Here is a 56,705-nt window from a genome sequence, read left to right on the forward strand (position 1 = left end):
CAGCTAATTAAAGCAGCTAAATAGATGCGAGATGTTTCGATTGCTAAATGATATCCATCAAAACGTACTGATGTTAATCTACTTTAGCTATATAAGATAGGTAAGAGTTGAGACTGATTTGTTGCTATCTAAGCATATGTGTTCCAAGAGAGTTGGCTCTCTTATTGTAACCCAAAAAATATATATATATATATAGCGAAATATAAACTCATTGAATCCTGAATTAAGACTTAGTGAGTATGTAGCTAAGCTGTAAGGTTAAATGACTTATAAAGCTTACATATGTGGATTAAAGAGCTTATCAGATGTCAAATGTTTTGATATATTATGGAGTATAGTGTTTGTGTAATTGAATTTATATATACAAGTTAGATAGAAAGATTGAGGAAATTGGATTTGGAATGTTATAGGGTATGGATCAAATTAAATTATTGCAATGTCGTAGCGCAATTTAGACAATGGACTCGATAAGTTGATATAATTTTGTATGTGTATTATATTGACGTATTATGATAGCTATATTGACATTAAGTTGCTTCTTGAAAAATATGAAAATTCAAGAATTTTTTGTCAAATTTTGACATCGGAACATATGCAAGTGAGTTCCCGTTAGAATCTTTATAAATTATCTTTAATTTGATATATGTTGTGTAAAAAAATAATTTAAATTGAGATGAGCATGCCTTTTGAAACATATAACTCTGGCAATAGATACATGTACTACTACCGACTATGAGCAACTCCAAGGGAAAGGGTAAATTAAGAGGTAAAGATAAATAACTACCATATTTACCTCTTCTTTATAAAATTTCATGCTCTAATGAAAAGGGTATTTGGGGAGGTATTATACTTTCTTTCATTTTGAGAAGGTATCTTTACCTCATAGAAAAAGGTAAAAAGTTAGTTATTTTTGTTTGCTATTTTAATTTATCTTCTTTTTTCTTGGAGTCTATTACTTTTTATGAAGGTATAATAACCTTTTTGAGAAGGTAAATAAAAAATATACCTTTTCCCGTAGATGCTCGAATAGATGGGAAAGTAAGCTCTAAGTTTGTTATATTTAGCAATTAAGCTCTGCATGACATGACTATATTAGAACTTAGGAGAGATGTATTACTAGTATGAATGCTCAATTTGGTGATGTACGCGATCAATCCATATGATGACAACAGAGCATAACTTACGTCATAAGCTAGAGAGGATAATTATTGTGGACATAACATGAATTTTTATTAGTATAGCATCATCACATATGCAGTTTGGGAATACATAAGTTTCCCATAGTGGAGCAGTTGTAGTAAGTAAAGACTGTTTGGCAGAATTAAAAAAACAAAACATATAATGTCTGCCTCATCCCAAAGTCTAGTATAGGTAAAATGCTTAGTTGTTGGGCCAGAACTGAGCCTGGAGGTAATCGATGATGTTCTTCTCAACTTGGAAGGCCTTGGCCAACACATCAGGGTTGATCTTCGGGTCCGACCCAAACACCGCGTTGGCAATGGTAATGACTCCCGGATTCTGGCTACCGAAGCCAGCAAAAGCAACGGCGTTGGTCTTGCCGACGTTGATCTGGAAGTGGATGAGACCTTGTGGGAAGACGAAGACATCTCCGGCTTTCAAGTACTTGGTGAAGAGCTTGTTCCTCTGGTTAGCATTAGCGGGATTGGAAGTGACGAACCCCACGTAGAGTGCTCCTTCCAACAACAGGAAGGCTTCCGTTGCACGAGGGTGGGTGTGGGGTGGGTTTAACCCGTAGGGGGCGAAGTCGAGCCGGGCCAAGGAAACGCCCAGCGTGTTGAGGCCTGGAAGTTGATTAACGTTCACTGCAGTCACAGCCGAGCCGAGCTGGTTGGATGTGTTTCCGGGAATGTTGAGACCCTGGAAAAGGAAATCCTCCGCAACCACCAAGTTGGGGTCCTTGCAAAACTCCCCATTCACAAAAACTAGATACAAAAAATTTGTTAATATATGAATACAAATAAGAATATTATAATTTTAATTTTCGTAAACTAAATTACCATCAGACTTGTTATCAGGAAGAGCAACACAGAAATCCTGAAGAGGGTTGGGATCTGCTGCATATGCGATTGAAGCCCACGACAACAGAACAGCAATGGCGCATAAACCCATCTTCATTTTGATTACTATATATGTGCGTGTGCTTTGTTTCTTTTTTTTTTTTGTTCGAGCTGTGCTGTGAATGTGATGGAAAACTGAGTATGAGAAACACTCTATTTATAGGAGAAAAATAGAAGCCTTCTACTATATTACTCATCACATTTAATTTCAAATCGATACCTTCAACTTACGTTTTGCCTTCCAAGTGCTAATTAGCTTCATGTTATTTCATAATCATACCTAATAGGTTAACATCTAATCATTTCTAGACTTGGTGAGCACAACACTACACCAGATCATCAGTCGTAAAAACATCATTACTATGCAAGCAGGTTCTATATTTTTGTTGGTTTTGTGAGATACTTGCTGCTATAGACCTACCATGTACAACTTTACTCCACATCAAGTAAGAGATAGAGGCATTAGTACAAGTTTATACTGGATTCCAATTGGGGAAAAGTGAAAGATATTCACAATCTATTAATTCTCTATACTGAATCATCCATATACAGCAGGGTAAAGTTTAGAAAAAGCAGCAACTGAAACTTTTATGATAATACCTTCAATCAACAACATTTTGCCATCATCTTTATTAGAATAAGTCGCTCCATTGCAGAGCTGTAGGAGTAAGATATTAATAAAGAACAAGAAGCCTAAGGCAATCAAAGTCCTATGAGTGAGGAAAGGCATACATATCAAAAGCATATTGCAATCAAATTGCATAACCCCAATCCAATCTATGAAGAAGATGAAATGAATAAAATTTTATGGGCTGTTTGGGCCAAAATTATAATGTACGACTAATGGGCATGTATTTATGACAAACCCATTAGCCCATTTATAAATCTAGATGGCATTACACTGAATTGTTAATAAAACTTCATTTCATCTCATATCTACATGCAGATGAAACTTTCATTTCATAAATTATGTTTAGTGACACCAAAATAAAAGTGTCTTCATCTGATTAGTGTTGTTGTAGTATTTCCTAATTCAATGTGGCATGTGTTTATCTGTTTGTTTGGTTACTATTACTTCAGTTTTGCATACATTATATTCGATCCACATCATGCACTACAACATTTTAATTTTGAGTCATTGTAATCCAATAAATTTTGTGATTCTACTGGATTGTTGATGATGAGAATAACAGAAACAAAGAAATTAATAAAAGTAGACAAGTAGAGTAGTGGTCATAACTCTAGAAACCAATAGGATATATATGTTGAGTAATTGTAATCCAATGAATTTTGTGATTCTATTGGTCTAGTGGTCTAAAATTTAACCCGTGTAATTTTTATTTTTATTAATTAAATAAAAAAAGATAAAAAAAACTATAAAATTAGGGTTTTAAATAAAAATGTCAATATAGTGTTTTGAAAATATCGACACAATGCTTTAAGAATGTCAATACATTGCTTATGTGAACACATTGCTTTAAGAATGACATTCCACATGTATTATATTGACATATTTTATATATTGTGTTGATATTTGTTGCTGTACGAAAAAATTGAATTTTTTTTAAATTTTTTTTAAATTTTGACATCGGAACATATGCAAGTGATATCTCGTTAGAATTCTTATGAAATTATCTTTAATTTGATATATGTTGTGCGAAAAAATAATTTAAATCGAGAAAGTTATATACATTTTAAAGTTATGAGATATTTTTCAAAAGTTACTTACAACTAATTTGTCGTAAATTGATCTTAATACTCTTATTAACGTTTTTTTTATCGTATTGACATTCCAGAGTTGATGATCTAGGTCCTTAATTTGAATATCTAAAAGTTATTATTTAATTATATTTAGTAATTAAGTATTGAGTTAGCAATGTAACACAACCCTATTTATTATATGGATACCATACGTGTTCAAGTTAAAACTTTTACATGTGTTACAAACAGGATGTGTCATTGTTATAAGATAATTCCAAATGTTTAAATATTAAGAAATGGTATCAAAATATATATAATATTATACTGTATTAAAGATCTCAAAGTCGGTTTAGCCGACTTCAAAAAAAAACTCGACTAATAAATATTTGCATGGTAAGACAAAAGGAAAGGGGAAGGGAGGAAATAGAAAATTGGAAATGTCCGCGAGAGAACAAATGGGAGGAAAGAAAAAAAAAATTAGAAACCTGAGGATCGAAGGTTATAAATAAGGAGAGGGAAAGCAAAAAGGAAAGCAATTAGTGAACAAGAATAGTGAGGAAACTGAATAAAATTTGCAAGACCACTGCATTGGGTCTATGGCTCTAAAATAAGAAGAGGAATCGAGCCTTCAGGTAAATTACTTCCGAATAAACTACATATTATAATCGGGTATGTATAACCCATGCCTTTTAATTTTACACGTGTTATGTGATTGACGAAATAGATATGTTTTCAATATCGTATTTAGATTATATGGTGGAATATAATGTGAATGCATGATTGGTGCAAGGGATATATATATATATATATATATATATATATATATTGTGTTGAAATTATTTCATAAAATATATTGTGGATATTGATTGATGCAATGGATACACTCGACATTGAAGTACATGAATCATATGATTAAAGAGGCACTGTGACGGTCTTGCCCTGGATCTGAAATTATAGAGGGACCTTCTAGTCGAATTACAGAGAGACCTAAGGGTCAAATACAGAGGGACCTTTGGGTCATAGAGGAATCCCGGGCAGATACCAGGATTGATCCGTCACAGAATAATAAACTGAACAGAGATGCATATGCATATAGATATGAAATTGTTATGATATTATTTCTGATTATATGTGTTGGTTAAAGAATATGTTTGTTATTTGTGTAGTGTGAAATTAAAGGGAGTATTTGTTTATTATCAATATATACGTCTAAGGGGTTGGAGTCGGACTCTAAATGGATATGTTTTTATATGACATTTGGACTATTTGAATCACGGAATTAAAGAGGATCTGTGACTGTCTAGCTCTGGATCTAAAATCATATTGGGACCTTCGGGTCAAATCATATCAGGACCTACGGGTCAAATCATATTGGCATATTGGAAATCCCAGGCAGATACCAGGCTTGATTTGTCACAGAATAATAAATTGGATAGAGAGACATATGCATATGGATGTGAAATTATTTATGATATTTAATGCTTATGATTATATGTATTGGTTAGAACATATGTTTGATAATTGTAATATGAAATTAAAGGTGAAATTTATATACAGTGGATTGTGGCTCATAGATATCAATGATACAGATGGATGTTGGATGTTGGTTTTTGAATGTATTTGATAATGAGTGTTTTATTTGACATGTGGATTAAGAGTTTTAAATTTTTATTTTGGATTTATTTATTATAAGAATATATGTCAGAGGGGTTGAGGTGTGACATTTTCATTCAGAAAGACATATGAATTACGCAAATTGTCTCTGAACTATACGTTTCGCACCTAAACGGACCCTGAACTTTAAAAATATCATGGGTAATCCCTGAACTAAGGTGTAATCACATTCATGGTACATTTTCACCATTTATCACAATTTTGTTCCAAAAATGCCCCCCAGGCATGAAGTCATTTTTGAACATTCATATCTAGGTATTGAATATGATATTTTTTCTATATCTCTCTATTAGTATTAAATATGATATTTTCTTATAGTTTGAATACCTAAAATGATATTTTTACTCACTTTTTGTCAAATCCTCTTTTTTTAAACAATTACAAAGTAAAAAATTAAAATAAAAAACTATGAAATTCTTAAATATATTAATTATAAAATTTTAAATCATGAATTTAATTATCAAAATAATTTGTAACTAAATTTAATTTTGATTGTGATTAGATCATTTTTTTAATATTAAAAATTAAATTTTTTTAATTAGCCATAAGTTTTTAATTTTTAATTAATTTAAATTTTTTTATTTTTAATGATTATTAAAAAATAATTGAATCACAGTCAAAATTAAATTCATCTACAAGTTATTTCAAATTATATTTAAAATTTAAATTTTTGTATTCAATTTATTTAAGAGTTTCATAGTAGTATTTTTATTTTAATTTTTTACTTTCTAAAAGTTTTAAGATCTGACATAAAATTATTGTAAAAATGAAATGAAAAATCTCATATTAGGTACTCAAACTATAAGAAAACATCATATCCAATACTCAAGAAAGAGATAGAGAAAATATCATATCTAGTACCTAGATATGAAAGTCCAAAAATCTTCTTCATGACTTGGGGGCCATTTTTGGTGCAAAATTGTGATGAATGGTGAAAAAGTACCATAAATGTGATTACACCTTAGTTTAAGGACTATCCATGATATTTTTAAAGTTTAGGTACCGTTTGCGTGCGAAACGCATAGTTCAGGGACCATTTGCGTAGTTCACTCGAAAGAAAATAGTACTCCTGCTACTCTTTACAGCCAAAAAAAAATACTCCCCCGTCCGTCAAAATTTATCACTTATTTCCGTTTAAATATAAGGGACGGCTAATAAGATCCCCATTTTGATTTGTCTGATTTTAAGAATTATCAGATTAATTAAAACTAATCATGTATTTTATAACCCAAGTTAATAATAGTATTGGGCTTTGGCTATGAAAGATCCATCCCAACTACTACTACTACTCAATATAGTTACAAGCTACACTATCCATTTGTAACCCCAATTATCTGATTAATTAAAACTAATCATGCATTTTATAACCCAAGTTTCCATCGTACGGTTAAGGTAAACTAATAATAATAATAATATAAAATAATTAAAATTATATAAAATATTTAGATGTGTAAGAATTCTAAAAACTAACAAAAAAATATCCCAAACCCTTACAAATAAACATGACCAAAAAGAACTGGAAAAACATTAGGTAAAGGAGCAATATTTCATTATAAATTTATAATCACATATACATATAATTTGGAAACACAAAGTTTTCCAAGTCAATCAGCTGACTGTTTTATTTTATTAAAAAGACAACACACAAAACATGTATGTCCATCTTAGTTAGAGTGTTTAGTTGGAGTTGGGCCAGAACTGAGCCTGGAGGTAATCGATGATATTCTTCTCAACTTGGAAGGCCTTGGCCAACACATCAGGGTTGATCTTCGGGTCCGACCCAAACACTGCGTTGGCAATGGTAATGACGCCCGGATTTTGGCTACCGAAGCCAGCAAAAGCAACAGCATTGGTCTTGCCGACGTTGATCTGGAAGTGGATGAGGCCTTGTGGGAAGACGAAGACATCTCCGGCTTTCAAGTACTTGGTGAAGAGCTTGTTCCTCTGGTTAGCATTAGCGGGATTGGAAGTAACGACCCCCACGTAGAGTTCCCCTTCCAACAAGAAGAAAGCTTCAGTTGCACGCGGGTGAGTGTGGGGTGGGTTCAACCCGTAGGGGGCGAAGTCGAGCCGGGCCAAGGAAACACCTAGCGTGTTGAGGCCTGGAAGCTGATTAACGTTGACTGCGGTCACGGCCGATCCGAGCTGGTTGGATGTGTTTCCGGGAATGTTGAGACCCTGGAAAAGGAAATCCTCCGCAACCACCATGTTGGGGTCTTTGCAAAACTTCCCATTCACAAAAACTACATGCAAAAAATTTATTAGTACGTACAGTTATAATACTATTGGTTTGAGGGCAATTTGGTAAACAAAAATAACAAAAAGTATGATGTAAATTTGGCAATTTGCAAAACTTCTCATCTTTTGTTTACAATATTATTTTATTTATCTTTTCTATCAAACTGTTTGGCAATTTGCAAAACTTCCCATCTTTTGTTTACAATATTATTTTATTTATCTTTTCTATCAAACTGTTCCTTAATGATGTAAATTTTAGTAAATCGAATTACCACCGGCCTTGTTATCAGGAAGAGCAACGCAGAAATCTTGAAGGGGGTTCGGATCTGCTGCATATGCAATCGAAGCGCACGACAACAGAACAGCAACGACGGACAAAGTAAAACCAATCTTCATTTTGATTACTAAGCTGATAGGTATGCTGCTCACTTTCAGTTTGGTTGTAGCTGTAAATTGTGATGAGAAGCCCTCTTTTTATAGGACAAAAAGAGTAGTCGTCTAAATTACTCATCAACAATTAAATTAATTTATTTTTAAATATTGAGTCGACCACTTGACTACCTATGCAGAATTAAGTTACGTGCTTTTTGACCAGAAAAGTCAAGGCTGTTAATATCTCATTTTCACCATAGCCAAAAACAATAGTAGTATTAAGCATCGACGTATGAACTTGTTGGAACACAACACTATACCTTATCATCAGCATATAAATAGCAACTGTGATATCACCATACCTTTCTATGCTTGCAGATTCTATTTTTTCTATGTTGTAAACATTACGAGCCAGCTATAATGTCGTGATATTTCAAGTCAGTTTGAATCTTCTCTCTCAATATTTCTGTACCAACCTTATTTTCACTAAAATTTAATGGTTAAAAAAAATGATAACTCAATTAAACGAAATAATCAATCTAATAATAAATTATTAGCCAAACATTTGAACTTAAATGCTACTAAAAATTAAGTACTCCACTTATGTACTATATTTGAGAATAATAAACAATACTAGTATTTAACAGCTAAGCAATCAAACAAAAGCATAAAATATTATTGAAGGAAAAAAATAAAATAAAAATTGAAATAGGAACATGGAACCAAACAATCGAATTGAGTAACATAAACATTATTTAACAATTACAGAACTAACTACCTAACTGAAACACAAAAGAAATTAAAATTGAGGAATAAAAAAAATTAAGCAACACCTGATTGGTGAAATACCAAAAAACGGAATAGACAATCCCAGCTAATTAAAGCAGCGAAATAGATGCGAGATGTTTCGATTGCTAAATGATATCCATCAAAACGTACTGATGTTAATCTACTTTAGCTATATAAGATAGGTAAGAGTTGAGACTGATTTGTTGCTATCTAAGCATATGTGTTCCTAGAGAGGTGGCTCTCTTATTGTAACCCAAAAAATATATATATATAGCGAAATATAAACTCGTTGAATCCTGAATTAAGACTTAGTGAGTATGTAGCTAAGCTGTAAGGTTAAATGACTTATAAAGCTTACATATGTGGATTAAAGAGCTTATCAGATGTCAAATGTTTTGATATATTATGGAGTATAGTGTTTGTGTAATTGAATTTATATATACAAGTTAGATAGAAAGATTGAGGAAATTGGATTTGGAATGTTATAGGGTATGGATCAAATTAAATTAATGCAATGTCGTAGCGCAATTTAGACAATGGACTCGATAAGTTGATATAATTTTGTATGTGTATTATATTGACGTATTATGATAGCTATATTGACATTAAGTTGCTTCTTGAAAAATATGAAAATTCAAGAATTTTTTGTCAAATTTTGACATCGGAACATATGCAAGTGAGTTCCCGTTAGAATCTTTATAAATTATCTTTAATTTGATATATGTTGTGTAAAAAAATAATTTAAATTGAGATGAGCATGCCTTTTGAAACATATAACTCTGGCAATAGATACATGTACTACTACCGACTATGAGCAACTCCAAGGGAAAGGGTAAATTAAGAGGTAAAGATAAATAACTACCATATTTACCTCTTCTTTATAAAATTTCATGCTCTAATGAAAAGGGTATTTGGGGAGGTATTATACTTTCTTTCATTTTGAGAAGGTATCTTTACCTCATAGAAAAAGGTAAAAAGTTAGTTATTTTTGTTTGCTATTTTAATTTATCTTCTTTTTTCTTGGAGTCTATTACTTTTTATGAAGGTATAATAACCTTTTTGAGAAGGTAAATAAAAAATATACCTTTTCCCGTAGATGCTCGAATAGATGGGAAAGTAAGCTCTAAGTTTGTTATATTTAGCAATTAAGCTCTGCATGACATGACTATATTAGAACTTAGGAGAGATGTATTACTAGTATGAATGCTCAATTTGGTGATGTACGCGATCAATCCATATGATGACAACAGAGCATAACTTACGTCATAAGCTAGAGAGGATAATTATTGTGGACATAACATGAATTTTTATTAGTATAGCATCATCACATATGCAGTTTGGGAATACATAAGTTTCCCATAGTGGAGCAGTTGTAGTAAGTAAAGACTGTTTGGCAGAATTAAAAAAACAAAACATATAATGTCTGCCTCATCCCAAAGTCTAGTATAGGTAAAATGCTTAGTTGTTGGGCCAGAACTGAGCCTGGAGGTAATCGATGATGTTCTTCTCAACTTGGAAGGCCTTGGCCAACACATCAGGGTTGATCTTCGGGTCCGACCCAAACACCGCGTTGGCAATGGTAATGACTCCCGGATTCTGGCTACCGAAGCCAGCAAAAGCAACGGCGTTGGTCTTGCCGACGTTGATCTGGAAGTGGATGAGACCTTGTGGGAAGACGAAGACATCTCCGGCTTTCAAGTACTTGGTGAAGAGCTTGTTCCTCTGGTTAGCATTAGCGGGATTGGAAGTGACGAACCCCACGTAGAGTGCTCCTTCCAACAACAGGAAGGCTTCCGTTGCACGAGGGTGGGTGTGGGGTGGGTTTAACCCGTAGGGGGCGAAGTCGAGCCGGGCCAAGGAAACGCCCAGCGTGTTGAGGCCTGGAAGTTGATTAACGTTCACTGCAGTCACAGCCGAGCCGAGCTGGTTGGATGTGTTTCCGGGAATGTTGAGACCCTGGAAAAGGAAATCCTCCGCAACCACCAAGTTGGGGTCCTTGCAAAACTCCCCATTCACAAAAACTAGATACAAAAAATTTATTACTATATGAATACAAATAAGAATATTATAATTTTAATTTTCGTAAACTAAATTACCATCAGACTTGTTATCAGGAAGAGCAACACAGAAATCCTGAAGAGGGGTTGGGATCTGCTGCATATGCGATTGAAGCCCACGACAACAAAACAGCAATGGCGCACAAACCCATCTTCATTTTGATTACTATATATGTGTGTGTGCTTTGTTTTTTTTTGTTCGAGCTGTTCTGTGAATGTGATGGAAAACTGAGTATGAGAAACACTCTATTTATAGGAGAAAAATAGAAGCCTTCTACTATAATACTCATCACATTTAATTTCAAATCGATACCTTCAACTTACGTTTTGCCTTCCAAGTGCTAATTAGCTTCCTGTTATTTCATAATCATACCTAATAGGTTAACATCTAATCATTTCTAGACTTGGTGAGCACAACACTCCACCAGATCATCAGTCGTAAAAACATCAATACACTGCGTTGATGAGTTAGCAAGTTAGCAACTTAAGAAAGTTGCAATTGATCACACCCCCAACCCGGCATTTAATAAAGAAAAATAAATCAAACTTCCTCATTCACGTTGACTTGGGAGATCAATACAATGTTTCTTTATTTTTCTAGTAGAAAGCAATGGTGGAACCCTAGTGGTGCCATATCTATTATCCATTTTTCATTTCAATTTTAATATTATTATTTTTTTATTAATTACTAAAATACCAAAATATATTATATTAAACACCACAAATGTAAAAAAAAAAAGCTACATTACTTAATTTTTTTAAAAAAAACTACATCATACTTAGCAAAAAAAATCTACATCATACTTAGCTTAAAAAAACTACATTAAATTAAATTACTAAATTAAAAAAAAACTAACTAGTCATCTAAATTTAACTTCTGGCTCAAATTCTTGATCATCTTCCCAGTTCTCTGTCGTTTTCCGGATCGGTTTCCTTATGAAGGTTGTTTTGGGCGACAAGTATAAACCTATACTCAACCACCTCGCGAAAACCTCCAAACTCCTCGATCACTGAGGCCATGAGCTGAGCAAACGGAGGAGGCGCAGCCTGCGGGGGAGCCGATCCAGACGCGGCCGCCTTCGCCTTCCATTTGGTCTGGGCTTTGGCAGCCTTGGTGCCAATGGGACGTCTAAAAGTAGACGTAGGCGTCCTGGAACTCCCTTCCGGCTCAGCGTTCAGATCCACAGGAGATGGGCCGTTGTTCGTGTAACCGTTAGTGGCGGTGTTCTTCGTCCGCTTTGCAGCCAAGGATTCAACCGGTATCCCTCCGTTGAACTTCGACTTGTCCTTCAAGATCAGCCAAACATTGTACATCTTGAACTGCCCGAACTGCGAATGGTACTCGAACATCGACTTATTGAGGACATCCTCCATGCTCTCACCGCTGCCCCGTGCGTCCCTGTTCCTATTGTAGATATAGCAGAAGTTGTTGACTTGGAGCTTGATTTGATCCCAACACTTGCGCAGCTGAACCTTGGTCAGCTTGATAGCCCAACTCGGTTTCACCTCGTTGTAGCATTCCTCAATGCGATCCCACATCCTGGACGAAGTCTGGTTGTTGGAGCATACCGAATCCTCCGCCGCCAAATATCGGCATATCGTCGTCGACACCATGGGGGTTTGGGAATAGACTCGGATCCATTCTTGAAAGTGTGAAAATGAGAAAAGAGAAGATAAATTGAGTAGAGTAGAGAGTATTGGTGTGTGAAAAGTGAAGAATAAGGATTGAGTATTTATATAGTGTTTAATTAGAGTTTCAAGAATTAAAAAAAAATAAAAACTCAAAAAATGCACAAATCGGGCTCGGGCTCGGGTGCGAGGCTGCAATGGATGCCCGATCGATCGGGCTCGGACTCGGGCTCGGGCTCGGACTCGGGCTCGGACTCGGGCTCGGGACGAACGATCATTCGGTCGTGCGGCTCGGGCACGGGCTCTTGTAGTGGATGCCCGACGACGCCCGAGCCCGATCTCAGGCGATCGGGCGTGAGATCGGGCATCCACTGTGGATGCTCAATGGAGATTATTTCATTATATCTTACGATAAATACTTCCTTCCTCCCACAGTAAGAGTCACATTTTGTCATTTTGGTATGTCCCACAATAAGAGTGACATTCCACAATACGCATGGAACTCCGACTCATAAATTCTTTATTCGCTAACACTTTCACCATAAATGATAAATAGGTCTCACATTCTGCTACACTCCACTCACATTCTTTTGTAAAACTAATATAAAAAAATGGATCTCATATTATAATAACTTTTCCAATCCATTATTCTTTACATTTCTTAAAACCCATGTCCACACCAAATGTGACCCATATTGTTGGATAGAGGGAGTAAAATATAAGACTGAACCTAGAGTTCAACCTCAGTGTATGATTTAACGTTTAACACCCTTCTATGTTTCTGCAAGACCTATGAAGTTTTTTGTTAAATTGCAAAATGCAGTCCTATAGTCTATGATATTGGTGATTACTTCAACTATAAATTACTTGCCCTTTTGATCTCGCCAACCTTGTGCTCACATTCAGACCAGTGTATTGGGGGTCACATCTTGCGGTTCAATCATAATTGAGAACCCGATTTATTCTGGCTCGTTAAGATTCACTTTCCCATCGAATCAAAAACCTACGGTTCCGGCCATTTTCCAATTGATCAGACATATTCTAAGGGTCGGCAGGTGTATGGGCAAACGTTAGGTCAGACATAAGTTGTCAACCCTATATATGATTAGACGAATATACACTTTTTAAGTGTGACTGAATGATGGATCGAGAAGATATACATAACCCATCCCTATATAGTTACAAACAAGTAACAATCTGGAGTCGAGCTATCCCAAGCACACCTACTTACGAGCAACACTCGTAGGCGTTGCAGGTAGTTCTCAACAGAGGAGCAACACTTAGAGCGCTGAAGCAATTGAGCTTCGACCCGGCAGCATCTTCTGAAGCTCATCAACGAGTACATCCATGGCTTTCAGCGGTAAGCATATGGGGACCATTATCCCATCCTCACCCTTGCTATTCTTAATGCGCATAAAATAACTAACTGCACGCGGAAATGAATCCACACCAGCTCTTGCCACTCCACCGTATGCGGGATTCCCCCAACCAACATCCACTTCAAAAACTCTCGCAGAGGACACCAAATAAGTTTGCACCCCGGTCAGATTCGGTCGCCCTCTCAACACCATCAAATCCACCACTGATTTAACAAACTCCTCCGTTGCTCCTTGTATCGCCTTCTTAACTAGCTCTACTGCATAACACAATGGGTTTTTCAATAACATCTCAGCAGTGGCGACTGCTGCAGGGTAAACAATAGCGTTACCGTAGTACCCTTCTGGGAGAGGAGGGTTCATTTGCTCACGAATATTCATAACACAAAGCACTCTAAACTCTTCGTTAGGGTCAGAAAAGGTGGCAATTGTTCGGCAGCGCCACATGCAGGCTGTCACAATTTGAAACTTGGAGCAACTTTGGAGGTGCGGAGGTAAGCTCTGGCGAAGGGTGGAGATCTCAGTGGGACCGAAGAAGAAATGTCGCACCACACGATCATGTGGGATAGTGGTTCGCTTTGTGTCAACCACAATATCATGCTCAGGTGTCTCATTGTCTCGCGTGGTGGGTAACGAGCACAGAGTATGTGTCTCTCCCAAACTGGTATAACAGAAGGGCGTTCAGCACCACGGGCTAGTTCGCATACTGCTTTTATGAATTGGTGAATCCCTGCACCGTCGGCCATGGTGTGATTGTAGCGCCAGGCAAAGACGAATCCACCACATAGTAACCGTGTAACCTGAAAAGGCAGAATGTGTAAAAAAAATAGACAGATATGAACAATGTGGCATTATTCCAATGCATATCTCAATACTATATAAACATTTGTTTTCTCCTCTGCATAAAATGTACTCCCTCTGTTCCTATTAATCCCCTCATTTTTCTATTTTGGGAAATTCCAACATAGTTGAGTCATTTCTATTTTTGGCAAAAAATAATCATTCCTCTTACTTTATTCTCTCTTCATTTCTTACTCTATTTTTTCTTACTTTGTTCACCATCCACTTAACATATTATCTTTAAACACGTGCTGAAAAGAAATGCCTCAATTAAGGAGGGAGTATTCACGGACATGATTTAGAATCATTGTATCACAGATGGCATCTGCAACTAGTTGTTCAAATACTCATGTTTCACTCATTGCATTAAAGAGTTCAAATACTTTACTAGAATGAATTTGGTTAACCATTTAAGAGTTGTTTCAAATCATGTTCCACTCATTGACACACAATTATCATACTCCATTCAATTATTCAGTTTGGCTTCTTAACTTTGCTTTCAAATGTATGAACTTTTGATGAATAGCCTATACTATAGTCAATACACGAGAAAGAATTTAATCATCAACCTCATGCATCACAATCAGTTAACTGTTTATTAGTGAGCAAATCAAAGATTTGATAAGGTAATTGATGTATGTAAATCTACCTGAATAAGCATCAAAGGGCAATCGAGGACTCCAGCGGAGCCAGGGACATCGTAGAGCAGCTCGTGGAGGTTTTGGATCGGCGGTAGAAGTGCGCCAAGCTGTTGCAGAGTGGCGTCGGCGTCAGCCTCAACGAACAACACACCCTCGCTGGTGCACTCCACTACCAGTTTCCTAGTGGCTACTTCCCTCAGCCGGCCGGCAAAGGGGTAGTAGAAGACCAGTGCCACGGCGACAGCGTCGCGGATAACCCTAACCGGATCTCTCCCTTCCATGGAGGGGCTATGCCGGTATATTAGCGCCAGCGGCATCTGAAAACGGAGGCCGTCTTGATCGTCGATGTCGGAGAGGATTCTCAATTCATGAGGAGTGGGCTTCGCCGGCCGGATTAGCTCAGGACTTTTCCTACTTACTTTGAAGGTTGTACCAGCGTTGATTGACGCCATCTTTCACTAATTAGATTCCGAAATCGATCAAAAGGCCAAAATCCAAAACCTTGCAGTTGCAGAAACTCGATCAACCTGTTTAATAATCATCAAATCTAAGTTACAAATAACACCGAAAATTGAACATTAATATTGCGAAAAGGAAACATACAGAGTGAGAGTCGCCAGGCGTGGACTTAGGGAAAAGTGAGAGATAATGAAGTAAAATGAAGTGATGAAATGAGGAAGAGATCATCTGCAGGGCCTGCTGTGCTTGAAACGCAGAAGACAATGAATGAAACGCAAGAGAGATGGTGGGGCCTTTTCTTTTCTTTCGTCGTGTACTATTAATTTAATCATTATACGCACATATCTAATTGTTATTCTTTTCAAAATTTAACGACATTTTCCAAATGAGTTCGTATTTTAGTTTATTGATTTAATTGAAAATTATAATATATTTGTATGTGTTTAACAAAAAGTGAAATAACATAAAAAAAAGAAGAGAAAGGGATATAAAAAATTTGCAGACAAATTACACTTGATCTGTTTTTAATACTCCACTAACTCAAATATGTTATACGTATTATATGTTTTAATTACAGCCTTGGTGATTTAAATCTATGCATTTAATAAAATGGCGTGAATAAAAAGAAAAGACCACAACCATTTTCCCTTTTGTTTGTTTTTTTTGATATTTTATTTTTATTAAAACTCTCAAATATACTATAGTTTTCAATTAAATTAATAACTTAACATACTTGAAGATTCTATATGATATTAGAGATTATTCTTAAAATAAATTATTAGCTTTAAACATTTAGAAATAAAAAGTGCTATAGAAAATAATACTTAAACAAGAAAGATGTAAAATATAAATATTAAACACAAAAAAACAGACATATATACTCAATACCATGATCATAATTTATAAGTGTTTTAATAGTATGTAAATGTAATTTAATTTCATTGTGTTTTTTAGTATACAAATAAAAATATTCCACAATGAAAATAAATAGTAGTCGTATATCTCAAAAAGGAAGAGAAAATAAACAATTTATACAAATATAAAAATATTATTAAAAGTAAAAAGAAAAAGATATGTAAAATTTAACTTAGCATATTTTCAATATGAGATCATTTGGAAAATATTGGTAAGATCATTTTTAAAAGCTGTAAGAAGAGCTCGTATATATATTGACTAAAGTAATAGTACTACATGAAAGAAAAGGCTCCACCATCTCCCCTCTTGCGTTTCATTCGTTGTCTGCTTCCGTTTCAAGCACAGCAGGGTCTGCTGTGTTTTTTAACACAGCAGAGGATCCCTCCCCGATGAAATGAGGCAGAGAGGTGAAGGAAGGTGATGAGATATAAATAGGGACGGAACTAGAAATTTAGGTAAGCCGGTGCTGAAAAATAAAAATTATTAATAATATTAATAATTCATTTTCCGAGCCAAGTAGTAAACTACCTAATTGAGCATAGATAAAAACGACAAAATGAATTAAATTTTACTAAAGATACTATTTCATTCGATGAATAAAGTAAAATATATTTTTCATCCTTGGATATGATAATCAAATTACTGTTAAAAATCATATGCATTTATTTTCAAATTAGTACTATCAAAATAATGCATTTAATAAATATTTCCCATCCTCGGCGTTCAAAACGATAGTTTTTATTTGAAAAAGATAAAAAAGAAAATAAGTAAAGAAAGATGCTTATTCTAATAAAAACATAGTTTTGTACACTTAAATACCAAAAAAACATTTTGTACATGTATGTGATGATTGAGAAAAAAAATAAAAATTCATAGTTTATTATACTGAGTTCGAGATAAATAAATAAGTATTATGGAAACATGCAAATTAATCTGTTAAATATATACACAATATTAGTGTTTAATATTAATACTATTATTCAACAAAAAAGAGTGCATCTTCGATTATATGATTGTTTTAATTTATTTAAGAAATATACGTACACACAAAACGGAAAGTGGACCCCGCGTGACAGCTGTAAAGTAAAATGCGTAATTGTTTTTTAAGTTTAACCCTTACATTTTCCCTTTTTTGACTTTACTCTCTCTCCTTCCCCCCTCTTCTGTCGGTATAAAATTAAAACTCACAGCAGCTGAAACAAAAGCACTGACGGCCATGGTGAAAGTTCAGCGATCGGGACCGGCTAAGCCCCGCTGGAGTGGCGGCTTGGCCCACTATATCTCCGTCCCTGGATATAAAGCCTGTATCAAAATGGGTATTAAATTTTAATCGGGAATATTTTTTGACGACCCAAAAATATACTGTGATGTTACTTTCGCACAAAAATTAATAAATTGTGTTGAAGGAGATTAATAAATTGCGTTTAAAAATAGAAAAGAGGAATAAAATAGGAAAATTTAAAAAAAATAGTAATTAATAGTAGAATAAAGTAAGGGTAATTAAATATTTTGTTTTTTCCATTTAAAAAATAACTCAATTTAGTTGGAATCTAGTAATGTTTGGATTCTTAGTTAGTCCATGTCAATTCACTCTTCCTTCCATCTCGATTAACATAGGCAATATTTCCGCGATCGGAAGGATTTACAACTCTATTAATTTCTGATCAGTCTACCGATCCAGTAGTAATTCGTTGAACAGTCGATTTGATTGATTGGTACATCGAGTTGGCGGATCGGCTGATCGGTCGGTTTCATTGGAAAAGTGATTTTGGTGAAGAATGGACCAGGGCAGGTGGGCAGTGGAGTCGTACTGGAGGTCCAAGTTGATCGACGTCGCGACATCCGATGAGGAGAAGGTTACTCCAGTTTACAAATTGGAGGAAATATGCGATTTGCTGAGGGCTTCGCACATCTCCATTGTTAAAGAGGTCTCCCAATTCATCCTCAAACGGCTCGATCATAAATCGCCGATTGTTAAACAGAAGGTTATTCAATTTTGCTATTCGTTGTTTTTCCGTTGTTTTTTAGCTGTACGCTTCTGTTCTGTTGTTGTGATCATTTTGAGCTGCTGTGTGTGTTACATGTTTTTGCTTGTTAGATGGTTGATTTTGAGGTTATTTTTGTGTGCCACCGTAGTTCAATCTTTTACTACATGACTATGGTTATTTGACGGAGTTTTCTGTTCCCCAAAGTTATCTGATGTGTCTTGAGATGCATAATCGTCTCCACATGTTACTTCGTTACTGCGTTAAGTTATTTTGGGAAATGTCTCGAAGCATTTGAATTACTTGAATGAGGATACAACCAAAATTTAGTGTTTCTGTAAATAATTATCCTGACTAATAGATGGATTGTCGTCACAACTGTGCTGTATAAATATTGATGTCAGCTGCCTCTAGTGAGGAACCTCTAGTAGATATTTGTAGTGCCAATAGAGTCTTATGTTTTACTAATTTGTTTTCAGGCATTAAGGGTAATAAAATATGCTGTGGGGAAGTCAAGTGCGGAGTTCAAAAGGGAGATGCAAAGGAATTCTGTTTCAGTACGGCAGTTAATCCATTACAGGGGCCAGCCAGATCCCCTGAAGGGTGATGCGTTAAACAAGGCTGTGCGAGAAACAGCACAAGAAACATTATCTACTTTATTTTCATCAGATGATAGCACAGCTGCACCCACAGAAAGTAGCCTTCGCAGTCGGATACAAGGATTTGGAAACACCAACTATGAAATGCCATCAGATGATAGGAAGTCTTTCATCAGTGAGGTTGTTGACATCGGAAGTGCTACAATTAAACATGGATTTAGTAGTTTTAAACAGTCTCCTTCCATAAGGAAAAGTAATGACACTGGAAGTTACAGAAGCCCAAACCTTGAGCGATCTTTGACTAGAGAAAATGATAGGTATGAAGGGCTTGGGTCTCAGGCCGAATATAACAGCTCCTCTCGGTTTTCAGAAAATGCTGGTACTGGAAGCTGGGATAAAGAGATTTCGACAAGCCATTCAGAAAGTAGTAATGGAGACCCTGCTGTGACTTACAGCCAAAAAACTCGTGAAGAGAAGTTGTTGGAGACCATAGTGACATCAACTGGTATGCGCCTACAGCCTACTCGAGATGCACTTCATGTTTTCCTGGTGGAAGCCTCAAAAGTAGATGCCAAATCATTAGCGCATGCCATTGAAATGAAACTGAGGTCTCCTATGTGGCAGGTGTGTTCTTTGTGCCATTAATTGTGGTTCATATTATAGCAATAATCTGATGATCATCGATTTTGTATATGCTTCCCATATTTCTCTGTGATAGTTATAAGAAACTCTCTAATGAAACACTCTTCTGATATAATCATTTTTAATAATATTCTCACTTGGTTTCCATAAAATGCCCATTTATGCAGGTCCGTATGAAAGCCATATGTGTCCTTGAGGCAGTATTGAGGAAGAAGAATGAGTTGCATTTTTCAGTTATTGCTTCATACTTTGGCAACAATAAAGATGCTGTGGTGCAATGCTCTGAATCTCCCCAAGCATCTTTGAGGGAGAAAGCAACTAAGGTGAGATGCTAGTCCCATTTAGGTGTCCTCTGGTTCTATTGTTCGTCTTCATGAAACTTAAGTGAATGGAGTTTGAGTGAGAGAAGTGACCGGAGTTTTCTCTTGCACCCTTTTTATTGAATTTTCTTTGAATTTTTTTTTTTATGAAATATCAGTGTGGGTTTTAAACATTGCATGACTATCACATAGAACTATAAAGTGAAGTTGCAAGGATACAAGGTCATGATAAGAATAAGATGGCAACCACCACTCTTATAATCTTACATTTCCTAGAATTCTTCACCCATGTGCATGTATCCAGCCACTGGATCAAGTATGCAACTGTTGAAATGCCCTCAGGGTAATGTAACACTAACCTGCATATAAGAATTAGGGTTAATTACCGCTAAAATCTTGAATTTCGGTCAAAATCTGGAATGTCATATGAACTTTAAAGTTTGATAGACAATACAGGAACATTTAATTTTTCTTATTTTAGCAGCAATTACCCTTAGAATTACTCTATTACTATTAATTTATTACCTAAAATAATTACATACTGCATGTTACAGCAGACTTAGTAATCTTGGCTTCTTTTCATTTCAGAATAAGAAATTTGTAATTTGTGGTTGCCTCAGGTATTGAGTCTTCTGAGTGGTGAACAAAATGGCAGTGGAACCAACCATTTCAAGCAACCGAGTAAGATTCCCCAGCCTTCAATTATACCAGATATGATAAACACTGGTGACCCAGGTGATCTTCTTGGCATGGAAGATCCAGAAAAAGCAGCGAGTGAGCCAACAATAACAAATGCACCACCATCTGTTGCTCCGCTGATCAATGACTTACTTGGCGACAATTCCTACAGTTCTGAGAGCACGGACAAGCTGAACGTTGATGATGACCCATTTGCAGATGTTTCCTTCCACATAAGTCAAGATGAGGACCGTGTTGCTAATTTATTTTCTGGGATGGCTCTTGATATGTCAGGGGCCTCTGAGGCCACTGTCGCAGCTCATAAAAATGAATCTGAACCATTCAACCTTTTGAATTCTAGTTCTGAGGTCTTCATGGAGCTAGGAACTTCTAGTGAATATGCTGCCAACTTCGATGGTTTAGTATCGAGTACACCTAATAAAAGTCCTAATGTTGCTTTAAATAGTGAATTTCCTCTGCGAGCTGGTGATATGAATGTAAATCCCATATTCCCCCTGGGTGCTCAGGCATATAATATCCCTTCTGGTTTTGGGGTCAATCCTGTATTTGCTTCTCTGGCAATGAATTATAGTGCCATGGGGAGTCACTTTGCTCAACAACAGTTTTTAGCTGCAATGTCCAACTTCCACCAACTAGGGAATCTACAATCCAGTACTACTATCAATTCTCCTGGACCTGTAGGAGTGGAAGCAGCACCCTTTCCAGATATTTTTAATCCTGGCATGGCTACCCAACCTCCAACTTCATTGATGAATGGATCAAAAAGAGAGGATGCAAAAGCATTTGATTTTATCTCGGTAAGTTGTTATTGTTGCTATCTTTCTGTTTATTAATATTGTTACACTACTTCCACTGGGATACTTCAGCACTTGACAACTCCTTCAGTTAGTCTTATCATTACATTTTGATCTTCTGGAAATATGTTTTTTGTGGTGACGGGATGAAGATTATTCTTTTCGTTCCAGCAGTATTTTAAGTATAAGCTAGTACAGATAGTTAGCTTTAAGTGTATGATCATACAAATAAATACATTGAAACTTTAAAACGAAATTGTAACTCACTTGGTCTTAGATCTAGGATTCGTCCTTATAATCATAGGACTTTCCTTTACTTTTTTTTTCTGACTGACTGAACTCTTGTTCAAGCAGTGATAACCTATGCTCATGGTTTTATATTTTGCACGACATTGATAGTTCATGTGGAAGTATTTTGTAACTTGTGTTGGTTTTGTAGGATCATATGGCCTCGGTTCGTGAAACCAAACGCACGACTTGATTCATTTGATGTGTAAGGATTTCTTGTTTTGGGTGAAGAAGCCGACTCGGAAGATGCTGCCTAAATCTTGAATTGAAAAAAAAGTATATGAACGTTGAGGAAGTGTTGTAGCGGCATGACTATAATTCCTAGAAACCGAGACTTCATAAAAAAAAAGCAGGCAAAAACTAGGGGATTTCAAGCGGAAGGCAGACCAATGTTGTGTGAATGAAAGTTTCTGACATCTGCATGTTTTGATCCTAAGAAAGGTTTGGAAATCGTGCAGTCATTTAAAGGCTGTTGATTGTTGTTGTCTAATTTTATTTTGATTTTATTACTTTTATGTGTAATACCCCAATTGAGCTGATTGTCTGATAGACTTTTGTTGTAATAGTTCTATTTATTTAATTTTGGAGAATATAATAAACTCAAATAGATTCCAATGTTAAACATAACATGATTTCCTCTATTTATTACTGAATGAGGCATTCTAATCGACCAGAGCATTTCAGGCCTTGATCAAATGTTGCACACCAGTCCAAGATTGGTTAGGTTGTAGCTCGATTTCTCCAATCTAAGTAATACATGCATTCACCACAGAAATAAGATAGTGAAACTACAAAGCAAAAATAAATAATTGAGAATAGGAGACACTTAAGTCTGAAAATCGTCAACATACCCTGGCATTTTCAACACACACGAAATCTTTGTAACATGATTCCATCGTCAGATAAGGATTCCACAGAACAGTATCAGACCAACTAAAAAAAGACAACACAATCCATCAAAAAGTGGTCAATTTAAGACTAAATAAACCAACAAATTTACAGCATTGTCATACTTGGTATTTCTAATTGTAATGGAATCACCCAAGCCATTATCCAGGTGAAGTTCATCAGGAGCATCAAGGTAGATGCAGTCTACAAATCCCAGAAATGTGACAACATCCCTAGAATGATAGTAGTAAAATAACATAATAGGTTGAAAACATCAAGGTTTTAAATCAAATACAAACGAAACATCGATGTCCGAATAGATATGATACACACCTTTCCTCCTTACCCTCCACTGGATTTCTTGGATCAGGTTCTTTGTTCAATGTCTTGCAACCTTTTAAACATTTAACAGAGGCCTCTTCTGCTGAAGCCTGCATTACTCGGATTAGATATATGCAAATATCAACATAATTATTAATATTTCGGTTAGTTTTGAAAATTGTACTTACTTTAAAGTATGTATGCAATGCAGTAGTAAATGAAAATGGGGTGTGATGAGTATTTGTGATTGTAATCTGTGTTGAGAGAGTGTCTTTGTGTAGAGTCACCTAACAAATTCAGCAGAAAAAATGATGAGGAAATTATATAGCAAGGAGACAAAGAGAACAAGTTAGTTAATTTACCTTGTATAGAGCACGAAAACCATAATCCCACATACCACGGCTGTACGGACTGTCTTTTAGCTCAAGAGTTACACAAGGATTCATTTGCATATTTTCGACACTAACAATAGACCATTCCATGTTCCTTGCAAATCCATGCTGTCAATCACATTATTATTATTATTATCATCATCATTAAAAGAACTTCAGTAGATCAATATATATATATAGTATATAGTGTTTTTGCCTGTTGCAATGGGCCAGGTCCAAACTGAGGGAAACAGTGTGGTATTCCTCCACTATATCAGAGAGAACATCAATGGAGTGTCAGCAAATGTGAAGTAGCTCATATTCTTTAATTAAACTTGCACAAAAAATATGACTTAGCTCATATTCTTGAATTAAATTTGGACAAAAAATATGAATTAGCTCGAAACCAAACCAAGTGATTGACATGCATGCATACCTAATGGGCTTCTCGCCGTTAAATACGGCGTCGGGACGAAGAAAAAGAAGTTCTTTGCCGTCGAGTTTCCAGGATGTAACACACCCTCCATGTAGATATACCTCTGCCTCACTGCTGCATAATACTACATATAATATAATTATGGTTTTTTTACATTCCTAAGTATATAGTGCAAAAGTTGACAGTTGTGTACCTTCCATGGATGCAAGTTAAAATGATCTTGGGTAGATTTCCCAAACCATTAGCTACTTTCACATTATCAAGATTTAGGCTTGATGACTCCATTATTGAATACTTGCGATATGCATCAAGATTTATAAGGATATTTCAGAAAAATAGTGGAAATAATCTATACACACCTATTTAAAATGTACCAGTAAAAATAAGTAGAAGATAAATGAGCAATATATATGTGTGACCTTATATATAGTGCGTGAATGCGTAGATTGTAAGCCAAAATTAAGAAAGTGGTACATGCATATCCTTGTTCTAAAGTTGGATATTCACTATTCCATTTTTCTCTCATGCTTTTTGATGGTTAATTTCCGAAGGCTCGTTATTTTTCTATTATACCTATCAAATTTTCTACTCCTAACATGCAATTGAAAAGTAGTACTCCTGCATCATATAGTTTTGGGCCAAACCATTGATTAGCTACTAAAATTCCAAATCCGAATGTAAAACTTAGTAGTTTATCTGAACCTCTTTTCTCTAGTAACCGAAAACATTTTTTTTAAATGAGAAAATTGGTGTACAAAAATGTCTTGAATGGTTGATCCGTACGATGAATACTAGCTAGGGTGTGGGGATTTCAATTTAAAATGCTTCACAAAGGAACAAATAGAGTTATATACATAACTACTAATACTATAAGATAATAGGAAAATAAAAAAGCAAACTCAGAATTTTGAAATGTTGAAAACAGACAAAAACAGTTGTTGTATTAAATAATAGTCCCATACATGAATGAGCATATGCGATATTCCATTGTTATAGGGGACTGGGAATGATGCTGTGGCGTGCCTTGAAGTAGGGGAAAAATCAAATTAAAAACACAGTAATTATTTTGTATTTTTGCCCAGCAACAAAAGCAGATAGGCTTATATATGCAATAATAATGTTAGTTGGAATCTATAAGAATAATAATTAAAACTACGACCATAACTCTATCAATAACCTTATCCTTGTCGACAGAGACACTTTTCATGCTCTGTGCTTGCGGGCAAGGACTTCAATATTCTATATTTGCAATTTATGGCATTAATTTATAAGTACAATGTGTGCATTTGTATTTAATTATGTATGCATAGAAATGTTCAAATGAGAACATCGTCAGTGAGTAAAATGTTCTCACGTTCTCATAATAATATTTATCAATATAACATTGAATTTACTTGAGCATAAATATTTCGCCAAAATCACGTCATCACCATAACCAATTTATTGTTTTAATCATAGTTATCCTTGATTGTTATAATTAACTAAATTCGACTACCACATGGCATTAAATTCAACCGTTTGATATTTCAATCCTAGGGTTGATATTTAGTTCTACATTAAGAAGTACTCATATCTGTATTACTCTTTTCAATATTTGACTTCAGATTTAGAAACCAGCAGACAGGTTCAGTTTATGGAGTATGATTTACAAATCCATCATTAATTTAGTAGAGTATGCATTTACAAATCATTATGTGCATACATTAGAGATTGTTGAAGAATGCAACGTGATAACCAATCAAGAAAAACCAAACAATGAAGAATGAAGAACACTATATTTTTGGACAAAGATATGCATGGAATACTCGTACAAAACTAAATATATTATTTAGGACCAGTTTACAAGTAGGAAAACTTTAGACATGTGCCATTAGGATCCTAATTTTTCATTTGGATTTTATTCAACTCCTCAGATTTTCCATGTGAAATTTAGAGCTACAATCGTAGTACATATATAGAGAAAATAGTTCGACATAAAATTGAAATTAAATAAATTTTAAATGAAATTTTTCAGAATGCTTAAAATCTGTTCTTCGCTTCTTTGATAGCTAATAAGGCTCTTCATTTGCTTTATCAATGTTGTCGTTTGCTTGACCGACTCTGCCCACACTTGAGTTGGACGACGCTCCCGCATCGTGATGAAATCTCCAATCATTGTAATTTCGAGTAAATCCTTCTCACAAGATGCTCCTTCACTGTTTTTGTTGCAAGAAATTTTTTTTATCATTACAACGTGCACATGAATATCTGAATTTTAAACGACTAAAGGCCCAAAATGGTCCCTAACATTTGACCTTTTTTTTATTTTGATCCAAAACATTATCTTTTGGATTTTTCGGTCCCTCACATTTGAAATCGGGCCATTTTTAGTCCTAAATTGACGGAATTGGTTAAAATTGACGGAATGTCACAGTCAAAATTGACGGACCACATTAATAGTTATAACTATAGTTTATTAAGGCTAATACCTAATTAACCTAATTAATCAAAAACTTAAAAATGTAAAATTTAAACATGAAAAAAAAAATTCTTCGAACAAAACCCTTCTTCAACACTTCGATCTTTGAACAAAATTTCCCTTATCAAATTCCAGTTCGAATACCAGCTGAGATGGAGGGAGATAAATACCAGCTACTTTATCCATTTCAATTCCCAGAGATTATCCATTCACCTCGATCTTTGAACAAAATTTCCCATCTTTAAATCGCCACCCTTATCAAATTCCAGTTCGAATTCCCGGAAATTTTGCCAAAAATCCATCATGATGGGCCACCAAAACCACCAGGATCACCAATCCAAGGTCTTCTACGAGCTCTCCGCTCTAGTCTTGAACATCATTCGCTCGCCGCCCACCGCCGACCACCACTCTCCGCGGCAGAGGTGGGACGCCATCTCCTTCCAGAGCATGACGCCGGCGGGATTCGCCTCCCTGCTCCTCGGGATCTCGCTCTCGCTCATGCTCTGTGGATCGGTCAGGTTTTACTTAGGTTTTATGTTGATGCCTTGGGTTCTTGGATTGGTTGTGTTCTTGTATTTTGTGGGGATTGTTTCCAGCATTTCGATGATTGGGAGAGCCATTCGCTGTCATAATCCCGCGCCTCCTTCGCCCACCAAGGAGATTCCTTGTGAGTATTGCTGCCAATTTTGCTCCGATTTTGGTTCAAGATTCAATTAGGTTACTTGATGTTCTTCCGATTTTGGGGATTTAAAAAATCGAATTTTAAAAAAAGTTAATCCGGTCAAAATTGATTTTAATCGTGTTGACTGTGACATTCCGTCAATTTTAACCAATTCCGTCAATTTAGGACTAAAAATAGCCCGATTTCAAATGTGAGGGACCGAAAAATCCAAAAGATAATGTTTTGGACCAAAATAAAAAAAACGTCAAATGTTAGGGACCATTTTGGGACTTTAGTCAATTTTAAACCATCCATTGTAGAGGGACGTTGCATAGCAAATTTTATAAACATATCGAATTTGTCGATAAAATCACAATTGTATTCTCCTGTGGGAAATTTTCTCTCGTACATCCACTCTCTTCCCGGAGTTCTATACATTTTACTACCTTAACTTACGAAAACAATATAAATCAAAACGAATGTAGAGAGAACAACTAACAAATAAAAATTGTTTGGTGTGATTTACCTGTTAGGATCGTCGACTACAACATTAGTTTGATATTGTCCGCTTTGGGTCAAGCCCGCACGGATTTGTTTTTGGGTCACTCCCAAAAGGGATATATACACCTTCCAACTTCCCTCACTCATCCGATGTGGGATAGGTTTGTAACCCAACAAACCTCCCCTCAAACCGAGACCACATCGGGAACACAGTTCACACAAACATGGGTCGTTCCAACCCTGGCCCCTAGGTCATCCTGGGCCCGACTCTAACCCGAGTCCTTCAGGCAAAACGAATGTAGAGAGAACAACTAACAAATTAAAATTGTTTGGTGTGATTTACCTGTTAGGATCGTCGACTGCAACATTAGTTTGATATTGTCCGCTTTGGGTCAAGCCCGCACGGATTTGTTTTTGGGTCACTCCCAAAAGGGATATATACACCTTCCAACTTCCCTCACTCATCCGATGTGGGATAGGTTTGTAACCCAACAAACCTCCCCTCAAACCGAGACCACATCGGGAACACAGTTCACACAAACATGGGTCGTTCCAACCCTGGCCCCTAGGTCATCCTGGGCCCGACTCTAACCCGAGTCCTTCAGGGCCCGACCCTAACCGGGGCTCATCCAGGCACAACCCATAGCCACCTGAGCTCTGGTACCACTTGTTAGGATCGTCGACTGCAACATTAGTTTGATATTGTCCGCTTTGGGTCAAGCCCGCACGGATTTGTTTTTGGGTTACTCCCAAAAGGCCTCAAACTAATTGGAGTTGGACAGGAATTATATACACCTTCCAACTTCCCTCACTCATCCGATGTGGGATAGGTTTGTAACCCAACATTACATTGCTTCGACGTGTTGTTGTTGCACAATTATATAAGATCAATCAGTGTTTAAGCAAAATTAATTTGCCAATTGCTAATTAATGACTTTTGTAAAAATCCATAGAGATCATGTAGTGGTAGAAGAATCAATGGATACCAAAAGGTTCTAACTAAATTGTTTTATTGCCAACAAAATAGTACTCGTATCGATGAAAGAATCTGACATTTGTTGCAATGCTCAAAAAGTGAACAAAATAAATAAAATTGAAGAACACTCATATAGTGAAGCAGGTTATACAATCTATATGAGTAATAATGATGGATGTGCATTTTTGAGATGTTGTATAGTGGTCCAATCAATAATTTAATTCCGTAAAAGCATAAGAATCCAAATATTATCATCAATAAAGTATGTACATCGTCATTGACTAATATCATCCAAAAAAACAAAAAAGGCAAACCTATAGTATTATTTGGTACAATTGGATATTAATGTCATGAAATTTAATTAAATTCTAGATTTCTCTTGAAAATAGAATTAAGAGGGAAAATCAGCTGGAGAGAAATTCTTAAATGACATGTATTAGTTCATGAGATGAAAGTGCATCGTGTGAAAAAAAAAACAAAATTAAGTCCAAAGTCTAAATAAAGAATTTCGGAAGTTGTGAATTATAGTATACCATTTATTTAAGCACATAAAAAATATCGAAATAAGGCCCAACGGCTAAAAAGACTAATCTTCTGTATATATTTCTTTTTTAATAAGATAAGTCTCATTTCCTATAAATAATATTTTTAATCTTTTTCTCACTTTTTTTATTGGACATGCCACTAATTTTTAAGTATAGACCTAAATTTATGAAAAAAGGGAAAAGAAATTAATTTTGAATAATAAAATATGTGGTGAGAGAGAACCACAAATTTAAAGGTGTGCAGACAAACGCTTGCGCTCAGTATTGTGAAAGCAGCTGTTATTTTCTGTCTTCTCCGATCTCGTGATCACAATTTGCGCTATTCCCGCTGCGGAGACGACGCTGGTTTCAGCTATGTAGAGGTTAAATCCGAAAATTTAGGGAAGATGATAAGGTTTTTGTCTTCACATTTATATGGATCTGAATCTTCTTTCGTCCGATTAATTCGTTCTCAGCGAAATTTTCCCATTCGATTTCATTGTTAGTTTATTCTTCAGGTTTGTGTGAATGCTTCAACTTATTCTCTGGATCTCCGGAAAATTGAATCTCCCCTCCTACTTTTTCTGTTTTCTTTTTGCACTGTGTTTTAGTTCATGATTTTTGTTATTTTATAATTATAGTTTGGGTTTAAACAAATTTTTACTCGGTCGTTCGTGAATCTGTATAAATTTTATATCCTGCAGCTAAATGAATGCAAACTAGCAAATATGATTCGTTTTTTTTCTTTTCTTTTTTTAATTTCAGTTCGAATTTCGCATTTTAATCTCAAGGTTCGCTGATTCATAAGGTGCAAAAAATATGATTTCTTGTGTTTGTGTATCTCTCTTTGGAACTTCTTCAATTCAGTTGATGTAGCAATTTATGTGTTTATGGGATTTGAGCTTGAAATAATTGTCTAGGATCCGTAAGCAAGCCTGATAAAATGAATTGAGCTAAGCATGGAGATGAATTTGGGATTCTTGATTTCTGATTGCCTCTGATTTACCATGTTTACTTGAAGATAGCGTCTGTCGATATCACTCGAGATGTCATTCAAGAGCATTGTACGGGAGCTGAGAGATGGGATTGGCAGCATGTCAAGGAGAGGTGTGGAGGGGAAGCACTGGCGCAGCCATACGAGGTCTTTTGTAGCCCCTGATGTAACTCTTTCAGAGCCGATAGAGCAAGGGCAGTGGGCAAATTTACCACCGGAATTGCTTTTGGATATCATCAGGAGGGTTGAAGAGAGTGAGACTGCTTGGCCTGCTAGGGCGGTTGTTGTTTCTTGTGCATCAGTCTGTAGATCTTGGAGGGATGTTACCAAGGATATTGTTAAAACCCCTGAGGAATGTGGGAGACTGACATTCCCCATTTCATTAAAGCAGGTATTTTTATGCATCCTGTCTTAGTAGTAGACCTGTTTCTGAATTCTGAGGATGAATTTCATATACCTAAATTTATGTGGTTCATTTATTTCTAAAAGCCGGGACCTCGAGATGCTCCAGTCCAATGCTTTATCAAGAGGGATAGAGCTACATCTACCTATCGCCTGTGTTTTGGCCTGACTCTATGTAAGTTATTTTATTCACTAGATAGTTTGATTCTTTTGATTCTGCTTTGTTTCTATTATTTCCCATACCACTTCTTATATCTTCAAAGGCTTAATTGCTTATGTAGCAGGATTTATGGATGTTGATCATAGATTAATAAACTACATTTTTATACATCAATGCACTGTGTGTGTGTTGGAAATTAACATTTTTGTCTTACTTTTGTAATTGGTTCTTAAAGTGATCTCTTGTGATATATGAGTCTCCATCTAGTCTAGATATACAAAATGAATTGTCTCATCCGGGAACTGGCTTGTTCTTTTGCCCCCCTTCCATGTCTGTTACTCTATGGTTTAAATCCAATCTGCAAAATTCATCATAAATCACCCGCTTTCTTCACATTGATTGACCTGCAACAGTGCGGAAATCCCTTTCTGAACTCACACTGCCTCTCCATGGCGCATAGAATAATGCATGTTCAGTGAATAATCCCCAGAGAAATACGGAGTAATATGGGATCAAGATTAATTCTTGCTTGAAGTTGCATGATGCATCTTTAATCTTCTATGAAGCATCGGGAATTTTATTTATTAGTGTTGCGGCCTGTGGCGTGCAAATGGACAATATATGCTTATTTCAAACTTTTTCTGCGTAAACTGTAGGAAGATTTCTTTCGTTAGCTTGGTATTTAAATCGGGAAGGTACGCCGTTGTATGATTGCTTTTACTTATGTTGACCATTGAGTAATATCGTGTGTACATGCTTCTGGGTTCTTCCTTAACTACTATGAGGAATGAAAGGAATCTGAAGTCCATCAGCTGTAATCTTCCTCAAGGGTATTCTAATGAAGTATGTACCTTATGAAAATCCAGAAATGATTGCGTAAAGATGTTTTCTCTCTGCTTATTGTTGTTCCTTCTGATTGTGTCCTGCCAAGTGATTACCCGATTTACCCCTAATATAAATTATACACTGTAGTATTTATATTAAGACATATGGTTGCTACTGTCCTTAAGTATTTCGTTACAAGGATGGAATCACATTGGCAATAGCTTTGTATTGGAAAATCATCAAGACTTATGTGAAATGTATCAAAGATTAAAGTTGATACAGTTCAGTTATGTTTAAGTGAATGTGAATGATATAGTTACTTGTATGGTTGGATCAAGGATGTTCATACTCTTCCTATATTTAGGATGAACCTGGGTTAAGAAGCACAAAATAAAGTAAAGGCCAGTTGTCTCTGTGTTTTTTAAACATATTTATACATTTATACGTAATAATTTGGTTCCTTCTTTTGTGGATGAGTTTAATCACTTCAGCAAGCCAATTAGATAGTACTATATGGTTAGCCACCAGGATGCCTTTTGCTGATTCATAAATCTATGTTGGCAGCTGAAGATGAGAGTGATAAATTATTGCTGACAGCCAGAAAGATGAGAAGGGCAACAAGCACAGATTTCTTAATTTCTCTGGTTGGTGATGATTTTTCTAGAGCCAGCAACACTTATGTTGGAAAACTTAGGTAGGCAAGCCATCTCATACACCTTTTTTTTGAGAATCTATCACTATATTCTAATCTAACAAGATTGCATGTCTGTGATCAGATCTAATTTCCTGGGTACCAAGTTTACCATATATGACAGCCAATCTCCGAATGATGCTGCAATTCAGCATAGGAGTCGGCACAGTCGAAGATTTAATGCTAAGCAAGTTTCTCCAAAATTACCTGCTTATAACTACAGTGTGGCCACCATTTCCTATGAACTCAATGTTCTTCGCACAAGAGGTCCTAGAAGAATGCATTGCACGATGCTCTCTATTCCAGTCTCTTCTATTCAGGAGGGGGGCATTGCCCCAACCCCGACATCATTTCCTCAGTATGGTGAGGACAAGTCCTCAGTCCTAAAGGTTTCAATAGAAAAGGAGCCAGCTATATCTTTCGTCTCCCCGAACCTGACAACTTCACCGGTACCAACACATTCTGGAGAGGCTCTCGTTCTGAAAAACAAGGCCCCGAGGTGGCATGAACACTTACAATGCTGGTGCCTGAATTTCAAAGGCCGTGTAACAGTAGCATCTGTTAAAAACTTCCAGCTTGTGGCCCGTATTGATCCTCTGCTAAACATTCCTGCTGCAGAACAGGACAAGGTGATTTTGCAGTTTGGAAAGATTGGGAAAGACATTTTTACCATGGATTATCGCTACCCACTCTCTGCGTTTCAAGCTTTTGCGATCTGCTTGAGCAGCTTCGACACCAAACCGGCTTGTGAATGATGAGTCTTGGATGGTTTACGTACCTCAAGATCCTCGTCCAGCTTGCAGAGGCGCCATGAACGGACATGCATGATTCCGATTCAGAGAATTCAGAACCTTTACTGTGCAGGTAGTAAATTATAATTTAGAAGCTCAGATGGAAACTCTTGTTCTGAATTTATGGATCTTCATTTGAGTTATGATATTTGTTATGAATGTTGTCTATCGGATGAAATATTTAATCATTCACCTCTTAGTCTAGGTGGTTTGTGTCTTCTAAATATGGGTAAATATTATTCAAATTAAATATACAATTTAAATTGCAGCTGCAACTTGTATGCTCGTGAGACTATCAGTTAAAACCCCCATGAATGAAATGAGAGCAAATACCAAATCAACAAATCTAGTCTAAGACCACTGTTTGGCCGTCATGGATCAAAATCCTTCTACAAAATATTACATACATACACATGGTTACATCACCATATCACACTAATTAATATCTTCAATTCTCAATCTACTACAGCTAACCATATAAACAAGCCATTCCCTATTATTTTTTCTTTGCACTTGATTTGGCAAAAAATTTCCCCAGAAATCTTGATGCTTTTGGAGGGTTTGTATCATTCCTTTGTGGGGTAGAGTCTATACTAGCAGCATCTGCTCCAGAGTTTTCTTCGGCGGTATCCTCTTTCAGAATCCGCAGCATTTCAGAGGCCATCGCAGCTGCTCTTCTGTTTCCGTTAACAGAGATGCAGACAAGGCCAGGGATAACACCCTCCTTCATGGCCAACTGACAGAATTCGACACGCTGAGAGCACAGCTTAAGGAGTACTGAAACTGCATACTCTTGATCCTCCCGATTGTCACTCTCAAGTACTTTGGCCATTGCAGCAATACAACCATCTGTGTAAGCAACAGCAACTCTAGCCTCTTCATTGTCACTCATGTTCCTCAAAATGACTATGCAGTGACTCACTAGGCTATCATCTTCGAAAAGTGGGACTAGTTTGGGCATCAGTTCTGAAGGGGTGATGAAAGAACCAACATCACCATTTGAAGACAGATTTCTCAATATCTTTAACGCTGGTTCCAGCAGTTCCTGAATCTGGCTGTCGAGTATGTTAAAGATGCCAACGAGAGCACCTGAAGCAGCAATTTTCTGACCACATTGTTGGCTGTTAGACAGTTCCTCCAATATGAAGAGAGCTTGCTTTGAGACCTCTGTATCAAGAAGCAATGCTAACTGACCATACTCGTCTTCCTTCAAATACGATACACTGTTACTGTAATGCCACAGAAGCAAAAGTAGATTAGAATCTGCAACTATCTCAAATAATTAGTACTTACTTCAAGAAAATATAGTAGAGATATATAATTACCTGTGCTTCTGCACCACCTCATACAATAGCTGACATCCTGTCATCTGTGCTTCCATGTCATGACGGTCGTAGGCGTCCTTTAAAAATCCATGGATTAGTCGGACAAACTTTCTTAACGGGATACCCACCAAATATTGTTCATTGTGTATCAGTTTCTTCAGGATATCATCAACTGCATTGCACTGAGAATCCCAGGGAAGTGTAGTGAATTTGGATAGAAATTCCCAATCAATTTCATGTGTTGATCTCACTTCGTTACTGATCATGGTGTTCGAGCAATCTGAACCGAGACTAGATCCCATTGACACATTGCTGTAATCCAGTGGAAGATTTAAACCAACCATAGAATTGGTCAGACTAGCAACGGAATTGATGGAATCCCAAGACCTAAGAAGTCCCTCATGCATCTTTGTCGGGTCGGGAACAGACACATTATGCATGGTAGACCACTTGATGATCAGATCCTTCATAGTGGTATTTGATGTGAGAGACAAATTAGATAGCTCCACATGAGTCTTGGGGCAAGTACAGTGACCTTCATCGAACCACTTTTGGATCCACATCCTTTCAAAAGTTTGCCCCGATGCAATGACGACAGGATCATACATTAACCTCGATGATAAAGGGCATAGGAATTCTTCTGGTGGCACAGGCCTGCTTAAGGTGTTGATATGGGATTCATTAGACCTATAATCTGCACGGAGCTCCACATCCTCTGTTAAAAGATGCCGGTTTGGAATCGGGAAACGGTTACCATGCTCTGATGCAACATTGTCAGTTTGTGTTTCTGCTATAACCTTTCCATATTTTTTCAGTAGATTCAGGAAGAATATTAAGATCTTCCTCTTACTTGAATCCTTTTCACCAAATTTGTCAAGCAACTTTCGAATAGATCTTTTCTCGGTCAGTAGAGCCTTTTGTGATGAAATACGAAGACGGGAGGATACAGTACGAAGAGCAGCAAGTGCAGCTTCCTCTGTATAATCAACTGCTAAGCTGTGAATCAATTCCCGCAGAACCCTTCCAGCCTCCTCTTCGGATGGATCCAAAAAGAACGCAGCACTCCTGAGATCGGCTATCATTCCAGAAATCTGATTGAAAATAACAGAGACAAGACTTCATCAGCATTACTATGAAAATTTGCAATAAGAAAATTGTATTTTGTGTCCTATCATTATTTAGTGATGATTCCTCACCTTTGCAGCCAGCAAAACTGGGACCATAGATTGAAGTTGGCAGAGACTTCGCTCCAATAAATTTCTTGATTTTTTGCATCTGGACAATATTACATCTCCAGTAAGTGCCTGTAAGATTTTAGTAAATATTGAACATTAGAACATTGAGAAAAAGACAAGAATTTCATATCAACAGGACGGAAGAGACACATACCAGATAAAGTACACTTGACTCACTGCAGTACTGCATGAGAGACTTAGCTCTAACAATACCATCGGTTAACAAGCAAAGAGCCTCTATTCCTGAAGAGCATCGAGGGCGGGCTGCTTCTATTTCGGGAAAGTTCTTTGAAACTCGGACGACCACCTTAAATAATTCTGAATAGATTTGAGCATGCACCTGCAATCATATTTATATCCCAAGTCTTTAAGACACAGAATTTGGTGAACTACCTCATATTTGATTGTAGAAAATATGGTTTTTATGTAGAAACAGTTGGTGTATGAACTATTTGAAATTTGATTGAAGCATATAAAACTCGAGGCTTTTCTAAGATCAATATAGTGACAAAGACTCTGAATGCAACACTTTATCGGATAAGGGAAGAGCATGTTGAAACAGCAATCTCGGCAAAAATGGGGTATACTTTCCCTATTCTTGTTGCAAAATCAAAGTCTCCTTTCAAGATCAAAAGAAAGAAAGAAACCGTAGAATACAAATTATAATTCGAAAAACTCCAAGATGTTCCATGGTGTGAGTAGCCTCTTAAAGGATTTTTAGTTAAACATAGTATCTAGAAAATTAAAAAATGACTCGAGAGTAGTAGTCGTACCTTGATGGTCTGAGTTTGCATGAGTTCTTGAACACTTTCGGCATGATTTCTCATTGAGGAAACAACTTTCATGAAAAATTAAAAACCTTCCAGCTGCCAAAGGACATAATTATACTATTAGTTTGCTGATCCAAGTTATGTCTACCAATCAATTAACCTCTCAACATATAGTACTGTTATGATTACACAGACATTCAAGTCATAACAACTGTCTTAGAGTAACTAGAACGTTGAAATTTTAGCTTCCATCACCTGAATCAATGAGCCAAGTCTAAATTTTCATATTTAGCAAGGTATGAATCACTAGCATGTCAAATAATGCATTTTTTATGCTACATCACTTGTAAATCTTCAAACTTTTTCATATTTGAGCTAGCCTAAGCCTAACAACTAAGAAATGCAGTCTGTATCTCAAGAATCTATATATTGTACTCAAACTACAGCATCTGAAAAATTCTGATTTTGATCTTATAAAACCACAAGATTTCCATCAAGGTGCAATATCCTATTACAATAAAACATTACATATTTTAAATAAATAAAATGACACTGAAGCCGGGGCAAATCTATGTTATTAAAGAGGGGCAATTGCCCCACCTCATGTTTTTCATCCCATGTATTTATATACTCATTTTAAATTAATTTCTTTTAATCTTTTACTAATTGCCCCTCCTCAAAATTTTAAAATTCCACTTCATATGTAAATTTCCCCCCTTTCCTACAAATTCCTAGCTCCACCCCTGCACTGAAGCCGTCATCGACATACTAACAGCAAACGGAAAACAGAGCAACCAAATCCAAAATCCCTTACCCCCTATGACGTTCATGCCACACACAAAAAAGAATCGTTTTTCACCACAATTTTGCTACAAGCAGCAGCAGAATCTCAAAATATCTCAGATGATCAAAACCCCATGAACTTAATCTCTATCCGGAATCGGCCCAGAAGACTGAAAACAGTAGAAAATGAAATTACAATACGTTTGTTATTCCGAAATGGAAAAAAAATGCAAACTTTATGTGAAGAGTACAATGATAAGGTCGTGGATGTGTACATCAAACTATAAAGGCAGATGCACAATGGTTGAGGTGCTTGGACCACAACAATTAAAGCACCCACCAAGAAATTCTCATGGCAACCCAGTTTGACCCTACAGAATACAACCCAATCCAAAGGCAAGCACTGAACATGATGATATGTAGATAGGGATGTCAATTGGGCCGGCCCGTCAGATTTCGGGCCAACCCTTCGGGTTAAGGATCAATCGGATGCGGGCTAATCGGGTTGTAATTTCTTTCGGGTTATAAAAGCTCAGCCCTAACCCTAAAAGCTCGGGTTTCGGGCTAGTTCAGCGGGTTAATCGGGTTGCTACCGATAATATTAACATGCGATCAATCTAATAAATAATGATTAAAATTACTAATATTTATACTATGTAAAACATTTAATTATGATATATTTGAAATATATGCTTAAACTCAATCATAAACATGATCAAATACTAATATTTGAGATATTTGTAGAATTTTAATGTATGTTTTAGAAATTTAAATATATTTTTTTAATTTGAAGTTTTTAATTTATTTATCAATTATTATATTAATAAAAATTTAATATATAATTTGTATATTTAATATAAAATTGAAAGTTATTTTTTTTAGTTAAAATTAATTAATGAAATGTCGAATTAGGAGTAAAAAAATAGAATAATAGAAATTTTATATCGGGTTTTCGGGTCTGGCCCTAATGGGTTCCAGGTTAATCGGGTGCGGGCTAATCGAGTTTTGATTTTATCGGGCTAGAAATTTCCAACCCTAACCCTATAAATTTGACGGGCTATTCGGGCCAGCTCACGGGTTACGGGATACATTCACATCCATATAAGTAGGTCACTTTGTGTTTCTTTCAAAAATGAATGCAGAGAGAGAGAGGGGGGGCTTTTGGAATTAAAGCAGAGTTAATTAATTAAGGTCAAAACTGAAAAGCAGAAATCAAGAAGAAAGATATAGTAGTACTACTCCAAAGTAGGAGCATTAATATGGTGAATTATGGTTGTGGGAGTATGCTAATAATGGTAAGGTTGAACTTAGCCGAACTTTATTTTAAAATATGATAAAAGGCAAATGATTAGGAGTGTGTGCAATAAATTAAAAAAATATACTAGTACTAAGAGCTTCCACAATATGGGCGGACATTCCGACGGACAAGCCCAAGGACATCCCAAAAACACCTCATCCACGTCATAAGGACATCTCACTGCACTGCCACTTCACTAGGACATCCCACTGCACAATAGCAGACAAACACTAGGACATCCCGGCGGACAAGCACAATAATAAAAATTCACAAATTCACAAATATGCAATTATAGAATTAAAATTTCAACACGAATAATGACGGAGAAAGTGCAATAATAATTTTATTAAATAAAAAAAATTTAAATAGTACAATTAAAAAAAACGATTCAAACAGAGTGCATGTTAATATGTCTTGAATCTGTATAGTTTGCCGCTAGCCGAACGGGCGACGCCCCTTACCTGGGGCCCGGGAAGGCGGAGTGCAACGAGCCGTATATATAGAGTTTTGAAAAAAAATCGAAAATAGCTAACGTCTGTCGAGTAACCACAATAGCGGACGAGACGGCGGACGACCCGACGGACATCCGCACATGACCGCGGACGACCTCTCGCCCGTTGCGCTCGTCCGCCCCGATAGTGGACGTCCTGGACGGACGACCCGCTCGCCGGTCGGACGTCCGCCGGGACGACTGCTATAGTAGATGCTCTAAAATTTGCGGATTCAAGACATATAAACAGATTGTAATAGCTCACTGCAAACTGAACTTGATAATGTGGGGGGGGATTTGTTTTTCTATAAAAAAAATGATGTTATGTTATTGTCACTGATGATAAAATCATAAAATGATATACTGCACTACTGCTAATTGTGCTCCTAATTAACTAGTCTCTGTCAATATTTCCACAAGCCACAGGCTATATATAATTATATATTATTGGTCTATTTGTTAATTTAATGAAAAATGAATTTTGATTGGCCTACCAAAAGACAACTTTTTAATTTGGCCCTATTTTGATGTCGAAAAGCCCTCTTTCCCGGAACTCTTTTTATTTTATCTTGACCTATTATTCTTCACCTCATATGCGAAGCCAAGAATTCAACAGTGTCAAGCTTTAGTTAATATTAGTATGACATATTTTTCATTGTAGGTATTGCCGAAAATAGTTGTAACATTGACAATTGGATTTGCACGAGAATGATAAGTAAAACTTAGAGAAAATGAATTAGAGAATTGGTGATAAAATAAAAGAGACGTGGTTGTGGAGTGAAGCATCATCAGCATCTAAAGAACCACAATGTCGAGAAACGGAAATGAAAAATAATACCACCATCCATGCCATAAAAATAGATATATTTGGGATGACAGAAGTTTTAATATAATTGGTAAAGTAGGAGATAGATAGTAAAAAAAAGTTATTTGAGTATGTTAATTAGTAGAGGAATGAGGCTCATCTCATTAAGAAAAAAATAAGTTACCAAAAATAGAAATTGACTATTTTTATGGAATAGACTAAAATGGAAAAAGCCTATATTTTTATGGGACATACTAAAATGAAAAAAGTGTCTATTTTTATGGAACAGAGGAATTACTATATACTTATATTTAAATTTCGTGGGAGACCATGGGCTTCCTATGGCACCACTTAGCTTCACCTCTATCTGCCTTAATTTATCGATTCTTTGCATATATATTCATAGGGTCCTATTCCCGTAAGAATAATATCAACTGATATTAATGAATTAACGAATTGATTGGTTCTCAAATTCTCATTTTAATATAGTCCTCAATTGATTACTACAACTTTATATCCATATAAACTACTAATACAGTATTTGGGGGAAAAATTCATAATTTCAAATGTAATAGGCATATTGTAGCAGTAATATTTTTATGCAGAATACAGTAAACATAAATGATTTTGGGAAATCAATTCGTATATTGTGGTAGGGCATCGTTCTACCATAAAAGTCATGCAGCCCAAAATAAAATAGATTTATGGTGCAAACTTTTTCACTTATATCCGTCAGCGCACATACTCCTACTAAATATATCTACTCAAAGACTAAAAAATAAGACAGTCAACCTACGACAAATTCAAACACGGTTTGATTTGTCGCATATTAATTTTAGACATAGTGAATACTATTTGTTCAAATTTGACTCATCGTGTCTTTCATCTAAAAAATATCGAATGCAACTTGCATGATGTAACTTGAGAGCCACTTAAATTGTTTTCTTTTAATGAAAATGGTCTATTAATTATTTTTTTTGTTTTTATTATTGCTTTCGACATATTATCAACAAGGAAAACGTCGCAGCCTCAGACGATGTAGAGGCCTGCAATTACGCACGGAATAAACAATTTGGGTCTGCAATGATTTTTGTGCTGTGGGTATATAATTATTCATTTATTAATTTTATAGCCACAATATTGATTTAAATTACTACCAAAAAAATTATTGTGACACTATTGGTCTTATATTCCCTACCTTTAAAACCCTAAAACGTGTAAAGCCCACAATATATACAGCTCCAGCCTACCAACAAAATACTTGTTCCACCTTCTAATGATTATGGACCAAATTGTCATGAATATATTATGTTGCATTGACATATGGTAGGTTTTATAAGATTTAAATTCTTAATTTAAAATGATAAAGTTTCAGTTTTTTTTTTCATTTTTGCAATGTTTCATCCACCACCCTTTCGATGAAATTGGTAGTACTGTGCGAGCCAAAATTTCCTACATGAACAAAATGTAACAAAATATATTGCAGGAACTTAATCTGTATGTATTAACATATAATGTGGGATGTTATGGACCTAGATCTATATTTTGCCCAATTATGATTTATTGGTGTAGGTCCAAATATGTTGTGCGTGGCCCAAATCGCACTACAAAAAAACTTGTTTTTTAAGGACACAAAAATTTAGATGCAATTACTTGTGTTGTAAATTCTTAAAAAAATAACAAAAATTTAAGACGCAAAAGAAAGCGTTTCTAAATTAAGGACAAATTAACTTACTCTTTTGTTTTTTTATGACGCTTCCATAATTTTAGTTGTGACACCAACACTAATGGATGCTTTTGAAGCATTGGTGGTATATTTAGAATACAAATTAGTGTCCTTAATTGCATTAAAGAATGTCCTTAACACATTTTTTTTATTGTAGTGTCTATGAGGCCAAATCACTTACATGGGGTATGCGACGAGGATCACAAGCGTGAGTAGTCCGATTGTTTTTATGTTTCGTTGGTGAGATACATTACTCACACTGACACTTGGCTCTCTCAATTCCCTCACTCACTCACTTACTCATTCTAGACTCTTCTATGCAATTAGGGTTTGTGCTCTGTCTAGAATTTTTCTCTCTTTCGATAACCGTCTCCGATCGTTCCTTCTCTTCTTTGTGAGATCGTTCCTTCTCTTCTCTTGGGTTGTTTTGCGAAGTCCAACGGTTGGTTGAACTTTTGTGTTCTACCTGCGAAGTCGAAGGAGATATTTTCGGTTCTTCTTGTGAGATTCGAGATATTTCTGTGTTCTGCAGCTTTCAGTGTAAGTCCTTGAAAGTGTGGTGTGATCTCGGTCGTGGTGAGCGGTAATTGGTGAAACTATAAGGTTTCTAGTTCAGGCATTCCTACGGTTCTCACCTTGTGGTTGTCGGTGGTCGAGGAGGTCCTTGGCTAGTGCATCATTTCTTTCACTTTACTGCTTTTGCATAACTTCTTGTGTTATAGACTGGTCTATTTAGATTTGTTACTTTCTTGTATTACTAATTCGTCCATCTAGTGTGGAGGTGATATATCAGCTAGCTTGGACTTGAATCGGTCGAGATTCAATATAACTAGGGTTGTTAATTATATATTGTACTAATAGTGATTTACTCTTGTTCTTGTCTTGTTCTTGGTCTGTTCTTGAGAGATTGACCATCTCTCTGTTGCTGACCTAAAGGAGGTCTCTATAATTAATGAGTTCTTGACAGTCTAATCCCTACATATATAAAACTCAATTACTATATATTACAAACTCAATTAGCACATAGTAGAAACACGATTAGTATATAAATATAAAAAAGTCAATTAGAATATATTACAAATTCAATCAACATATCGATATAATATACTCCATCCGTCCCAAGGAAGATGACCCCTTCCTTGGGCGGCACGGGATTTTATGCAGTTTTATTTTGTATATTAAGTGGAGAGAGTAAAGTAAGAGAGAAGGAATAAAGTAGAGATAAAAAGTATTATCATTTCAAGTAATGGGTCATCTTTGTTGGGACAAATCAAAAAGTAAAATGAGTCATTTTCAATAGGACGGAGGGAGTACTAGTATAGCAATTTTCTCTAGTAACATATGCAATTAGAATTTTGTTAGAATCCTTATACAATTATCTTTAATTTAATATATATTCTTTGTGAATATTAATTCAAACTAAGAGAGTTATGAGACCGACATGCTCTTATCATATTATTAAAAAAACACGGATGCCACGAGGATGATTATATATATTATATTGAATTCCGATTTCGTTAGCAATGTTACAACATTTCAAGTTAATTAAACAAAAAGAAATCTTTGGAATACAAAAGAAAACTTTACCCAAGGAACCCTATTGATTGTTAAAATCTCCAACTGTTTCAATTATTCATTATCGCATGAATGTCTATTGAATTTACTATATAATATTTCATGCATAGTTTGGAACTCGATCTCCTGTTTATGTGTTACCGTTTAATCACAAAATTGAAGTTTAAATTTCAAATATATTTTTATATTTATATGTAGATACTTTCTGTGGATGAACCAATAACTACTAATGCCCATGCAATTTTATGAGTCCCAATTAAAATCCTCTAATACTAAATTACTAATCAAAGTTAAAGTTAGTATTTTGTACTAGTAACAAAACTTTGAATTGTTAATATTGGTGAATAAGAAGATGACCATATCTATCAAAGGATGCCGTACCTGATATATATTGGTCATATCTAACTAGGCATGACCTAATTAAGGCAGGCATGTTAATTGCAACACTATGACTTCCATGTAACCGTCCATTTCTTTTTCTTCTAGTAAGATTTTTTTTGTTTTATTTTTATTTTTTTATTCTCATCCGAATTTCTGAGGCCCCTGAAATTGGAGCAGTAGTAGCGCTGCAATAAATGGTCGCTTTAATCTCTTCCTTTTGACTGCCAAAAAATAAAGCTCACCACAGAATGGTTGAGTGCATTCAAGTTGTATGTCAGATTTCATTTATTATTAGTTAAAATCTAGAGGTGAAAATTGCTACGGAATTTATTATTTTTTCATTTAGTAGGAGTAATACATTTTGGAAAGATATATATAGGCTTGATACATGCAAAATTCAACTTTATTACAGATCACATAATTAAAACACGGAGATTATTTTTATATATATCCGCTATTTGAGACGGAAATTGGGTAAATCCCATTTCTGTGCAATGTGATATTTATACTTAATGATTTGTTCTGTTAATTAGTACAAACCTATCCCAGTTTGAGGAAAGTTGAAAAGTGTATATAATTCATATCCAATCAATCCCAATTAGTTTGACACATTTTGGTAGTGACCCAAAAACAAATCCGTGAAACTTGACCCAAAGTGAATATTATCAAACTTCTGTTGCAATTGACAATCCGAACATGTTCAAGGAGTATAATGAAAATCATAATGCTTATATGTGATCCATGGAGGCACTAGGTAACCCTAATTTTTACCTTATAGTACCAGCTAAAATTTCACTTATGATCATAATAAGCGTATACTTACTAGTTACTTCAATCAAGACTATCAAAAAATTAAAATATGCATATAGTATATGATATAAATTCATCATGAAGAGTAATATTCGTGCATATAAAGAAGTCCTATACATCATTTGTTATTTATCAATTTCAAACACCCATGAGTGTTGAGTCAACCAAGTTAGATAAGTACCAGTATCAACTAAACTATGAAGAACTTGATGTAAACGAATTTCTAGTCTTAATAAATACAATCTCCAATGGAATACGTTTAATTTAGAAGTGAAATTTTTTTCCAAATTAATCTCCACATCTTATTTCACAATTTCATGGTAAATTGGCGCCAAATTCCTCATTTAACTCTTATCACAAATACAAATTATTTTTTCAAATTTTCCATACAATAATAATCAAAAGTATACAAGAAAATTCTGCTGGTCAATTTGCGCATCATAATGTTTTGAAGTTTTCATGTAAAGTAAATAAAATTCCTTTAACATGAGCTTTTTTTCTCTAGATCATAGATATATTCTATTTCCCTACATATGTTTCCTTTCACTAGATTATAGATATATTCCATTTCCTTACATATGATACATGGCGTGTTCATATGCATTACAGAAGTAAAGATAAGTAGGTCAGCTTTTCACAGCTTACCCTGGCCCAGTTCGTATACAAACAAGCCCTTCAATTAATTTCTTAATTTGCACATAATTGACATGGATTATCTCATGATTCCACAATAACAACAACTTGGATAAATCAGTCTGTTTATTATTAAAATGTAGTAACAAAAGAGGTAGCTAGCTATGGCGCCGCAATTAATCCTACTAAATTAGGACATAGCTAGTTCGAATTCGGAAGAATTAATGAGGTGATTAATTAATTAATTAATTAATCAACTAATGATGATGCTAACTTACCTAAATTAAAAGATCATCATCTTCTTCTTGATCAAATTTGCCTCTTCTTCATTGCCTGCTTGTTGTTGTGCATCCACACCTTGAAAACCTCGCGCTTGATGCCGGTTTCTTGGCAGAGCTGCTGCACTAGCTGCTCGTCTTGTTTCTGAATCCGCCACTCCAGTTTCTCCGCGAGCTCCTGCATCCGATCCTTCTGCTCCTGGCTGAATTTCGTTCGGAACCGCTTCTTCGACCCCAATTGCAATGCTGCATTTCCGCTGCCTCCGGACTGGAAAATGTTCAGATCCTCGCTCGAGGACTCGTCGCCGCCGAAGCTCATTATCGCCGGGGCCGCCGCGAACCCGCCCTGGGGCGGGTGGTGCGCCGCGGAGGGGGTTTGGGTGGTGAGCAATGGCGTGCGGAATTGGTATAAATTGGATGGTTGGGCCGCCTCGCCGTCGACTTCTTTCCGGTGGAAATTGCGGTGGCAATCGCAGGCGGCGCAGCGCAAACCCTCGGCGGTGCCGTCCTCTCCGTTGGGCATGAATTCTCCGCATCCGTCGACCACGTGGCCGCCCATGCTCGCCGCGTGATTCTTGAGACATTCGCGGTATCTGATTACGCAATTGCTTGGAGCTTCTGGCGGCGGCGGCGGAGGATGAGGCGGCGGCGATGTCGGAGTCCGTGAATTGGAGGGGCATTCAGCTCTTGGGGTGGATGGATCTGGATCTGGGGAGGGTTCTTTGAGCACAAGCGGAGGGTTGAGATTGTGGCTATGGCGGTGGCGGTGATCTAGGGTTTGACTAGGGCTGAAAATGGCGCTGCCGCGGCGGAATGACGCCGCCGCATTTCCTCTCCTATCAGGCGGAGTGGAAACAATGGGGGCAAGCGGCAGCTTCAATTCCGATTCCGGATTGAAACCTATATCTCTCTCTTCACCTCTGCGTTCCATACAATCCTAGCTAGAACAAGATGAAACAAATTAACACCACAATATCAATCACTCCAAAGCCATGAATATGGTCATCATCATCATCATCATCATCACAAAATGTTTAATTAATGAGCTCTAATTTGGTTTAAACATAATGAGAGAAGGAGGAGGAGATGCTAATCAACTCAATAATCAAAGAGTGATTTCCTTTTGTTTTATGTTGAAATGGTAAGCCCACCACCCCATTCTAGCCAATACTACTTCTCAAAACCCTATTCCCAATAAGCAGAAGGGAGGGGGCATTCCAAGAAAATCTAAGGAGAAATAATTAATCAAAGAATCTAATAAGGACTTAATTTGGGACATAAAACTCAAAATGGGGCCACAACCCCACCACCCTAGCAAAGATGCAATTAAAGTAAGCAAAGCCTCAGATAAAACGACAGTGCACCACCGTCAGCAACAACAAATCCAGTTTCAGGCAACTATTTTAGAGAGAGAAGTTTGCAAGAAACCGAGGAAGTTTGCGTGTCCCCCAAAAGCCATCCAACCAAATAAAATAATATAATAAGTCAAAAAAACTTACTCTTATACAAAATCACAGACAGACAAGATTATGTTGCTTCTCTTCAACACTGATCCATTTCCTCATTTATTGAACACTATTCATTCACCCAGAGAGAGAAAGAAAGAGAGAGGACTGATTGTTTCTCACTCTCCAGTTGTGTATACAATCTTGGTTATAATCTTAATTGATTGTAGATGTAATTGGGGGGGTTCTTGAAGCAATTAACATTATTTAGAGAGAGAGAGTTTTGTTTTGTGGGTTTGTTGAGGATGTAATGGGAAGAGAAAATGATGGTCCACAGCACAGCATTTTGGTCAAGTTAGTGTGTGTAACGTGTGTGTCAGATTCTCACTTCTTTCTCTCAAGCAATTAGTGCGTTTGGAAGCAATTTAAAAATCGACTATTCACAATATACAAATGGACTATTCACTCCTTTTTCATAATAAATCATTATTATTTGAAATATTTATAGACAGATGATTGGTTGCGGGCCGCCCACAAATTAAACTGCTGTCTAATCCCCTTAATTAAACTCTAACCCCTTAATTAACTCCTAAATTTCTTAATCAATATCTTATTCGTCGGAGTTAATTGTACTTTAATTAGGTTTTAATAGCTCTTAATTTGAATTTAATAAACTAAAATGAGGTTTAGTAAATCATAATAGAATTTTAGTACTTCAAAATAAATGTTTAAAATTAATTTAATGGAGTTAGTTCTAGAACACAATGTTTTATCCGAATCTGAATTTTCACGCCACGAACAGACAGATGTAGTGTAACTGAGCAGGAGAGAATATTATGATTTTAAGTTTTGAGAATGTCAATTTTGATATTAAAATGTTTAATTGGGATATCAAATTAGACAAGAGCACGAACCTAAAATTTCCAAAAAGTGAGTTTTCATTTTATCCATCGCACTATTTTTATTGCGTGATATATACATTCGACCTAAAGTGGTGTATAACTTAATTGGTACACTTAAAGGGACATTTATTTTATTTAGTTCCATTTAGAGTAATATATGCGCAGTGCGGATCAATTAAAATTGAATATTACTATTATGATGGTAGTACATTTTTTGTTTATAGTATAAAGCATGCTTATATGGTTATATAGTACAAATACAGTATATAGTCGTAATATTTCAAAGTGTGTAATAATCAAATGATATTTTTCTAAAATTTTAAAAACTGTAGTCTGTAGTCTGTAGTCACAAGCTAGTACGGTATGTACAAAGCATTCATGCAATTGAATTAAATCAAAATAAATTAATAAATGAAGTTCTTTTTTTTATTGGCAGAAACAAGAGGGCAGAAAACACCTATGAATACTCAAACAAAAGTTTATCCTCATTTGCATTGAAACATTTGATCTAAACATATTCAAATCATATACTAATGTCCAAAATTGATTCTAAACATATGTTATGTTTGTTTTACGATTTGGTCTAGAATAATATGTTTGGTATTTTAATTTCATGTTCCTAACTTAAGAAATTATTCCCGCTTTTGCCAATTTTTGATAGAATTGTCAAAAACTCATGGTCAACACATTTTTGACCGACTTAGTAAACTAATCCACCCATGGACTTAAACACCATTAACTAATTATTTTATTTTTATATTTAAGAAATAATATGTTTGCATCTTTTTTATAGTTCTCCCACCAAACGTCATTTTCTGATCTCATTTCAAAGACATGGAGATGTCTTGAAAATATTTAGTATAATCACATATTCTTAAAGATGGTAATCAAGAGATAGGAGATTGATAGTAGAGAATATTGTAAGTATCGTAGGATTTCTGTTGTATTTCATATCTTTCACTATGTACAATGCACTCTCTTTTATAGTTGTAAATACAAGATAAATATGGAAAAGATCAATATATTATAATTGTATCAATTCCCTATCAATTTGATTCTTCTTCCTAAAAATAGAGTGGTTTATTCTTCTTTCCTTTCTTGGCGTGTAGGATATTCCCTTTTCCTTTCTTGACACTCCCCCTCAAGTTGAGTAACTGCATCTCCGATACTTAACTTGGTCAGAACTTCCTTGAAGACCTTAGCATGCACTGCTTTAGTCAGAATATCCGCTAGTTGTTCTTCAAACCGAACGAATGGAAGTTCGATGATGCCACCATCTATCTTTTCTTTGATGAAGTGACGGTCAACTTCCATATGCTTGGTCCTATCATGTTGGACTGGATTTTCCGAGATACTAATAGTTGTTTTGTTGTCACAGAAAAGTTGAATTTTCTCTTTTGGAGGGAAACCAATTTCCGTGAGTAATCTTCGCAGCCACAAGATCTTGGTGATTCTCTTCACTCCGCGGAACTCTGCTTCTGCACTAGATAATGCCACCACTTTTTGCTTCTTACTCCTCCAAGTGACCAAGTTTCCACCAACGAAGGTGAAATATCCAGCTGTAGATCTTCTATCGTTCGGGTTGCTGGCCCAATCAGCGTCAATGTACCCCCTATTTCAAGGTTCTCCTTCCTTTTGAGTAGTACGCCATATCCTGTTGTCCCCTTTAGGTACCGCACAATTCTGAGGGTCGCTTCCATGCATGTGCTCTTCCTGAGGTTTGTGCATGAACTGGCTCACAACTCCTACAGCATATGCAATGTCCTGCCTTGTATGGGCGAGGTAGATTAGTTTCCCTACAAGGCGTTGATACCTTTCTCGATCAGTCATTGTAGCCCCTTCAATGATCTTCAGTCCGTGATTCATCATAATCGGAGTCTCAGCTGGTTTACCCTCGAGTAGTCCAGTTTCTACCAGTAAGTCTAAGATATACTTTTTCTGTCTTAGGAAGATGCCCTTTTTTATCTCAGGATTTCAATCCCCAGAAAATACTTCATTGCACCAAGGTTTTTCATCTCAAATTCCTGGAACAAGCTGTTTTTCAATTCTTCGATCTCTTCGATGTCATCAACTGTGATAATCATGTCGTCAACATAAATGATTAGACACGTTATCTTCCCATCCCTTTTCTTTAGAAACAGAGTGTGATCTGAATTGCTCTGTTTGTAGGGATATTTTGTCATGGCCTGGCAGAATCGCCCGAACCATACTCTGGGTGATTGCTTTAGCCCATAGAGTGTCTTCCTTAGTTTGCATACTTTCCATTTCCCAAAATCTCCCAAAAAACCTGGGGGAGCCTCCATATACACCTCCTCATTCTTCTTCAATTCGCCGTGTAGAAAGGCGTTAGTCACGTCAAACTGATGTAATGGCCAGTCTTTGCAAGCTGCCACTGACAATAAGGTGCGTATTGTACTCATTTTTGCCACCGGGGAGAAAGTTTCATCGTAGTCTATCCCACGTGTACCATTTTGCTACCAATCTCGCTTTGTATCTCTCGATTGATCCATCTGCTCGTCGCTTAATAGTGAACACCCACTTGCATCCAACTAGCTTCTTTCCCTTTGGCAATGTACTTTGTTTCCAAGTTTCGTTCTTGATTAGGGCATCCATTTCCTTCTTCATGGCCTCCTTCCAGTGTCACGACTGAGGAATGCGTACGTCCTCATATAGAGCTGCTTCGAAGGCTCTGGCCATCTCCGTGTATTGTCCTTGGACAGTGTTTGTTATTGAGTATCTGGACTTTGGACCTTGCCAGTCTGGAGAATACCGTTTTGGTGGCACACCCCTTGTGCTCCTGGTCGGTAAATAGCCACTCTTACTTCCACTCGTACTTGGATCCGGTTGGGCCACACTATCCTCCTGTCTCACATCGTTAGCACTAACCTGAGGACTATTATAAGTACTAGAGCTTACCTCATGATTCGAAGGCGGAGATAATGGTGGGGTAGAAGCATCGAACCCCTCAGACTGTATATGAGTGGGTAGGGACGTCTCGGCGGTTACACTAACTTCCTCTGATAGACCGACATCCAATGCAGACATTGGCAATGGACCAGCGGGTGTAGGATCGGGTGGCGGTGGATTAGGAGTTGGGATCGGCATGGATTTCTATCACATAGTCCTAAACAATTGAAGTAAAATAGTTTATTACCTGAAGGCATCGGGTTACAACAAACAAAAGTACGAATTATGAGCATTCATGATCATGTTTTAACTATGCAGGCTTAGACAAATAAAATGTATCATGACGCTCTAATTACAAAAAAAAGTGTTTCCCTGGCTAAATTTAAATATTCCTGCCAGTCCTCCATCCAAAATAACAATAAAATAATGAACGTGGCCATGATCTGATTTCATCCACAACTGACCAAGTCACGAAGCAGAATCTCCATACATATCAGCAATGACACTTAGACACCTTGTCTTACTAATTAACATACAATTTGACCAATTTAACATTATAAACATTGCATTTCAAAATCACAATATAACTTGATGGAGAATATATGACTTGGTGGCTAAGCAAGTTATATTTTGGTTACTATTATTTATTTCCTAGTTAATAAAATTAGTAGAAGGAAAAATATTAGGAGTCATTGTTTTTCTTCTACAAATTAGGGTTTCCTTTTATTGCTTATTTTCCTTTTAGTTATTTTCTTTGACGCAAAAACGTATGAGAATGACTGAACTGGTAGATAAAGTACTCAACTAAATGAGAACTCTGGAGTATAAAAATTCAATATAAAAATATATATTCAAAGTCTGTCTTTTAAGTTCAACAATAAGGCCTTTATATAGGCGAAGAGAAATCCTAAACTTGTGGAAAATAAAACTTAAAGGAAAATAAGCAATAAAAGGAAACCCTAATTTGTAGAAGGAAAACAATTACTCCTAATATTTTTCCTTCTACTAATTTTATTAACTAGGAAATAAATAATACCCAAAATATAACTTGTTTAGCCACCAAGTCATATATTCTATAACTGCATAGTCAAAATGAAGTTAGGTAAATCCCCTTATCACTTTTAAATAATGACAGGTCAAAAGGATGTTGTTTGCTTAATTACAAGTTGCAACTGCTCTTTATCCGCTTACCACTCCAAAAGAGATTTATTTGCAATATACTACACCTTTTATATTTTGTAAGACACCGATTCACAACTGTAATTGTTGGCAAAGTTTCACTCTTTTTGGTCAAAGGCATATAAAAACCTTCATCTTTTGTACCCATTAGTCGCTTGGAACTTGAAATTATAATATACCAATATATAAATTGTCTTATTACATAATATAATAAAACTCCATCTATTTTGATATGTCCCATAGTAGTTCATTTTTTTTGGCAAGATAAAATTACATTTAATTAATCTAGAGTTGATTGACATATAAAAATACTAGGTTATACAGTAATAAATCATGACACTGAACATTTAATTTAAGATTTGTATAAATAAAATAAAACATAAACATATTTCAAATTTTAAAAACTTATTTTAAGAAATGTGAAAAATATACAAGAAAGTGAGTGAAAAAAAATTAATAGTACTAGATTATAAGATCCACTTTTCTAAAATATAACAAAGTAAATGAGACTTTGAATCATCAACCTTCTAAAATGACAATTGAGTCGTTATTTCATATGATTGACTTACTATATCTTTATTATTTGGAAGAAATAACATTATGTTATCATCCTTTTTTCTTTCCTTTCGAGTAGGGTTATAGATACAGCACGTTTCTGCATGTCGAGGGAACAAATTTATGGCCTTACCTTAAATCGATGTAAACATAATTGTTAACGAAAATAACCAACTTTCTTTTTTTAGTTTGTCTTAACCAAATAATGGATATTTTCCTTAAGTTGAATAACAAAACTGGTAGGATTAAATATCCGATCCCAATAAATATACGTGGTCAAGCCCTGACCTTGAAAAACTTTCGACATTTTTTTTGTACTTTGTTCAGGGTTTAGGTCGATTCTAATAATTTCTTCATTTATTTTTCAAAATAATAATTTCTTGTTGGAGGTTTTTGTCTGAAATAAAATTTCAACCTTTATAATAATTTTATCATAGAAAATACGGGAGTTAAAAAAGTATCTTAAATTCCTAATTCTTTTCACGTTTTTCAATAAAAATAAATCCAACCTTTTTTATTTACTATTTACCATTTCTTTAAGAAAAATATAAGCACACGATACCTCATACGTAATTTATAATATTATCCTTCATTACAATAAAAAAAAAGAGAAATAATACTAATAAAAAATGAATAAATTTAAAGAAAAATAAGTTGTTTACTTATGATAAATTTATGGTAAAAAAAGAACGCAGAGCACGAATCGATTTAAATAACGATGCATGTGGTCCGTAAAAATAATTGATGGTGGTATATTTTATCACGCGTTGTATTAACAAGTGGCATTTCTTCATGTCGGCACGCGCAATTAGAGGGGACAAGTCACAAATGACATGATTTAATTCGATATGATTTTGCCTATAACTCATCTATTAATCATGCGTACAACACATAGAAAGAAAAAACAAAAATAAAGTGAAAATATAAGCACATCACCTTTTTTCCTGAAAAAGTTATGGGCATCTATTGAAATTTAAAATTTGTCTCAAAAATGGTGGGAATAATTGGCTTGCTGCGACAAAATATATTGGTATAGTCAGAGAAGGAAAAGTTATTTCATATTGCAAACTTAAAACCGCTCAAGTATTAGGATAAATTTGCCGCTAAATGCTAATAACTGTAGTTTGACTTTAAAATGTGCGAAAATGATAAATAAATTCGAACTACACATTGATTAATCAATTGGAATCCAATATACCAAAATTACTACTGCTTTCAAATTTTCATATTTTACTTCAGTTTCATTATTTTCATATTTTTGTTTTAGTTATATTTTGTTTCTTAACTAGAATTGGTTATGCGGTTATACATACAATTTTAGAGTTTTATTGTAATTGTGATAGTTAATAATTGATTATCAACGTTAATAAATTCCTAATCTTTTTAATTTCATTTTTCATAATAAATATTAATTATAATCCATTATATTATAGTAATAAATTTTACTATTTGAAAATAAAAATATTAAAATAAGGAATTTATAATGAAACATGAATTGAGGAAATGCGAATCAATGCATGTCTCACTCAAATATTATTTATTTTAATAGTTATTAGAATTTAATATGCATTTTTAATCTTTGTACTATTATTTATGATTCTCATACAAAGGCGTTATTATAATATACTACGTATAAACAATAAAATAATGAAAGATGTAGTATCATTTTGTGTGAATCGCGAGTTTGTAAATCTTAAATAAATTGATTTTAGTGATTGATTTTCACTAGGTGAATCGCGACGAGTTGGTTATAAGTGATATTTTTAACTTAGGCGAATTGATTGTAAATTTCTGGCAATGAGTTCCTACCGTTAGATCTGACTTTTGTCACTAGGTGAGGTAGGTATCACACAGACAAATCTTTTTTCTCATTATAAAGTAGGAGTATAAGATTTAGTTGTTTCAAACTTCAAATGATATAGTGTTACTTGTGAATATGATTATAAGAGAAAATATTAAGGTATAACTAATCATTTATCTAAATGCAAACTCATTTTATTATAAATACCACACTATCTAATTTTAATCTATAGCAATTTACATCAACCTCAAACCCTTTTTTTTTTGCTACTATTACTTTTATATCTCCTTTTCGATTATACCTATATATTTTTATCCAGACTACCCATAACCCACAACGATTTATAGTCAATGATTTAAAATTAAACATTATAATAAGATTTGATCATTAATACATCATTTATTGAATATAAAAATCACACAAATTAAAATTTTGAAATACATTAAACATACAACATAAATATTAAAATTAGAATTAAAATATAGTACTAAAACATACAGCAACATACACATAAAACATGTCTTTATTTTGACTTTCAGTTGTTCATATGTATTTTATTTTACTCATTTTACTTAATATGTTATTCTAATTAATATTTTGTTAAATTTCATCGTATATCATGTAATTTTATTTAGATGAAAACAATCAAACCATTAGCTCATTAATAAGTGAAGGTAATTAATTAAGTGAAGATAATTAGTTATTTTCATTAGCCAAACTCTTTGAATTAATTAGAGACAGCCAAATTTAATTAATTAATCAATTAATTAATTAAACTAATAGGAATTTGTTAAAGTTAATTATGAACCTCTTGGACTAGGCCATTAAGCCATTTATCAATTCCAACCCAAATAAATAAATTACTATAATAATATAATGTAACTTGTGATTAAAACGAGGTATGGTTTTCTTGCAAGTATGTACAAAATATTCTAACTTGAAGAAATTAGAAAACACTATATTCATCCAGAACTTTCCTATTGTATGCTTATCTTTCTTTTATTTATTCCTTCGATATAAACAATCATCTGCCTTTAACTGATTATTTTTAGCATTATCTGTCAAAGGTTCTCAACAGAACATTCTCTAACAACCATAGTCATCAAAATCATTACATCAAAATCAAGCAAATTCTTTAACTGCCTATTATTTTTAGCATTATCTACCTAATCCCCTCCCAAAACAGTCATCAAAATCATTACATCATAGAATGTACAAAATTGAGTCAGGAAAATAATAATGGAACGGAAATATTGATGTTTCTTCTGGAATTAGTGTTCACATATGTCGTGTTTCTCAACAGAGCTCATGCATAAATGGGGAGTATATTAAGAACTTGGTAAAAGACAGGGAAGATACCTTGGTCTTTTGATTGTTTCAGCATAAGTTATTCTTCAGATATGGGAAAGTCAATGACTAAATTGCTAGATTCCAGCTTATGACGGTATCACTACATTTCTGGAACTAATTAGCAAAAGCTACACAATCATTTAATAAAATAGTCTCAAACGTGACTAGAAAAGAAATGGATATATCCCATAGAAATGCATTAACACAATAGCAAGGAACAACATATCTCAAAAGAATAGGCATATATATCTTCTGAAATGTGGAGTTCAAAGTTACAGTAAGAAAGTATACCAAAGAAACAAAATGGGAGTTACAAGAACCAAATTATCCATAAAAAGAACTCTCCAAATCTACCTAGCCTAAGCAAATATCTAAAGGACTCCAGTCTATGAGGCAATTATGTTTTATGGTCTAGCTGAGTTTCTTCTTTAATGTTTTACTTAATTTATGCTAAATGGGAACACACTATAAATGTAAACTTATAAACCAAACACAAAAAAATGCCAATTAACCCCATCCAATGGACTTAGTGTCCATTTTATATGGAGCAGCTTTATCATGTGCCACAAAGTGAGAGGAAATGGATATGTTTATAAACTTATTCAGACCTACTTCTCCTGAAAGGCTTATAAGCAATTAATTGTAGAAGAACTCTAGTTTGAAATGGATAAGAAGAAGTAGAAAAGGTCAAAATGATACCAGGATAACTCCTATAAAATTTCAATTAACAAATCTGCCAAGCAAAATAGCCTACTATTAACTAAACACAGCCAAATGATCTCTTCAGAGAACATCCTATATATACTATTATAATTAAATCTTTTATTCCAGAACTGATCATATGATTGAACAAGATAAATGGAGAGTTAATCATCGCTCAATCAATTGACATCTTTCAATCAATGAATGCTAAGAGTTATATGATGGAGTACACATGTAACATCAGTACAAAGAATAAGATTTTATGCATTTAAAAGTAGTAATCTGACGGGAGAATAATTCTCACAGACATAAGGTGTTGGCAAACTACAGAAGTATTCGGGTGTATCACTGCAGGGGAAAACATGCCTAACGTTCCGCAGTTGGATGCTCAAGGTATGTAAAGGTAGCTGTTTAGTTATTAGCTAATTAGACAATAATTTGGTTTCTTGGAGCTTCAATATTAGTAGGGATTTCTAGAGCCCGTAGAGTTAGTTCTACACTTATACCATATGGGAGATTATTGTTATTAGGATAGTGTAGCTTATCATCATTTGGCTGAGTAGACTTTGCAGTTGACCATAAATTAAGCTAATCTTTTCCAAATGACTCATCGACCATCGTATCCTTATCGGTCAATGCCACAACCAATATTTTTAGCCTT

At 35.3% G+C, this 56,705-nt stretch overlaps 8 protein-coding genes and 2 pseudogenes across 18 annotated transcripts; 3 read left to right on the forward strand and 7 right to left on the reverse strand.

Moving 5' to 3' along the window:
- Nucleotides 1–1,208: 1,208 nt before the first annotated feature.
- On the reverse strand, nt 1,209–2,187 carry LOC121747476 (putative germin-like protein 2-1). Its single transcript, XM_042141515.1, has 2 exons — nt 2,019–2,187; nt 1,209–1,943 (listed from the first exon to the last, which is right to left on the reverse strand). Exons 1-2 carry the CDS (start codon nt 2,134–2,136, stop codon nt 1,381–1,383), a joined length of 681 nt encoding a protein of 226 aa, XP_041997449.1. The 5' UTR covers nt 2,137–2,187; the 3' UTR covers nt 1,209–1,380.
- Nucleotides 2,188–7,005: 4,818 nt separating this feature from the next.
- Nucleotides 7,006–8,119, reverse strand: LOC121747226 (putative germin-like protein 2-1). Its single transcript, XM_042141229.1, has 2 exons — nt 7,964–8,119; nt 7,006–7,696 (listed from the first exon to the last, which is right to left on the reverse strand). Exons 1-2 carry the CDS (start codon nt 8,085–8,087, stop codon nt 7,131–7,133), a joined length of 690 nt encoding a protein of 229 aa, XP_041997163.1. The 5' UTR covers nt 8,088–8,119; the 3' UTR covers nt 7,006–7,130.
- Nucleotides 8,120–10,138: 2,019 nt separating this feature from the next.
- On the reverse strand, nt 10,139–11,098 carry LOC121746762 (annotated as a pseudogene).
- A 2,515-nt stretch (nt 11,099–13,613) lies between these two features.
- Nucleotides 13,614–16,128, reverse strand: LOC121746761 (annotated as a pseudogene).
- A 2,212-nt stretch (nt 16,129–18,340) lies between these two features.
- LOC121748989 (protein MODIFIED TRANSPORT TO THE VACUOLE 1-like) lies at nt 18,341–22,723 on the forward strand. The gene is made up of 5 exons (XM_042143590.1): nt 18,341–18,754; nt 19,234–19,977; nt 20,163–20,318; nt 20,936–21,811; nt 22,248–22,723. The coding sequence occupies exons 1-5, from the start codon at nt 18,548–18,550 to the stop codon at nt 22,287–22,289; spliced, it is 2,025 nt and encodes a 674-aa protein (XP_041999524.1). The 5' UTR covers nt 18,341–18,547; the 3' UTR covers nt 22,290–22,723.
- On the reverse strand, nt 22,649–24,488 carry LOC121748990 (putative glucose-6-phosphate 1-epimerase). 3 transcript variants are annotated; one of them, XM_042143592.1, is made up of 9 exons: nt 24,306–24,488; nt 24,113–24,223; nt 23,894–23,945; nt 23,668–23,805; nt 23,494–23,592; nt 23,318–23,415; nt 23,110–23,217; nt 22,948–23,029; nt 22,649–22,842 (listed from the first exon to the last, which is right to left on the reverse strand). In XM_042143592.1, the coding sequence occupies exons 1-9, from the start codon at nt 24,395–24,397 to the stop codon at nt 22,777–22,779; spliced, it is 846 nt and encodes a 281-aa protein (XP_041999526.1). In that variant the 5' UTR covers nt 24,398–24,488; the 3' UTR covers nt 22,649–22,776. The 3 variants fall into 3 exon arrangements, with proteins under 3 accessions (XP_041999526.1, XP_041999525.1, XP_041999527.1); XM_042143591.1 differs by having other exon boundaries at nt 24,113–24,226; XM_042143593.1 differs by having other exon boundaries at nt 24,113–24,236; nt 24,306–24,448.
- A 2,388-nt stretch (nt 24,489–26,876) lies between these two features.
- LOC121748169 lies at nt 26,877–27,287 on the forward strand. The gene has a single exon (XM_042142394.1). The coding sequence runs from the start codon at nt 26,877–26,879 to the stop codon at nt 27,285–27,287; it is 411 nt and encodes a 136-aa protein (XP_041998328.1).
- A 2,191-nt stretch (nt 27,288–29,478) lies between these two features.
- Nucleotides 29,479–33,319, forward strand: LOC121746857 (tubby-like F-box protein 5). Of its 6 annotated transcripts, none has more exons than XM_042140806.1 (5): nt 29,479–29,615; nt 30,254–30,617; nt 30,716–30,803; nt 32,178–32,307; nt 32,390–33,319. In XM_042140806.1, the coding sequence occupies exons 2-5, from the start codon at nt 30,279–30,281 to the stop codon at nt 33,057–33,059; spliced, it is 1,227 nt and encodes a 408-aa protein (XP_041996740.1). In that variant the 5' UTR covers nt 29,479–29,615; nt 30,254–30,278; the 3' UTR covers nt 33,060–33,319. The 6 variants fall into 6 exon arrangements, with proteins under 6 accessions (XP_041996740.1, XP_041996736.1, XP_041996737.1 ...); XM_042140802.1 differs by having other exon boundaries at nt 29,484–29,647; XM_042140803.1 differs by having other exon boundaries at nt 29,485–29,750.
- A 113-nt stretch (nt 33,320–33,432) lies between these two features.
- LOC121746856 (U-box domain-containing protein 5-like) lies at nt 33,433–37,584 on the reverse strand. Of its 3 annotated transcripts, none has more exons than XM_042140800.1 (7): nt 37,484–37,584; nt 37,240–37,378; nt 36,429–36,521; nt 35,810–35,995; nt 35,617–35,724; nt 34,421–35,511; nt 33,433–34,324 (listed from the first exon to the last, which is right to left on the reverse strand). In XM_042140800.1, the coding sequence occupies exons 3-7, from the start codon at nt 36,498–36,500 to the stop codon at nt 33,592–33,594; spliced, it is 2,190 nt and encodes a 729-aa protein (XP_041996734.1). In that variant the 5' UTR covers nt 36,501–36,521; nt 37,240–37,378; nt 37,484–37,584; the 3' UTR covers nt 33,433–33,591. The 3 variants fall into 3 exon arrangements, with proteins under 3 accessions (XP_041996734.1, XP_041996735.1, XP_041996733.1); XM_042140801.1 differs by lacking the exon at nt 37,484–37,584 and adding an exon at nt 37,460–37,477; XM_042140799.1 differs by lacking the exon at nt 37,484–37,584 and having other exon boundaries at nt 37,240–37,453.
- A 7,367-nt stretch (nt 37,585–44,951) lies between these two features.
- Nucleotides 44,952–47,016, reverse strand: LOC121749616 (zinc-finger homeodomain protein 6-like). 2 transcript variants are annotated; one of them, XM_042144196.1, is made up of 2 exons: nt 46,703–47,016; nt 44,952–46,140 (listed from the first exon to the last, which is right to left on the reverse strand). In XM_042144196.1, the coding sequence occupies exon 2, from the start codon at nt 46,132–46,134 to the stop codon at nt 45,235–45,237; it is 900 nt and encodes a 299-aa protein (XP_042000130.1). In that variant the 5' UTR covers nt 46,135–46,140; nt 46,703–47,016; the 3' UTR covers nt 44,952–45,234. The 2 variants fall into 2 exon arrangements, with proteins under 2 accessions (XP_042000130.1, XP_042000129.1); XM_042144195.1 differs by having other exon boundaries at nt 44,952–46,144; nt 46,703–47,015.
- Nucleotides 47,017–56,705: the final 9,689 nt, after the last annotated feature.

This window comes from Salvia splendens, chromosome 9 (genome assembly GCF_004379255.2).
Source record: "Salvia splendens isolate huo1 chromosome 9, SspV2, whole genome shotgun sequence".
Classification (NCBI taxonomy): domain Eukaryota; kingdom Viridiplantae; phylum Streptophyta; class Magnoliopsida; order Lamiales; family Lamiaceae; genus Salvia; species Salvia splendens.

What these genes read in the sequence shown, in the direction of transcription:
- LOC121747476 (XM_042141515.1), bottom strand. Translation starts at nt 2,136, where the DNA reads ATGAAGATGGGTTTATGCGCCATTGCTGTTCTGTTGTCGTGGGCTTCA. An exon ending in TCCTGATAACAAGTCTGATG is followed by an intron (nt 1,944 to 2,018) that starts GTAATTTAGTTT and finishes TTTTGTATCTAG; the next exon opens with TTTTTGTGAATGGGGAGTTT.
- LOC121747226 (XM_042141229.1), bottom strand. Translation starts at nt 8,087, where the DNA reads ATGAAGATTGGTTTTACTTTGTCCGTCGTTGCTGTTCTGTTGTCGTGC. An exon ending in TCCTGATAACAAGGCCGGTG is followed by an intron (nt 7,697 to 7,963) that starts GTAATTCGATTT and finishes TTTTGCATGTAG; the next exon opens with TTTTTGTGAATGGGAAGTTT.
- LOC121748989 (XM_042143590.1), top strand. Translation starts at nt 18,548, where the DNA reads ATGGACCAGGGCAGGTGGGCAGTGGAGTCGTACTGGAGGTCCAAGTTG. An exon ending in TGAGGTCTCCTATGTGGCAG is followed by an intron (nt 19,978 to 20,162) that starts GTGTGTTCTTTG and finishes CCATTTATGCAG; the next exon opens with GTCCGTATGAAAGCCATATG. An exon ending in AAGCATTTGATTTTATCTCG is followed by an intron (nt 21,812 to 22,247) that starts GTAAGTTGTTAT and finishes TTGGTTTTGTAG; the next exon opens with GATCATATGGCCTCGGTTCG.
- LOC121748990 (XM_042143591.1), bottom strand. Translation starts at nt 24,397, where the DNA reads ATGGAGTCATCAAGCCTAAATCTTGATAATGTGAAAGTAGCTAATGGT. An exon ending in GTTTTCGTGCTCTATACAAG is followed by an intron (nt 23,593 to 23,667) that starts GTAAATTAACTA and finishes TGAATTTGTTAG; the next exon opens with GTGACTCTACACAAAGACAC. An exon ending in GTGGAGGGTAAGGAGGAAAG is followed by an intron (nt 23,218 to 23,317) that starts GTGTGTATCATA and finishes CTATCATTCTAG; the next exon opens with GGATGTTGTCACATTTCTGG.
- LOC121748169 (XM_042142394.1), top strand. Translation starts at nt 26,877, where the DNA reads ATGGGCCACCAAAACCACCAGGATCACCAATCCAAGGTCTTCTACGAG.
- LOC121746857 (XM_042140806.1), top strand. Translation starts at nt 30,279, where the DNA reads ATGTCATTCAAGAGCATTGTACGGGAGCTGAGAGATGGGATTGGCAGC. An exon ending in TCCCCATTTCATTAAAGCAG is followed by an intron (nt 30,618 to 30,715) that starts GTATTTTTATGC and finishes TATTTCTAAAAG; the next exon opens with CCGGGACCTCGAGATGCTCC. An exon ending in ACTTATGTTGGAAAACTTAG is followed by an intron (nt 32,308 to 32,389) that starts GTAGGCAAGCCA and finishes GTCTGTGATCAG; the next exon opens with ATCTAATTTCCTGGGTACCA.
- LOC121746856 (XM_042140800.1), bottom strand. Translation starts at nt 36,500, where the DNA reads ATGAAAGTTGTTTCCTCAATGAGAAATCATGCCGAAAGTGTTCAAGAA. An exon ending in TGCAAACTCAGACCATCAAG is followed by an intron (nt 35,996 to 36,428) that starts GTACGACTACTA and finishes ATATGATTGCAG; the next exon opens with GTGCATGCTCAAATCTATTC. An exon ending in AGTCAAGTGTACTTTATCTG is followed by an intron (nt 35,725 to 35,809) that starts GTATGTGTCTCT and finishes AAAATCTTACAG; the next exon opens with GCACTTACTGGAGATGTAAT.
- LOC121749616 (XM_042144196.1), bottom strand. Translation starts at nt 46,134, where the DNA reads ATGGAACGCAGAGGTGAAGAGAGAGATATAGGTTTCAATCCGGAATCG.